Source organism: Adiantum capillus-veneris, chromosome 1 (assembly GCF_014529385.1).
Source record: "Adiantum capillus-veneris isolate H3 chromosome 1, ASM1452938v2, whole genome shotgun sequence".
NCBI lineage: Eukaryota > Viridiplantae > Streptophyta > Polypodiopsida > Polypodiales > Pteridaceae > Adiantum > Adiantum capillus-veneris.
Window position 1 is genome coordinate 44,811,268 of NC_140931.1, and position 72,089 is coordinate 44,883,356.

General features: G+C 44.0%; 1 protein-coding gene across 1 annotated transcript; it reads left to right on the forward strand.

The window, feature by feature from the left end:
* Positions 1 to 504: 504 nt before the first annotated feature.
* On the forward strand, positions 505 to 45,823 carry LOC147464634 (uncharacterized). Its single transcript, XM_086516156.1, has 6 exons — positions 505 to 1,124; positions 26,177 to 26,346; positions 43,961 to 44,056; positions 44,165 to 44,421; positions 44,533 to 44,753; positions 45,390 to 45,823. The coding sequence occupies exons 1-6, from the start codon at positions 789 to 791 to the stop codon at positions 45,747 to 45,749; spliced, it is 1,440 nt and encodes a 479-aa protein (XP_086372282.1). The 5' UTR covers positions 505 to 788; the 3' UTR covers positions 45,750 to 45,823.
* Positions 45,824 to 72,089: the final 26,266 nt, after the last annotated feature.

Below are 72,089 nucleotides of genomic sequence, written 5' to 3' on the forward strand. Positions count from 1 at the left end.
TGTTACGCAGGGCTCCATGGTTGGCTCTCCGAGTAGGCATGCGCAAGTAGTTGATAGCTTACGTATTGTGTGCTTCTGAAAGTACTCTGCTGTGAGACGTCGAACGAGGAGAGAGAAGGCCATCATGGCGCATGGAAGAGAGAGAGAGAGAGAGAGAGAGAGAGAGAGAGAGAGAGAGAGAGCATGCAATCCAAGGCGTTGGGCAGCATCAAGGCATGGACTTTTGCACAGTTGCAAGAATGATGTGGCTGATCGTGAGAGCAGAAGGAAGGGCGAGGTGGAGCAACGAGCGTGTGCATCGGCTCCAATCAATAAAAGCTAAGGACTTCAGCGGATCTTCGTAGGAAGTTAATTAATACATGCAAGATAGACCCACTATGCTATGCGAGTATGTATGTCCAAGCCCGTGACATTAAAATAATTAAAATTATGTAAACTAGATTTAGGTACGCGTCCAATGCGCCAGCTGTGGTTTTAATTTTCTACGGAGCAATGTAAAGCTGTAACATTTGGAATTGATACTTGGATGTTATTTTGAGACGTAGCATCACGGAAGCCCAAGGGCGTGCGATTTTGCAGAGAACACGCAGATGATGCTACACGCGGGCTTCAAACGCAATTTCTCAGGTTTGCAAGCAATTTTGTTAGGGACCTGAAGCGTGCAGATGATTCCCTTTTCGCATCAGAAGGACACAGAATATATTACGCAGAGAATGGGCGCATTAAGGTAAAGAAATTGCTCATGCTTTCCGAGAGGTCCCCTTGAAGCTTTCTTGGTGGTTGGGCTCATGGAGAAAGACCAGGAGAGGCCGCCGGACGCAGCCAAGGGCTCTTTCTCGGAAAGACGAAGTTTGGCAATGGCCAGGTCTTTCAAGAATGCTGTGGTGCAGAGTGCTATTGAGCCTATCGTTTCTTTGAAGAGCGTGCGAGTTAATAGAGAGTCAGGTGGTAAGCTCCTCGCCTTTGCCATCAAAATGGTCGCTCTTGAGATCGTGAGAAGGCACACCCACATCCGTTTCCCTCTTGTCTGGGGTTGCATTCAGAGCCTCCCTCTTCTCCAGTTGCCTCTCTTCTCATGGCTTCATCATTGGGGTCCTCTTAATTATCTTTTGATTGGCTCACAGGTAAAGTTACGTGATTCATTAATCTCTCTCTCTCTCTCTCTCTCTCTCTCTCTCTCTGTCACACACACACACACACACACACACACACACGCACTGATTAGTTTTTCATTACATTGCTACATATGGAAAATGTGTATACATAATGAAACAAATGTATGTATACGTGCATGTAAGTTTTTGTGTAGCCACAGGTAAAGTAATAACGAATTCATAAATCGAGTATCGTATGTCAACATTGTTTTGTCTATTACACTTTCATATGGATCTGTGCACATACACCCCACAGGGGCACCAACGCACATCCTTTAATACATATACTTGTGTGCTTATAATTTCAATCCTCTTAAGGCCCCCATTTCGTTACCGGAGTGATATTTGCTTCTGAATTGTACAATGATTTGTACAAGGACCGTACCTTGATGCTGATGCAGCGATTTGTAATACTTTTGATAGAGATCCAACTCAATGACAGCATTGCACTCGGTGCGGCTCTCAAGAATCTTTTTTGCTCTTGAAGGGCTGCATGAAGTCACTTGTTATGAGGCTTCTCTTGGGCTGATTTCTAGGTCTTTGGATGGCAGAGATCTAATTGCTGATTGGCTGAAAATGGACATCTGATTTGGGACCTCATTGGCTGAAAACATAGGAACAGGGAATGCCCATTCTGTGCCCTTGCCGTGGTCCGATTCTGATCACGTGATGTCCAAAAATGCTGTTCCGACCACATGGTGTTTCTATTTGCATTTTAATTAAGGAACACATTCTTGCCCCATTTTGAAATGCGTTCGAATATTGTTCTATTTGTGAAAAACCGGCCAACAAAGAGTTTTTAAGGGCTTTGTAGGTAATACTTTTCCAAAGTTGAAGGGAACAACCATGCGTTCATGGCTTTGTACTAGCCCAAATCATGGAACACGATGTGCACGAGCATGTGCATGTTTGACCTGGTGTATCTTTGTAGGTAGAGGATTAACCAAGATGGTTGGCACTAGCAGTTTCAACCAATTTCAAGTTAGTTTGTAAAGTAACTTGCTAATAATCCCAGAAGTCAGTTTCAACCAAGGAGGACATGAAAGTGTCCTTTCAAGGTTTGGAAAAAAACTTCCAAAACCATAGAAGATCCACATTGGAATATCCTGTGAGCTTATAGTTTAAGGACTACTACATATGGCAAACATGAGAAACTTGTAAAATTTCTCCTCTCTTGGTCACAACAATCTCCAAAGTTGATGGATGGTTGGTTGCATTTAAATGAGATTGGGGATTTTTGTAGGACAAAATTTCTCGGGTTGGTGATCAAAATATACGGTTGCTTTTGCCTCACTAATTTTTTTAATGGGAGAAAAAAAGGTACAAAATAGTTGCATTAGGCTGTAATTCATTGTTTTGGGCTCCGTTTCGCGTGCCGGTCACATTTGTAGCAAGCCCTCACCCGCATCTGTAGGGCTACTTGCCCTTGGAATTGGACGAGCTTTCTTGCGTGAAATCTCTCCAAATTCATTTGTACCTGCGGGGATTAGCAATTAGCTATCCAGTACTTAAACAAGAGGCTCTTGCCTCAGCCTATGTGCATGAATCCACACAACTGAATATACAAATGGAAAACCCTCGAGTGGGGCATCACGATTCTGTATTCAAAGGGGGAGAGAGGTGCACGAGAGCGGAATCAATGCGCTACATAAGACAAGGGAGAAGACAAGCTTTCCATAAAAGCTGTGAAACCTGCACCCACTACTCACCGACACTGTAGTCACTTAATGAAGCCAAAATCAACCTCCACTCTCAAATTTGGGTGCCCCTAGCTGAGGTGTACTTAAAAGATTGCCAAGTGTCCACTGTGCCTCTTTTGAGTTAAATTCCTAGTACCGACCAACTTATAAGTGTCGCGAGGGGCCTAAATGACTTTGAACTGAGCCTAGACACCCTTTTACTGCTCGGATTCCAGTGCTGACTCGCCCAACCATCTCGTGGCGACTTGCCCTTTCCGACTGCGGGTGAAACTATGGGTGGGCTGTCGGCCGTTTCGCACTGGCCACGCAATGTCCGGCCATTTGTGACTTCAAAAAGAGGGTCCCAAAAATTAACTTGGACACTCCAAGTCAAGAATCTACCATGACACCACAAATAATCTCTTCAAACAATTCACAGTTTACAATTGATTCGACATTGGCTCGGCGGAGTTCCGTGCCTAGAGATATTGGCCCCAAAGACTGGTGTCCCTTTCGGTATTTCTTTTTGTATTAATCTGTGTTCAAAGTACAAGAGTGCAGTGTCACAAACGGGAGCGCATAACAATATAAAATATACTCGGATGAATAGAATTTATCACTTAATACTGAAGCCAAAGGATATATATATATATATATATATATATATATATATATATATATATATATATATATATATATATATATATATATATATATATATATATAGAGAGAGAGAGAGAGAGAGAGAGAGAGAGAGAGAGAGAGAGAGAGGATAGACACAGTACTGGGGACCAGAAGATGGGCTGGTCCCCCCCTGTAATAGTATCTTTATTATTGAGAAGAAGTCTATACAAGCACTTGAACCGAACGTATTACTACGCTCATTCTAGAATAAGACTTGATGGTTCCTGGAAGCCTCGGCTTCCTATTCCTAGGGCAAAACCCTATTCCAAGGAACTTCCATTCCTTATTCCAAATCCTCGAGAATCAAGGTTCTCGCCTCTGGATCTCACCTTCTAGACTCAGGGCATGACATCCCTGCAACTCTTTTCTAACTCTGTTTCCAGAGTTCTCTTCCTGCAGAATAACTCTGCTTTCCTGGACACGAAGTCCTTCCCTCGGGAATTTCAACTTCCGGATCACATCTCGAGAGTCTACCTCTCTTCGATCCGTGGATTTGCTTCCCAAACTCGGGTACGAAACCCTTGGGCTGATCTGACTCTAATTCCTCAGAGCGCTTTCTCTGCTCCTACTCCCTCACTAAGAGGAAGTACACTTGCAAACAAATACTTAGAGATCATAACATGAAAATCGTTACCTTCAAAGTCTCAACGCTCGAAACGCAACTCAGTTCTCGAAAAGCAATTCCCCGGAAGAGATCTCTGCATAGAAAATCCTCTCTTCCAATCCTACACACAAAAGAGGTGTCTTCTCGGGTTCATTCTCGTTTATGGGCTGAAAACAGAAAAAAAAAGCAACTTGTCGCGATGTAAACATGCTTCTTAGGCACTTCTTCGCGAGGGTTCCCTCGCTGGGTCTTGGCGACATTTGGTACACTTGGGGCAGCCATGGGCATCACCGGCAACGTCTTCTTTGCGGAAGAAATCTACAACAGGATCTTCTTCTTGCAAAAACTGATGTCCTGCTTTGAGTGAGGACATGTGATGCTTTTATAGCTCCCTGGCCACGGCAAAGATAGCAGAGCATTGGCTGCTCGCCTAGAGATCGCGGCCGTTTTTTGGTTTTTTTTTTTAATTTATAAAATTTATAATTTTTAAATTAGCGCTGTTTTGCCAAAAAAAGAGAGAAAAAAATCGATGGCTGGTTTTTACTGCTTTATTTAATCATAGGCTGCCCACTTATTAAGTGGGCAGCCGGTCACCTTTAAAAATGGTCTGAATCTGTCCAAAAACTCAATAAAACCTTATAAGTTAAAAAAACAATCCTTTCACAGCACTTCCTAGTCGTCCCTGGATGCAATCACATGCACAGTTGCAATGCAAACATAGACTTCCTTGCGGGAAAGCATCTGCTTTCCCGAAAAGCATCTGCTTTCCTGAAAAGCAATCTCGCTTTCTCAAAAAGCATCCGTTTTTCCTCAAAGTTTCCTTTGAACCTATCTTCATTCAAGTGCTTGCTTTTCCTTGTGCACAATTCTAACACAGTTGGAATTTCCTTCTGACTATGGATATTCCCTTTTCTGATGCACTTGTCACCCACCTTGTGACGCATCAGGAATACCCATCACCTAGTCCTTTCCTGCCGAACTTACGGTACAATCTCCTTCGCGATGCTCTATGTCACACATCTTATGACGCATCAGAGATGTCCGTTCCTGGATGGTCAGATACTTCTTCCCGATGCTCGCTGTCATCCATCCGATGTGATTCATCAAAAGTACCCGTTCCTAGTGGCCTTACAGACATTCCCTTTCACAGTGCTCCCGCCATTACTCTGAATGACCACTAGAAATATCTGTACTCGGATGTTTCCAGTGAGAAAAACCCTCTCACTTAAAATTCCAATAATTCATTTAGAATTATTTTTCCTTGGTGTTCCAAGCGAGAAAGCCTTCTCACTTATAAATCCAATAATTCATTTAGAATTATTTTCTTATGTCAAATAAAGCCAATTTTGCAACATCCCTCACTTATAAATAGATGTCCTCCATTGTACAGGCCCAACTGAATTGTTTGGGGAGAAACCGGAAAAATTCCAAATCTTGCTCAATGGTGAGTTGAGCTGGTTCTTTCTCAAAAGAGAACTTAAAAATTAAGCAAAAATTCAATAATTCAATACTTACCTTATCGGTTCATGTCCTTCCTCTAGTACCTCGAGGATATCCTTCACCAATCATCAAACTTACGAGCCATGTAAGAACTCGTCATTCGCGTCTTTCCAACAGATCGGAAGTTTCCTCATCGGAGAATCTGTTAACTCACTTTCACCTTCTCAACCCTGAGAAGAATAATCCTCCTAGAAATCAATCTAGGTCTCTATCCTTGCGCATAATCCTGCGTTGTTAGTCCTGAGGGTATTAAACCTCTTGTCTCCTCCCACAGGGAATGCCCAAATCATAGAGCATTAATCTCGATGTCTTTCTTTCACAAACAGAGTCTACGATCACCTTAAAGAAGGTTCTTGTTCTGGGCCGTCGCTCAACAAAGGCGGACGGTTCCAATCCGAAGATTCCTTGTGCACAACGGCACTTCCTTAATTCTTACCATTTTAAAACGGTTGGCGTGGCGAATTATACTCTTACGAACATAATAGTTCAAATTTACTCCAACAGCGTATAAATGCTACTTGACCTGCTCATGGGGAAACATATACTGCAACCAAAAGTTGCTACTGTAATGGTAAAAGCACATAGCGTACTCAATGATCAATGACCACCAGAAAACCTCTTCTCTATAGAGAAACTCAGACTCCTTCTATTGAACACTCCTCAAATAGAGATTCTCGTGTCGGAATATCCTTGCGTGCAAAAAGGTGCTCAAGAGAGTATAATAAACTCTTGTCCAGTTCCTTGGCATAGGTCTGCATCTTCGTGTGTTATCCATGTACCCAAAGGTGTACATAATTCTTAAGCTGTGTCAGAGTTTTGGTGAACCTGGGAAATTACTTTCCCTTCATAAGATCCTCATAGCGAAGACGCTCAACCGTATGATTCCTTGACTTGGTTCTAGAGCAAGCCTGCTCATCAGAGAAACTGGGATTTCAAATCTCAAATTCCACGGGCACATGTCGTAGCCGGCTCTTGCTCCTTTCCTCATAAAGAGAGTGTTCATTCACTTGTGCAAAAAGCACCTTCCCTTACCGTGTAGGGGGTGTGGGCTTAAAGAGTACTCAAGCTTAATGAAAGCTTTTCTTTGCTTGCAAGCTTAGAATGGTTCCTTCATAATTTCCTACCCGTAGTAGCAGGTAATCTGTTTGAGAATTACCGGATACCAGATCAATAGTTGACCTTCCGACTAGTTGAGCAAACCAATTCATCTCAGAAAACAATGTTTCAATTTGATCCTGCTCACACAAACACTCGAGAGTGAGTAGTCCCGGTTAGACATAACCATATTTCGTGCAAAAGAGCAAACAAACACAATGCACTCAAAGATGTAACTTTGATCAAAAACCTGCCCTCTCACTTAAAGTTCGAGGGTCTTCTATTCAAGAACTCGGGAGCTAGATTGAATTCCCTTACTCCAAACTTTCTCCGGATAGCAACGTATCCTTAGAGGAGAAATAACAAAAATTCGTTGTTTCTATGTTCAATGGTTCCCATCCCACTGCGGGGATTAGATTCTATGTACACTAAGGTGTACACTTTCAACTTTTATTGCTGACTCCACCATTTGCTGCAAAGTAATTTGCAGATGCGTCTACAAAATTCGGGCAAAAGTCCTTCGTTAAATTTCATTATTTTTCCTTCCTCAGAGAGGATCAAGAGTGGAGCTACCTTGGCAAGAGTGAACCACTACTTGTTTTGACTCACTCGTGCTCCTATTGGGCAAACCGACCCCAATCTTCTTGGATGCCTTCCTCAAAGCGTAGAGGAAAAAAAATTGTCCGAAAATTCAGCCTTGAATTGAATCCAAGGCTTGTTGTAAGTTCCTTGCAGAGCTTTGGTATACCACTAAGTACTTACAATTCCCCTTGAGGTGTTTGGTCACATGCCTCACCTTCGACGCTTCTGAGAAATTGCCATTTGCAAAGGCAACCTCAAACTGTTGAATTAAAGCGGTAACTTTCGTGGCATCTGTCCTTCCGTCAAAAGTATCAAACTTGACTCGAGTGTTCCTAGGTCTAGGGACCTTCATATCCTTCTGAAACCGGCCTGTTCAATCCAAAAAGGGCGGTAGACTTTACTTCAAACCTTGATTTAGCTTTCACCCATTATTAGTCGTCTATTATACCCGCGCTATAGTGACACAAGAGAGGGGAATGGGGTACAGATGCTAGAATGCACCTATATGAGAAGATCGACACCAGATTGGCCCCTAACTTAGGCGCCCCTTTCGGTATTTCTTTATTGTTTAAAAGAGGGAATAAACGCTGTGGTTCTTTCCAAGCTGCCCCGCACAACCTTGGCTGAATTTTGATTGTTCTGGCCTGATTTCGGCAGCATAACTGTACTAGAACCCTTCATGGTCAGTATTCCCACGCATTAAATGACTTTCCCGACGCATACGGGCACTTTGCAAAACCTGGCGAGAATCTGCAGCACGCTGAATTCTCTGTTTTCAGCCCCGAAAATGCGCCAGATCACCTGTACAGCGGTCCCTTCGCGTCCCCGAACCTCCTGGGGGTATTAGGGACCGTTTAGGGCCAAAACCCTAAACGTGCAAAAATACACAGCAGGCTGTAATTTACTGTTTCGGGCTCCGTTTCGCGTGCTGGTCGCATCCTTAGCAAGTCCTCGAGCTCCCGCACCTGTAGGGCTACTTGCCCTTTGAATCGGACGAGATTTTTGGCGTGAAACCTCTCCGAATTCACCTGTACCTGCGGGGGGATTAGGCGCTAGCTAATCCAATACCTGTGCAAGAGGCTCTTGCCTCGGCAATCGCGCATGAACCCACACAACTGTACATTGGTCAAATGAAGAGCCCACTAGTGGGGCATAACATACTGCCAAAGGGGAGAGAGAGGGCAGTGCGTAGCGTGCAGGGCATCACTCTTGGCACCGCACTGTGCATAAGAGGGAAAGCAAGCACTCCATAGCTCTTAACCTGTGACAAATTCTGAAAATCAGCCTCCTCTCTCATTTTAGGCGCCCCCTCTCTGGCCAGGAGTAGCAGAATGCTCACAGAGTGCCACATGGCACATTTTCCGACTTTGGGCATTCCCGGCTAAAAATATCTCAACTGGTGCTCAGTTGACTTTGCAGCAGAGCAAGAAAATGTTCCCTTTGTCATTCCGGAGGTAATGACATCAACACATTTTCAGGTCCCAAAATAGTAGTTCCCTAAATTTTAGGAGATGCTGCCATTGTATCTTTCTAGGTCATCCGACCCTCTTTGTACACTGCGGCCACATCCAGAATTGAAATGTAGCCTCTGTAACAAAGGATTCCACTTTGGCTAGTCAATGACCCCACTTGGCTAACCATAGTCCTTGTCCAACCTTAGTGCTCTCTTGCCCTCAGGCCTGGACTCCCTCTGGACAGTTCCACACTAGCTATGCAATGCAGGGCAGTTAGATTTCCCGAGGGGTGTTTCCAAAAAGTGAAAGTAAATAGATAATAAGAAAGAAATCAACAAAAAGGATAGATAGTAGTCACACGTTGGTGACATACCCCCCTCTTGAAATCTCAAACGTCCTCGTTTGCATCTATGTCGTACATGCTTACTGTCAACACTGATGTATTCAACACCTGTCGATACATATACGACACATACATGCTCATTGTCAACCCTGGTGTATTCAACACCTCGTCAACTCATGTATTGCCTGTGTGTGAACCCTGTCCCAATGACATAGTGGTAGCTTCGCACTCTGCCATTGCTTTGAGTCACTAACTTTCCAATGACAAAATGGTAGCTGCACATTTTGCCACTATCTTATAGTACACGTTGGATCCCGTAACACTCTCGAGCATATCCAAATCGACAGTTTAAGAATGCAGTTACACATGTACTCTTTAATAGAAGCAACTACTGTATCCTTGACAAACTGACAAGAAATACTCACTTCTATAGCACTAACCAAACTTTTGGACATTCCATAAGAGCAATTGCCAAACTGACAATGTGTACAGCTCTAACATTCATGTAACAGGTATTTCATTTGAGCTCACTTTAAAGTTTAAATACCATGTACATCATTTGTTTCAGAATCCATTGTCACACTGACAATCCATGTAGCTCTGAAACTCAAGGGGTCAAGGTAGGTTGCAAATCGAAGGCTTCCGGGTAAAGTGATAACACAGTTGGTGACTCTGCAAGTTCACCTTCTTCCATCCACTTAGCATCCATTGGTGGATAGTTTCTGAACTTTACCAAGTAACGCCTAGCAACCTTGCCTTTCACTTTCCTTTCTTTGTGTGCCAAAATCTGTTCCGGGACCAAGATCTCGTCAAGTTCCTCGACTTTCGGCTGATCTTCAGTTGGCATATCTTCTGGCACATCACCCACATAGGGTCTAAGAAGACTCACATGAAACGCATTGTGAATCTTCCAACTGTCAGGCAATTTCAGCCTATATGCAACATCACTGATTATGTCGCACACTTGAAAAGGCCCATAGTAACGCATGCTGAGCTTTGGAAATAGTCTTTCCTTGCCCTTCATCTTCTTTAACCTTGCCTTTTCAAAGCGTAAAAGCACCCAATCACCAAGTGAATATACCACTTCACGACGGTGACGATCAGCTGCTTTCTTTTGCTTTGCCTGAGTCCCGTAGCGTTTTCGGACAGCAGATCAGCGTTTTTACAGCAGCCAACTCAGCGTTTGTAGTAGTCATTACAGTAGCAGATAGCATTCCCGGTAGTCGTCACCATCGTCTCCACACATTGAATCATAGTCTCTCAAGTTTGTATCAACATCCTGTACCTAATTGTGCAATCAATAGCATAGTGAAGGAGGGTTTGACAACTTCTAGTGTCGTATTCTTCTCTCTCTATCTCTCAGTCTTAGCACCTTCATTCATAGTGTTTATCCACTCCGAATGTGATCACTTGCACTCTCTCATTAAGAATGGAAGGATCTCCCTTCCGTAAGTAAAAGGAACCCTTGACCACAGTTCGGAGCACTCATCTTGAGCAAAGTACGACATTCACTTCCGCTGCACCTTACAGGAGATATGGTAGAGATCCATCCTCATCTGCACTTTGGACGTCGAGAAAGTATGGCTCGAATCCTCTGCTGTAGTCTCTATCGATACTGTGTAGCTCCTCTCTTCAATCGCGGTCATCTAGATCTCCCTAGCTCCAATGCTCGGTCTATTAGAATACCAGTAGTTGTAGTATGAGTGCGGTTAGAGCTTTGCAATGGTGGCTGCTCCTCTGGGTGTCCAATATCTAGTGTAAAGAAATCTGTAATCTGTCCCTGGGACTCTCTCTTTCCAGCTCTTCTCAGTAAAGTTGTCTCTATGCCTGTGTAACTCAAGTAGATACAGTCCAAGACATCTTTGATACTGATAACTCATGACCCTAGATAGAGGCCCAAAACCCTCTGTGAATAGACAATCTCGTATCTCATAGTACACTGTGCAATGATATGTGTTATGTAACTCTGTCTTTGGCTCTAGATGACATAAGCAACATATCCTGCTATCTGCTGGTATCCCTCTTAATCTGCCAGTTTCAATCTCGAGCCGATGTGAGGATGTGTGTATCTGGCCAATGGCACAACGCAAACCATGCGAAAGATATGTGTCCATATAGCTAGGTCGAATCACAAACCCATCCCCTGTGAGGTGGAGAAGATGCTCTCTATAGAAAGCCATCTTCGTGTCCAACTCCTGTACGGGCTCTATCCATGTCCTCCTCGTGTCCAACTGGATCAGATCCTGACGAATGAGTCTAGTAATCTCCACCCGTGTCAGAGACATCAAGAGTGCCTGTAGAGACTACTGAAAAGGAGGCAGCCTGTCCATGATGAAACCGTGCATCTAAAACCATGATGTCATTTGCGCATACCAGCATGATGTATCCCCCTGTAGAGCTAACTGTCTGGAGGACTCTAGGGCCAACCTCGCATATCCATCTCTGGTAGTATCCCATAGTGTACAAGGAGGCTGATCTGGTAAGAGCCTCAGTCTCCATAGGGGGGGCATCTAACTCCGCGCGAATGATATCATGCGGTACGGAGGCCTTGGCTCTAATCAACCGATAGATCATCGATACCAAGGGCCTCTCCATACGTCTCCAACCATCTTGGCCTACAGAAGGTCTCGAAACCTGCACCCCATACAACATAGTAGAAGCAACCAAAGTATCAAAGAGCCATAACTTTGTCCTAGGTTCCTAGAATTGAACCTGCGAATGCATGCTGTCCAATCCTCCCAAAGCCGCATAAGCTCTAGTTAGTCTAGTCTCTACTGCTCTTCTCAAAGAAAATTCCGGCCCAGTAAAGACTACCCCCAGGTAAGTGTATGCATCTGTATACTCCACGATCTCTTGACCATATGTAAAAGTAGGTGCTGATCTCTTGATCCACTGTGGTGCGGTGTTAAACACCATATTCTTGGTTTTACCAAGGTTTACACACAATCCACTATCCTCTGCAAAACTGTTGGTGCATCCAAATGTCGCTGCATACCCTCTGGTGAGTCAGATATCAACACAATATCATCAGCATATAACAACAATGGGATCCACGTCCCCGTCAGCTGGGCACCTCTGTCACCTGCCCAATTACTCAAGTGCTGCTCAAGAATGGATGCATACAACTGTGCCATTGTGTGTCCAACCATAATAGTGTGGTAGTTCCCAGGCTCTGTAGGATCACCTGCCTTGAAGATAGGCACAATGGTAGACAACCTCCAAGTCTTAGGTAACCCCTCATACATGGCACGTGAACAACACTGCAAGAACCTTCATCAACATATCCCTAGCATGTATAAAGTGCTCCACTACTAGACCATCATGACCATATGCCCTCCCGGTCCTCATCCTGTCAATGGCCCTCTGTACCATCCCAGTGGTAAAGAAGGTGCTCGTAGCTGGGCATGGCTTTGTAGGGTCTGGAAGGGGTTCTTGTCCAGGGACCGTAGATAACGATGTCGCATATTGGCCCCACATATTAGGTGAAGTAATCATTTGGGGAGGGGAGTGCTCATGAAAGAGTCCCCATGCCTCTCTTGAGTCCCTACTCAAGAACATCCGCTATAAGTCTCGCTCCATCTGATCCAGGTAAGCTCGCTTCTTCCGTCGCACAAGGCGCCGAGAAGCAATCCGAGACTGTTTGTAAGTGATGACTCCTAAAAGAAGATCCCTCCCAATGTGTGTCCAACCATAATAGTGCGGTAGTTCCCCGGCTCTGTAAGATCACCTGACTGAAGATAGGCACAATAGTAGACAACCTCCAAGTCTCAGGTAACCCCTCACACATGGCACATTGAACAACATTGCAAGAACCTCCATCAACATATCCCTAGCATGTATAAAGTGCTCCGCTACTAGACTGTCATGATCATATGCCCTCCCGGTCCTCATCCTGTCAATGGCCCTTTGTACCATCCCAGTGGTAAAGAAGGTGCTCATATCTGGGCATGGCTCTGTAGGGTTTGGAAGGGGTTCTTGTCCAGGGACCGTGGATAACGATGTCGCATATTGGCCCCACATATGAGGTGAAGTAATCTTTGGGGGAGGGGAGTACTCATGAAAGAGTTGCCATGCCCCTCTTGAGTCCCTACTCAAGAACATCCGATATAAGTCTCGCTCCATCTGAGCCAGGTAAGCTCGCTTCTGTCATGGATGCTTGAGAGTCGGTCGCTGCTTGCATCATTACCTTTGTCATCGCCTACATCATCACTAGAAGGCTCTAGAGGAATCTAGAAGATTCTAAGAGGTTCTAAAAAGTATCAAGGAGATTCTAGAAGTTTCTAGAAGCATGGAGAAGATTCCGGAAGAATCTAGAAGTTTCTGGAAAGCTCTAGAAAGTTGAAGAAGGATCTAGAAGGTTCTAGAAGAACTAGAAGGATCAAGAAGGTTCTAGAAGATTCTAACCTCCTCAAGAAGAACCTAGAAAGTCCTAACCTCCTCAAGTAACCTCCTCAAGCACTAGTGTAAATAGGGGTCTTGGGCCACAAGCCCCTCGGTCTTGCCAACACCAGTTGTGAGGCTCCTATGAGGAAAACCCTCTCCTAGTTCTTGTCTTATGTTCAAGTCTTGTCCTTGCAATCAAGCCTTGTCTTGTACTCGAGTCATGTAATCCAAGTCTTGCATCTAGCTCTCTTAATAAAGTATTAAGTCTTGTAATCAAGATAAAGCTTATCATCAAGTCGCAAGTTCTTGTATATTGTGAGCGCCTCCTCTCGCTCTCTTCTAGCTCTATACGCGCTCATAACAGTTTGGCAAGACTACCATCTCTTAATCTTCTCAAGCCATCATGGAGCCGACGATGGAAGGCGTCATCAACGCATTGCAAAGCATCCAAGCTCAGTTACAAGAACTTCGCGAGAGTAATGCTCAACTTCAAGCAGGGCAACCCCTAATCTTGGGACCGGCGTTGCAAGATCTTGAACGTCAAATTCAAGAGCTTCAAGAGACAAGCACACATCAAGCACAAGCTGCAAGATCCAGCTATTCTCAACAACATAAGAAGGAGCCGAAGGTCAGCATGCCTGAAAAATTTGATGGGACTAGATCAAAGTTTAGAGGTTTTTTCCAACAAGTGCGTCTCTTCATTCAAATGCAACGAGAGCGTTATCCAGATGATACCTCTAAGATGATACCTCTAAAGTAGGCCTTATTGGGACCCTCCTCTCGGGTACGACTCTCTCTTGGTTTGCTTCCTTACTTGAAAAAGAATCTCCTCTCCTTCATGACTTTGAAGCTTTTGTGCGGGAGTTCTCTGCAACCTTTGGGGATACTGATAGAGCAAGGGTTGTTGAAACCAAACTTAGAATGCTCCGCCAAGGATCAAGACCTGCATCCGTCTATGCATCCAAATTTCAACAGCTCACTTGTGATCTGACTTGGCATGAGGAATATTTCATTAGTCAATTTCGTTGGGGATTAAAGGATGACGTAAAAGATCTTTTATTGACTATGCCAAAGGTTCAAACACTAAGCGAGTTCATCTCTCAAGCAATAGAATGTGATAATCGACTATTTGAGAGGAGACAAGAGAGGCGTCTTGGGGCACCATTGCGACCCCAAACAGAAGTGACACACAATGGCTACACACCTAAAACAAATGAGGAGATAGGATCTCCCGGCTACATAGACCGTCTACAGATACACGTCGGACGAACCACCCGACCATAGCCACCATTCGGCAGTTCCCCTGGGCTGGGGCCAACGTCCGAGGACGTAGGCGTGCACCTGTAAGACCGAGCGTCCCATACCACCCGGCCTCACCTCCTCGAGGTGACCTCACGCACTCCTAGCCTCGCGGGCTAACCACTGGCACTCTGCGAGTGGGGGTCGATAACTGTAAATGAGGCTTTGGCCTCCCTTTTATAGTAATGGCCGGCCACACTAGCTGGGTTCACACTACGTCCGCCCGGACACTGGACGCCCATCCCGACAGCATCTTGGCTAGATCCCCTCTCCTATAAGCGAGACATAACATACTTCCCCCCTTAAGAACCATTGATGTCCTCATCAATGAAGTGGGGTTACTGAGCCTTCAAAGCTCTAACAGGTTCCCAAGTAGCGAACCTTTGAGATTGACCCTTCCATTTAATTAAGTACTCGTCATAAGCCTTATGATGCGAATGACAGGTACGATGATCTAAAACTGCTTCTGGTTCTCGAGGAATATACTCAGTTTGCATATCTTGCCATACATTTTCCTCGATAGGCACAACAACATCGGCTTCGCCCAATTTCACTTTAAGGCGGCTGACATGAAACACTGGATGTACACTAACATCAGAAGGAAGAGCCAGCTTGTAGGCAACTTGGCCAATCTTCTTTGTTATCAAGAACGGACCACAATATCTAGCTGAAAGCTTATAATGCTTTCTTGTTCGCATAGTCTTGGAATCCTTGGGTATCTTCAGATAGACCCATTGTCATGAAATGAACGAGGAGATAGGATCACCTGGCTACACAGACCGCCTACAGATACACGTCGGACGAACCACCCGACCATAGCCACCATCCACCAGTAGCTCCCCGATGCTGGGGCCAGCGTCCGAGGACGTAGGCGTGCACTTGTAAGACCGAGCATCCCATACCACCCAGCCTTACCTCCTCGAGGTGACCTCGCGCACTCCTAGCCTCGCGTGCTAACCACTGGCACTCTGCCAGTGGGGGTCGATAATTGTAAATGAGGCCTTGGCCTCCCTTTTATAATAATGGCCGGCCACACTGGCCGCGTTCACACTACGTCCGCCCGGACACTGGACGCCCATCCCGACGGCATCGGGGCTAGATCCCCTCTCGTGTGAGCGGGCAGAGTGCCAGTGGTTAGCCCGCGAGGCTAGGAGTGCGCGAGGTCACCTCGAGGAGGTGAGGCCGGGTCGTATGGGACGCTCAGTCTCACCTCCTCGAGGTGACCTCACGCACTCCTAGCCTCGCGGGTTGACCTCTGGCACTCTGCCAGTGGGGGTCGATATCTGTAAATGAGGCCTTGAGATCCCCTCTCCTGTGAGCGGGACATAACAACACCTCAACAGGACCATGAATCAAGCATTGAGCCCATGCAAATTGATTCAGCACGGTTTCAACCTCTCTCAGCCCAGGAGAAGCAAAGGCGACGCATTAATGGCTTATCTATGTATTGTGGAGAGCAGGGGTACATAGTTCAACAATGTCCAAGGAAGAGAAGGATGAAGGTTCATGGTGCAATGGCCTCAATGTGTTCAGAAACATGGACGTCCAACCCCAATAGAGACCGATCGGTTGGACAAAAGACAAGCAAAAAAAGGTCTCTTTCCTCCCGCTGATTCCACTTCAAGTTTTATGCTACCAGTCAAGATCCATATGCCGGGTAGGCACATGGATTGTGAAGCATTACTAGATTCAGGCGCAACGGCGTGCTTCATGGACAAAGAATTTGCAAAAGAACAAGGCATACCACTTGTGGAGAAGTCTAATCCAGCAACTGTAGAAGTCATTGATGGTCGTCCCCTCGCTTCAGAGGATGTCAGGTATGAAACTCGCCCCATAGAAGTAACATTGAAGGAGTATGTTTCAAGAATAGCGTTCAATATTATACAAAGCCCAAGCAATCCAATTGTTATTGGGCTACCGTGGCTTGAATTACATAATCCTAACATCGATTGGAGGGCTCAGAGAATTGAACCACGAAAAGTCCAAAAGAAGAAGGGAAGGCATAATAGGCCTATATATCTTGGAGCCAAGGTCTTCATGCGTGCAACCAAAAAGTATCCAACTTTCCTAATATTTGCAACACCAATTGACACGTCGACAACAAAAATCATGGAGGCATTGCCACGTCAATATCAAGATTACAATGATGTTTTTGAGAAGAAGAATGCAGACCTCTTACCGGAGCATCGACCCTATGATTGTGCTATAGAGCTTCAAGAGGGAACCCAACCTTCTTTTGGCCCAATATACAAGCTATCTCAAGATGAATTGGTAGAATTACGAAAAAATATTGATGAGAATCTTGCTAAGGGGTTCATACGGCATTCAAAGTCCCCAGCAGGAGCTCCAATACTCTTTGTAAAAAAGGACGGAACTCTCCGGATGTGCGTAGATTATAGGGGCCTGAACAAGATCACCGTCAAGAATCGCTATACCCTTCCCTTGATCCCAAAGCTTCTTGAGCGCCTTGGCAAGGCAAGAATATTTATAAAAATAGACCTTCGTGGTGCTTACAAACTAGTCAAAATCAAAGAAGGTGATGAATGGAAGACAACCTTTCGCACAAGGTATGGCCACTTTGAATATACTGTCATGCCGTTTGGCCTCACAAATGTCCCAGCTGTTTTTCAACATTTAATGAACGATATCTTTCGGGAGTATTTGGATTATTTTGTGGTAATATATTTGGATGATATCTTGATACCTTCCAAGGATCAAGAAGAGCATGAGCACCATGTACGAATAGTGCTTGAAAAGCTTCGTGCAGCAGGGTTATATGCAAAGCTGGAGAAGTGCTCTTTTCATCAATCTAAGGTGGAATTTCTTGGTTATGTAATTTCTGAAAAGGGAATCTCCATGGATTCAAAGAAGGTTCAAACCATCCTTGATTGGGAGAACCCACCTTGGTAAGAGATGTTCAATGTTTCCTCGGATTTGCAAATTTTTATCGTATCTTTATACAAGGATACTCCAAGGTGGTTACAACACTCACAAGGTTGACAGGCCATAATAAGTTTGTTTGGGACTAAGAGCCGCGAAAGCATTTCAGACTCTCAAGCAAGCTTTCACGATCGCACCCATTGTAATTCACGCAAATCCTACAAAGCCTTTCATCCTAGAAATAGACGCTTCAGATTTTGCCCTTGGCGCTATTCTATCCCAAGTAGGAGAGGATGGTCGAGTACATCCAGTGGCTTTTCATTCCCGCAAGTTCTCAGCTGCTGCAGAAATCAATTATGAAATCCATGACAAAGAGCTCTTAGCAATAATCGATTCCTTCGACACTTCGTGTCACCTACTTGAAGGAGCTCCTCATAAGATCACTATCTATACAGATCACAAGAATTTGGAATACTTCATGGCATCCGACGTCTTTAATCGTCGCCAAGCCAGGTGGAGTGGTATCCTATCAAGGTTTGATTTTCTTATCTCTTATAGACCTGGCCGTCAGCAAGGTAAGCCAGATGCCTTATCAAGAAGATCCTACCTTGCACCTAAAGAAGGCGACGCAGCATTTGATCAACAAGAGTCAGTGATTTTGAAACTTGAGTAGCTTAAGCTAAACGCCACCATGAGCCAAGCTCCTGAAGATTCTACTTTTCTTTCTTAAGGTGAAGATGTAAATTGTCAAAGATCCACTTGCTCAGAATATTAGACAACAAATACAAGGACAAGAGGTTAATGAGGACTTTCAAGAAATTGATGGACTAATTTACTATAAGGGTCTTCTCTATATTCGGCCAGGACCAACACGCTTGGAGGTACTTCAACAACGGCATGATCTTCCATCAGCAGGGCGTTTGGGTTTAATAAGACAATTGAGCTTCTCTCTTGTGACTTTTGGTGGCCTCAAATGTGGAAGCTTCTCAAGGAGTATGTAGGCACTTGTGACACTTGCAATAGACCAAACGCCCCTCGTCATCGTCCTCATGGGTTACTCCATCCCTTGCCCATTCCAAGCAAACCATGGTCATCCATCTCCATGGATTTCATTGTAGAGCTACCCTTGTTACAAGGATTTGACTCCATTTTAGTAGTCGTGGACGGTTTACAAAAATGACACACTTCATTCCAACCACTAAAACCATCACCGGCGAAGGTACGGCCAAACTCTTTCTACAACATATCTATCATTATCACGGATTACCGGATGACATAGTTTCTAATCGAGGTCCACAATTCATCTCTAGCTTTTGGAAAAGCTTATTCAAGCTACTCGGAGTACAAATCAATCTCTCCTCAGCCAATCACCCACAAAGTGATGGACAAACAGAGAGAGTAAATCAAGTTTTGGAACAGTATCTCCGTTGTACTATCAATTATCACGAGGATAATTGGGTCGAGCTCCTACCGCTAGCAGAATTCTCCTATAACAACAGTTTTCATGCCTCCACTCTTCACACTCCATTATTTGCTAATTATGGCCAACATCATGAACAGGATATCCACAGACACCATTAAGTCAAGAATCCAGCTGCTATTCATCTTACACAACATTTATCTGCAGTTCACAAAGAACTTACAATTCATATCAAAGAAGCTCAATCCAAGTATAAGGAAAGTGCAGATCTCCATCGCATGCAGCATCCAAAATACAAAGAAGGGGATAAAGTGTGGCTCCTCAGGCGTGATCTGCGTTCATCTCGTCCCTGTCAAAAGCTTGATTATCGAAGGCTTGGGCGGTTTAAAATTATCCGTCAAGTCAATCTAGCCACCTATCGACTCCGATTGCCCTCATCCATGAAAATCCATCGGAACTTTCATGTCTCAGTCCTAGAAGCTTGTCACACATCTAAGATCCCAGGAAGAGCTCTACAACCACCACCTCCGGTTGAGATTCAAGGACATGACGAATATGAGGTCGAGAAAGTCCTAGATTCTTGAGTTTCGCGTGGTAGGTTACAGTACTTGGTGCATTGGACAGGCTATGATGTCAGTGAACGAACCTGGGAACCAGCACACAATCTTTAGCACGCATCTCTCAAAGTCCAAGAGTTCCATCAACAGCATCCATGGAAGCCCCAGTCAAGGAACACCACTGCTCTTTGTGGAACTCGTCGCTAGAGGAGGGGGTAATGTCATGGATGCTTGAGAGTCAGTCGCTTGCTTGCATCATCGCCTATGTCATCGCCTACATCATCACTAGAAGGCTATAGAAGAATCTAGAAGATTCTAGAAGGTTCTAAAAAGTATCAAGGAAATTCTAGAAGTTTCTAGAAGCATGGAGAAGATTCTGGAAGAATCTAGAAGTTTCTGGAAAGCTCTAGAAAGTTGAAGAAGGATCTAGAAGGTTCTAGAAGAACTAGAAGGATCAAGAAGGTTCTAGAAGATTCTAACCTCCTCAAGAAGAACCTAGAGAGTCCTAACCTCCTCAGTAACCTCCTCAAGCACTAGTATAAATAGGGGTCTTGGGCCACAAGCCCCTCGGTCTTGCCAATACTAGTTGTGAGGCTCCTATGAGGAAAGCTCTCTTCTAGTTCTTGTCTTATGTTCAAGTCTTGTCCTTGCAATCAAGCCTTGTCTTGTACTCGAGTCATGTAATCCAAGTCTTGCATCTAGCTCTCTTAATAAAGTATTAAGTCTTGTAATCAAGATTAAGCTTATCATCAAGTCCCAAGTTCTTGTATATTGTGAGCGCCTCCTCTCGCTCTCTTCTAGGTCTATACGCGCTCATAACAACTTCTTCCGTCGCACAAGGCGTCAGGAAGCAATCCAAGACTGTTTGTAAGTGAGGACTCCTAAAAGAAGATCCCTCCGAAGCTGGGCTCTCATCTCTTTGCACTCGTGATCATACCAACTATTCTTGGGCATGCTCCCAAAATGTCGTAAATTGCCCGGCTGAGTGTGTGGGTATGCAATTGATGCATCACCATGCAGTGTCTCAATCAGTAGAGTGGTGCACTTCTCCACTAAGAGGCCTGTACCAGCTGTGCTAGAATGTGCCTTCCCATAGACGGTCCCAGATCTTCTCTGTATAAACGGAATCAGTCTCTGGTGTAAATGGATAACGGGTGTGCGACTTGCCTCCTGATGTCTGGGCTGTACTATACTAAGATGAAACGGACAGTGTAACAAACTGCTGACTTGTCAAAGCCCTGAAAAAGGGAGCCAACTTGCAGATGTTGGCCGAGGGGCCTAAACCCTAAGAAGAACAAGTAACAAAAGAAGAAGTCCTATCAACTTATGGGGACCCCGTCTGATGGGGCCCCAAGTGACATAAAGGATTAAACTAAAGCAGGACCCGCATACACACAAAAACTAATGACGTGGCAGATTTTCGAGAATTGCGATGACATGATGATGTGGCAGGTTGTACGGATTTCCGTGTTTTGCGTTGGTTGATGACGTGGCAGGTTGTACGGATTTCCGCGATTTACGCTGGCAGCTTTTTGGCTTTGCTTTTGGACCAGATGCTTTTGAGTTTTAAAGGCTTTTTACTGTAATCGCTTTTCAGGCCAAGGGCCTTTAAATATGAGGCTAGGGCTCATTCTCTGGCATGCTTCCTGGAGAAGGTGCAGAGTCTGGAGCCCCGGCTTGTACTTTGATGATGCAAAATAAAGAAATACAGAAAGGGGTGCCAAGGTTTGGGGCCAATACTCTCTGGGGTGGAATTTCGCCACTCCGTGTCGTGTGTCGTTTCTCTCTTTCAGTTCAGTTGTTATTGAAGTGCTAAAAGCTTGTTCAGTCTGCTCTTTTCTATTGGCACGTGGTGCCCGTCTTGTGACAGTTGTATCAGAGCATGAGGCGTGTGCTTTTTTGAAAGCATACCGGTCCTACAAAAGAGCAGATAGAGCTATTGGAATTTTATTTGATCTTCACCCTCCAACCCGGACTTATTAGCCACTCCCACCCTTACTTCATCGAGCATCGGGCGCGCTCCTGTCTTCACCGCTCATGTCTTACAGGGTATAAGCCATTAAGATCACTTGCAATAGAGGGATCCAAGATTTGTTTCGAGTTGCTGTTTTTCTCAGAGACAGTGCCATGCAGATGTTGACGTCTACAGCTACCAAGCCGCACACTTCCAAGGACTTGGCAAGCTTTCAAGAAAATTTTTACCCGAAGTTATATGGTCTTTGACATCTTCCTTCGGAGTGCAACTTCTGGCAGAGTGGGGAATCTTGAAATGCTTGCCATGGAAACCCTAGCAGATTATATCTTGAAATTTCTCAACATCTCTCAATAGATGTCTCTTCTTGAATTGATAACCTTGGAGGTTAGGTGCGATTGCTATGTCTTGGGACTACCATCGCCGCCAGACGAACACTGTCCGTCCAAGAGCTGATGGACGATGCTGTGGTTCTCTACGACCTTATGGAAGGAACCTAACCCTAATTTTTGATGTAGGTTTCAGGATGGAAAGTCAGTCGACTTTTCAAGCTCGACTGATGTCGAGATTGCTTTTTAAGTTTGAGTTCTGTTTGATCTTGTTTGGGGATCCTGTTTGGAATTTGTTTGAAACGGATGGTATCTGTTTTAAACCTGTTTTGGTGCCGATTTGAATTGTTTGACTCTGGTTTGATACTGGTTTGATTGGTGATTTTACTCCCGGGTGGAGAAGTGAGAAATATTGTTTTGATATTGTTTGAAAACCTCGGAACGACACAGGCCTATGCTTGGGGAGCGTTTCGTTGTATGCTTGAACCTCCAAGCGACGCAGACTGCGGTCTGGGGAGCGTTTGGTTGTACAGTCTCCCGAGCTCATGGCATTTGCGGGGGGAGTGACGAGGTAGTGGTTGAGTAGCTTCATACCGCAGACCGTTTGTCTCGGGGGAGTGCTCAGCGGCGCTGTTTGTTGTGTCTTGTAACATGCATATGTAAGCATTTGTGTTGCATTGTGATGTGCCAATTACTGAATATTCCTAATTGGATGAGATTGCCTGGGTATGTAATTTTAGTGCATCAAGACACTCGTGGAAGATCAATATGGTCTGGGTGTGATGGCTAATTTTACTACACCGGAATATCAAGAGTTCCGATGTGGACGAAAGGAGAAGCTAACTCCTTGATCAAAAGAGCAGAAAGGAGAAGCTAACTCCTTAATAAAAAGAGTAAACTGATTGTCCCTCGGAATTGTTTTTGAGCTAACTTGAGTTGTTTTGCAGATATGCTGTAATCGCGGACGATTACTCTCTTTCAAGAAGGGGAGATGTAACAAACTGCTGACGTGTCAAAGCCCTGAAGAAGGGTGCCAACTTGCAGATGTCGGCCGGGGGGCTTAAACCCTAAGAAGAACAAGTAACAGAAGAAGAAGTCCTACCAACTTATGGGGACCCCGTCCGATGGGGCCCCAAGTGACATAAAGGATTAAAATAAAGGAGGACCCGCACGCACACAAAAACTAATGACGTGGCAGATTTCCAAAAATTGCGCTGACATGATGACGTGGCAGGTTGTACGGATTTCAGCGTTTTGCGCTGGTTGATGACGTGGCAGGCTATACAGATCTCCGTGATTTACGTTGGCAGCTTTTTGGCTTTGCTTTTGGACCAGATGCTTTTGAGTTTTAAATGCTTTTTACTGTAATGGCTTTTCAGGCCAAGGGCCTTTAAATATGAGGCTAGGGCTCATTCTCTGGCATGCTTCCTGGAGAAGGTGCAGAGTCTGGAGTACCGGCTTGTACTTTGATGATGCAATATAAAGAAATACCGAAAGGGGCGCCAAGGTTTTGGGGCCAATACTCTCTGGGGTGGAATTTCGCCACTCCATGTCTCGTGTCGTCTCTCTCTTATAGTTCAATTGTTACTGAAGTGCTGAAAGCCTGTTCAGTCTGCTCTTTTCTATTGGCACGTGGTGCCCGTCTTGTGACAGACAGTGTCAAGAGAGCATGATCCACTGCAACGCCCACTGGCTTGGCTCCCACTATGAAATCCTGAATGCAAGGGACAAAGCTTGGCTTTGTCATAACATAGTCCGTTGTATTGGCCCCATGTCTGTGTGGAAAGCATGTGAAACCGACTGCTCCAAGAAATCGTTGTAAGCCATTAAGTATGGCTAACCCATGTGTAGTCGTCATCTCCATGAGGTATCTCCCATACTCCGTCTGCTCTCTGTCATGTGAGCATCTATCAAGCCCCAACTCACCCACATCTAGTTCTCTAAGCATCTCATCTGATGTGTCGTAGAAGACTGTCTGAGAGTAGCCCGTTCGGGCATTGAAGTCCCCTAGGAGAATGATATCACCATCCCTAGAAAACTCCCATATGTCATCGTCTAGTATAGAGAAAGGCGACTGCCCTATGGATGCAACATATACAGACAACTGGGAGGAAAGTAACATATGGCCTCACCCACATGTATCTAGCATGCTCATCTCTCCATTGATAGAGAGAGAGAGAGAGAGAGAGAGAGAGAGAGAGAGAGAGAGAGAGAGAGAGAGAGAGAGAGAGAGAGAGAGAGAGAGAGAGAGAGAGTCTGCAACTGCCCAAACGACATATTGATTGGTTGCGTCTATGGCCTTGACGCAGAAATCCTAACCTGAAAACCCATCACATTCTGCCCTCTAAAATCAAAACGATTTTGCTTGATTGCAGGATCTAGCAAAAGAAAGAGAGAGAAATAAAAGAACGTGTACACTTCTTAACATTTAGACAATGTTTCCCGAAATTAAATCCCGCCAAATGGACATGGCAAAAAGACAGAATTCTTCCACTAAAAAGCTTCCGGACGAGACTCATGCTCAGTACGTGGTACGACAATTGGTTTATCTAGCTGAGCAACAAAAGCAAAACCCGATGGATGATCAGATTGATTTGGAGGCTTTGCATAATTACTTGGGTTCTCTTTATCCGCCTAATACCCATGCTATCCCTCAACAAAATTCTGAGATTCACTCTTCTCTTCCTCCTACAATTCCCTTCTTCACGTCAAAGCTCTGGAGATGTTTTTTAATTCTTGGGAGGTATGTTCAATCATATGGCTTTAGGATAACGCCCACGTGTTATTTCCGAAGTGCAATCACGGTTGCCTTTTGGACCTCCATCTTCGGTTCCATCACCACCACCTCCTGCTCATCCTCCGCCTTGTTTCTCATCTGATGGCCAGCATCACTATTATTATTATTATTATTTTATTTGGCACCTGTGGCGGATTCGGGTCCCAAACCTTTGGTGGTCCTATAGTCAAATTATTTACCTTTTCAGGTGTCCAAGATTTTCAAAATACTCTCAAGTTTTTGCAACAATTTGACGTTCTTTCCACAACGGTAAGTGCGCAGAGGAATTTAAGTCGATTCGAGTTACCTCTTCCCTCAAGGATAGTGCCACGACATGGCAAGCTGCCTTATCTTCCAAAACTTGGTAGTCCCAAAACATTTTAAACTTTCCTTCTATCCCAATTTCCTTGATGAAACCTTTGAAGTGGACATACTCTTAGCTTGGTTTGGTTTCAAGATGTACCCTTCGGACACTTTTACATCTTGCAACCAAGATTTTGGGACACTTATCTACCAATTTCCACTGCCGCTAGCTCAGCAGGCTGAGACACACAGGCAGCCTACATGTGGAGTCACATGCCTGCTTGACACAACAGCATGCCACACACTTAATTCTAGTGCACACAATTACAATTGAACCATTCAAGTACGCAATTAGCAACTGCACAGTGCAAATTGCACAAGAAAGCAAAATCAAGAAGGTTGATCAACAATGAATGGCATTAGCCCACCACCCGACTTGCTTCAGCAGCTGGATCAACAATGTCCTGTGGTGGTTATGTGGTGAGCAAGCACTTGGATGGTGCACTTTCATATGGCAGATTTCTACTCGCGATTGATAAGGCAATTTGATGCTTGTAGTCACATATTGAATTGAGCGCATTTCTGGACCATTATAGCCTCTGTTTGGACTGTTTTGGCTGCTAATTGTGTATTTTAAGGCTATTTTGGCCTTTGCAGCTTTGCAAGCTCCTTAATCATAGTTCTAGAAGGCTTTGAAGTGATCGCTACCAAACTTTTCTAAATTCCATTGTTTATCTCCTTCTGAGAGGTTTGAACTTATCAATTTATCACCAAGACTCGTTTCAACACAAAATACCTGACTAATTTCTTTTGCATTGTACATCACAGTTTTTAAGTCCTTTAATATGATGCTGACCATACAAGTTGAACACACTGTAGAGAGTGTCGTTTGAAAATGCTAAAGATGTGAGAGGTCGGTTACTTTCTTAGTTTAACTAGTGGAAGCATAAATAGATGCATGAAAGGGGTACTTCTATAATGAGGGCCATGAAGTCATGCCTTGCATGTGTGTGTTTTAGCTGTTTGAGACTTGAGTTGTACTTGTTTATGAACATATAATAAAGAAGTTAAACAAACGGTTTTGACATTAGAGTCTACTGATTTTGTTATGATGCAGGCAGCCGCCGGGCCAATAATGTTTTTTGTGGTTATCAACTTGCAGGCATTCTCCAGGCCGATAATGTTTTTGTCTCTTGCTACAACAATCAATGATAAATTGGGCGAGCTAAGAAGCATGGAGGAGCCTGCTGCGAGTACTTTAAATGATGATGCCTCTGTTGCAGATTCTGAAGCTATTGGACCTTTGGCTCTTGTTACAACACACATTGAGAGGTTTTTTTAGCATGACTTTGCAGATGGATTTCAATATATTTGCGAATAGTGTCACTGCATTTAATCTGCATGATGATAATTTTCCTAAATTCTTTGTTCCGTTACATTGTATTTAAGGCACTCATTTGACTCTAATTTTTTTTTTCCCCCCGAGAAAAAGATCCTTCTATTAGTTAATGAAAACTGCCCATAGGGCTACATCCACCTCTGCAAGAGAGGGCTACAACAAGCATGATGGGGAGACTCTCCCAATGAAAAAACAGCATATATACAATGAGGCCAAATCAAGAGATGGGAGGAGGGAAGAGCCACACAGGTGGACAGTAGTGCCATCTGAGCACCCCCTGGACTATGGTGTAGAAAGGCCCAGGGCGCCAGAGTCGAAGGAAAGCCTCGCGGCGCTCCCGCATGCGGTCGGAGCTACCCTGTAGTCCCTCAAGCTGTCCTCTGAGAGTATGGATCAGCTCTAGCCAAAAGTCACGAACAGTCTCTGCTGGTGGCACAGGGCGAGCCTCAAAGATGCGGAAACAGCGGGCCCGCCATATGAACCAAAGTGTCAGGCCACTGATGAGCGCTCCCAACACTCCTCTCTCTCTCGCTGCACCACTCCTGTGGAGTAAGCTCTGTAGCAGGCTGGAGTGTAGGTCGCCCCCCCTGCATCACTATCATCCTGCTGGTGGAAGATAGCTTAAACTGAAGTGCCGGGCCCGTGAGGGTGGACCAAGCCGTTGCCCCCCAAGTGTACTGTCGAGCCGTGGAGAGGGCAGGCATCAGCCGAAGAACTCGTAGCCACACCTGTTGGGCCGAGGGACAGTCCCAAAGACAATGACGTTGACTCTCCACCAACTGGTCACAGGCTGCACATGCGGCCGAGAGACCACTATGCACAAGCGAGCTCCCTACTGCTGTGGCTTTGTGTGCAACCAGCCACTGAAACAAAGTGACGCGCCTCGGCTGTCTCGAGTCCCACAGCCTCTGCCAAAAGGTTGCCAAGAACTCTATTGTGAGGCCCTCCTCCTGCCAAGGACGTGCTGCAGCGGGGCGGGCCTCTCTCTGTGCTGCAAGTATATGACGTCCAAGCCGAACAGTGTACTGAAAGAAGGGGACTCCTGGGCGGTCTGCAGAAGAGAAGGGGTCCCTCCATAGCCACTCACCAGGATCCCACTGTACTCGTGCCAGAGGACAACACTCCCAAGCCCATAGCCTCCAGTGTCCGGTCTCAAGAGCTGCTGGGTCAAGGTCTATGACGCAAGTCCTCCCACAGATGCCCACAACTCGGATCCTCTGGAAACAACACTCTGCTACATGCGGGGCCTCTACTGCAACTCGCTGTAATCGTCCACCACCTTGAAGCTCGAAGAACAGGGCTGGGACAGTCTCTGAGCAGGCCCTGATTGAAATGAGAACCTCCAGTCGTGTGAAGGCTCCCATCCACCGGGGTGCTACTGGCTCGAGAGGCGTGAGCCACTCAGCTGGAACTGACTCTGAGATGTCCTGACACATGCTCTGCACCCCTCTCATGCCCTGTAGCTGGAAACCTGCACCTCCTCTGACAAACCTGTGAACTCTAGCCAGTCACCTAGAAAGCGCGCTGGACCTGCTGCCATGGGACCCCAAGAAACATGAGGCCGACTCCCAACCAAGTGGCCTCTCTGAGTGCTAACCATGGGGTTCCAGACGAGGGGCTGCAGTAGGCGCTCCTCCGTGCACGTCAGCTGTCTCTGCTCTAGGCCACGCCGTAAGAGCTCCCAAGATCGAAGCAAACTCACAGCGAAGCGGTCCTCCAGTCTCCCGCTCAAACCAACTCGGCGCAACTCTGTAAAGATCCATCTGGTCGAAGGTTGCCAAGGGCCTCCTGACTGAGGCACCCTGGCACGAAGCCTCTGCAGCAAGAACTCCTTCCAGGGCTCCTCGCCTGGAAGAAGTCCTCTGACGACGAACTTCCCAAGAAGGGCTCTGCCCTGCTGTGCTGGATCAATGATCCCAAGCCCTCCCTGAGAACAAGGAAGTGTGATGACCGACCAAGCCACCTTGGCTCGGGCAATCTGAGTGTCACGACCTGACCAAAGGAAGTTCCTGATCAGCCTCTCTACCTGGCTGGTACAAGAACTCGAGAAGATCCAGCAAGAAGTGATGTACCACATAGTCGCCAACAACACTTGGTTGGCAACTACTACTCTACCAGCCAGCGAAAGTCGTGCTGAGCTCCAATGTAACAGCTTTCTCCTGATGGACAGGAGAAGAGGAGCAATCTGCTGCTCGGGGGACAAGTCCAAACCAACCTGACAACCCAAGTACCGAACTGCAGCCCCTGGGGGAATCCACCTGAAACCCTCTCCTGGCATCCAATTTGGCACAGGAGCACTGCCAACCGAGAAAGCCACTATCTTTCTCCAGTTGATCAGTGCGCCCGATGCACAGCAGAAGGTCTCCAAAGCCTGCTCACATCTGTCAAGATTGGCCTCCTGGCCCTCTAAGTACAAGGCTGAGTCGTCGGCAAACTCAGCGTCCAGAAGCTCATCTCCCCGTATAGGGAGTGCTAAGCCCCTCAGACCAACCTGCTCAGACCAACCTGCTGTGACACCAAAAATCTGCTCATCGCCTCCGCATAGAATAGAAAGAGAAAGGGGGCAAGAGGACAACCCTGTCTGACCGATCGTGTGAGCATGAAGCGCTCACCTCTACCTCCTGCCAAAAGCACCTGACTGTGAGCCTGTCTGTACAAAGCTGACACCCCTCTGATCCAAGCATCTGAGAAGCCCATCCTGCGTAGAGTGCCCTCTAGAAAGTCCCAGTCAACTCTGTCGTATGCCTTCTCAAAATCGAGAAGAAGAATCGCAAGGTCCTCCCCACAGAGGCGTGCCAGGGCAGAAGCCTCCCAGAAAGTGAAGATGTTGTCAAGGATACTGCGTTCCTTGACAAAACCTGTCTGAGTCCCATGTATAAGGCTCTCCAAAAGTGGTTGAATCCTCAAACTCAGAGCCTTGGCAAGAATTTTGTAGGCTGAGTTGAGAATGGTGATGGGGCGCCATTGTCGAATCTCATCCAAGGAGCCACCCTCCTTTGGAATGAGGTAAATCAGGCCCTCACTCATGCTATCCGGCATCACTCCTGTGTGCAGAATGTACTGAAAGGCACTACAAAGATCTGGGCCAAGCAGGTCCCAGTACTCCAAGAAGAAGCTGGGAGTCAGCCCATCCTCACCTGGACAGCTACCACGAGGGAGGGCCCTAAGAGCCGTGTGCAGCTCCTCAAGCTGAATAGGCATCTCTAGCCTCTAGCGCATCTCCTCAGTCACAAGACAAGGCATCTGTGCCCAAACCTGCTCCCTGCATGCATCCTGCCGCTCTGACTCGGGCTCAGCCGACAGTAACTCACGGTAAAAGTCAGTAGCAACTGCGCGCATATCCTCGGGCTCACAAACAATTGACCCATCGGGTCTCCTCAACTGATTGACCTTGGCATGCGGATGCTGAGGTCCCACTGTCTCAAAAAAAGCACCAGTCACTCTGTCACCCACCTGAGTCCACCGAGATGCCTGTCGGTGAAAGGCAAACTCATGACGCCTCTCCTTTGTGCAAGCAAGCTCCTGTCGAGCCTGCTGTAACTGCTCCTCCAACCATGGACTGTCTGGATGCTGCTCCTGCATCCTCTGTAGTGAAGCAATGCCTCGTCTGAGACGCTGCTCCTCCTCTCTCGCTGCAGCCCGTCGAGCCAGAGACTCCTGGAGAAAAAAGAGGCTAAGCTGAGCTAGGCCTAAGGCCACTCTGTCTGCAGGTAGAGCCTGGCTGTCCATGCCCTCTGTCCAGAGAGCCTCTACCCTCTCCCTGAGTGCTGAGTCCAACAAGACCCGCTCTGGGATGCGAAGCATCGTGCTCCCACTCCTCTGCCTGTCTGCCACTGTGAGGATCACTGGTGCATGGTCCGAGAAGGATGTCCCTGCCAGGATGCCGACTGATCCCCCCAAGTCACTGGAGTGGTCACTAGTGTAGAAGCGATCTATCCGCGATAGATTCACTCCTCCCACTTTGCGGTCCGATCTAGAGAAGGCAAGACTCTCTGGAGGCCTCACAAAGCCAGAGTGCTGCCATGTATCCGAGACCCTCAAAGTCATACACAACCTCTCCCAAGCTGCTAACTCGACTCCATGCACAGTAGCATGGCTGCCTCCAATCCTGTCTGAAGGGTCCTCCAACATGTTGAAGTCCCCTCATACACACCAATGGTCAGCCTATGGCAAAGACTCAACATTCTGTGACCAAAACTCTACACGAGCACTCGCCACATTGGGCGCATAGATGTTCAGGAAGCCCACAAGGCCACCTTGAACCTGCATAGTAATCCACTGAGCCCTGCCTGGCACAATAATCCCTCTGCCCACAATGGCCTGCTGCAATGAGTCCGCAATAGTCATACATACCCCACCCTGGATGCCTCTAGGTCCAAAAGCAGCTGACCAAAACGTATCATATCGTCCACGCAAAATCTGACCACATCGCCGAATGCGGCTCTCAGACAGATGGTGCTCCTGAAGCATAAGGAGATCAATCTCTCCTTCCACAAGGCAACGCTGAAGCTCCTGACGCAATCGGCTCCGCTGTCGCTGAAAGTGGGGCCCACCTAGTCTCTGCACATTCCACGAGACGATCCTCATGGGGAGCGAGAGAGAACAGATGTTGCCGCAGCAGCAAGACGGGCTATCTTCGAGGCTGGCTTGGATGGGGAGTAATCCGCATCCGAGCATCCTCTAGATAGGCGAGACTGCAGTGAGTGCCTAGCCCAAGCCCAAGCAGAGCGAGCTGTGCGTAAAACAACCTCCTCTGTCCAGGAGTCCTCATGAATGTATACATAGCAAGGCAAACAGTGCGTATCAGCAAAAAAGTACACCACAATGTGCCTACATCCTGCTGAGTCTGGGGGTGTCACCGCAAACTTGGCCAGTGGCCACAAAGTCTGCAGCAAATCTGTAACTCCAAGTTCTCCCATGTGGTGAGAGAACTCGAGAACTTGTGTATGCAACCATCCCACCACTGAGTCGAGGGACCACTCTGATTCGGTCCGACCACAGAGGGGGAAGGAGAAACCAACTGCTGAGTCCAAGGCCTCTGTCCCCCTAGCGGCGAGGAACAAAGCATGGACCCTGAAGCAGGCTGCCTCATGGTCTGCTGCGGAATCGCCGAGAAAGTGAGTGAACCCGTAGTCGAAGAAATCCCAGCGGCGTCGGAGGTCAATGCTTGTCAGACCACGAATGATAGCTGCAAGGGAAGATGTCTGAATCTGTAGAGGGGGCCGCAAGAAGGGCTGACACTCTCTCGCTAGGCGACTCGTGGCAAAGGCGCTGCCAAGAGATCTCCTAGCCGCCGGCGAGGGACCAGTCTCCTGAGTCGACTGTGGAACTGGAGCAGGAGGGGGGGGGAGAAGGAGCTGGGGGGGCCAGAGGGGAGGAAAAGCGGGGTGGGGTGACAGAGGTAGAGGGGCGAGGTGGGGAGTGGATGGGAGCAGAGGACGGGAGGGAGGATGAGGAGGAGGAGGGGAACTCTGAAGGGGGGGGCGGCTGGCGAGGGTGAAGCGGAGGTGGAGGCTGGCGTAGGGGGCTCCTCCTGCTCAAGAGGACCAAAGCGGTTCCCCGTGGGAACCCACTGCTGCTGAGTAGGCACCTGAGGGCCACTCTGAGTGCCAGGCTGTTGCTGTGGCCCCTGGCGTCAACAGCCACGGGCCTGCTGCCACCCCTCCCCCGTTGGAGCCCCAGGCTCGGAGGGTGGCTCTGAATCTGTGCGTTGTGCCGCTGGCTGTGGCTGCGGCCCAGCCTTGGCAGGCTGGGGCTGAGGCTGAGGTGCAGGTCGTGGCCTCCTCCGTGGACAAGCCTTTGCTAGGTGGCCCATCTGTCTGCAAATGAAGCACTGGTTCGGGAGACCCGAGTACTCCACACTGTCTAAACCAACCCCCACTCACCCGAGGCAGAAGGATGACCTTCGGGAGCGTGTGGGTATCTCTGACCAAAACTCGAACTGAGGGGATGCCAGCCGCCTTGGCAGCTACTGATGCTGCCGTACGAGGTGACTCCAGGACAGTCCAGATGGCGGAGCCAATCTTGGAGAGAAGTGGTAGGTACTCCCTCCGTAAACCCGGAAAGCAGACTGAGATGGGGATCTCTGCCTCCTCTACTAGCACATCCGAAGTCGGGTCAAAACCATGTCGCCACTGTCGAAAGTGGGCGCGTGATGCTCGGATGGCCAGTGGACTCATAGCTATGACCTTGGAAGCCATCTCGGAGGTCTCGAACTCGATCTGGTAGTATCCCTGTCCGAGAATCTGGACATCCAAGATGTTGCCACCTCTGCGAGAAGGCGGGCCTGGAGAAGGTCTCGCAGCTCTCCTCTGCTAGGACGGGTGCCGAGAATTTTGCAGATGACCGAAGTTGCCTGCAAACGCTCAACCTCAGCGGCTAGGCTCGCTTGCTCTGTCAGCGATAGAGCAAGTCGAATGGTGAGCTCAGCGGGGTTGGGCAAGGGGGCTTCGGATGAGTCCCTCTGTGGCGGAGCTGGAGCCTCCATCTGTGTCTACTGCTGTGGCGAAGAAGCGGACAGTGAAGAGACTCTGCAACCGAGCACGCCGAGCACTGTTCGAAGAAACAGTGTTGCAGAGCCAAGTGCAGGAACCTTCGGGAATGATGAAGACGGGGGGGGAGGGGGGATGGCGGCGCGAGAAGGGGGCAGCGGACGGGCTGGGGGGCAGCGCGAGGTGAGGGCAGCGGGCTGCTGCGCGCAAGGGCAGGCGGGGCGGGCTGGGCTGATGCACGCGGGCGGGCTGGGCTGGGCAGATGCGCGTAAGGGCAGGCGGGGCAGGCTGGGCTGATGCACGCGGGCGGGCTGGGCTGGGCAGATGCGCGCAAGGGCAGGCGGGGGACGGGGGGAGGCAGCAAGGGGGGGGGGGGGGGGGGGGGGGTGAGCAGCAGTAGCGAGCCGATTCTTGTCCCTCCTGAGATGACATCTTTTTTGACTCTAAATTTCAAGCTTAGCTAAGATTTTTCGAGAATGCGACATACTTTCTCCTTATTAGAAGTTTCTTGTTGTTTCACCTGTACCAATTGGTCCCAAATATTGAATCAAGAGTTGTAATGATGACCTTTTCTTTGCTTGTTATGCTGTTTTTACCAGCAATTCAAAGTAAAGGTTTCTGCCTGCGAAAGGGTGGTTTTTTGTTTTTGTTGGGGGTAACAATTCTTAACGACAAAGCTAACTTGAAAATGATTCTAGCATACCTTGTCCCAGTTAGAGTACCTTCTCATATACATAGGAAAGTACCCTTATTGCCGTTATTAAGTTTGTTTTGATGGCGTTTCACAAATATTAAGGCTAGTTTTGCAAGATTACTGTGAGAGATGTACATGCAATAGAGCGTCATAATTGAAGAATCAACAAGCAAATGTAGAACATTTGGACGAGAGCTATCATAAAGATGCATACTCCCATCTTGGTCTAGCATTCTTCATCTTCTGGAAGTAGGAAGTTATTAAGTGTTTGCTCCTCATCTCCCGCCTCACTGATTTTCCTTTGGCCTTTGCATGATGATCCACTGCATTGTGTCGAAGTTCTGTTAATAGTAATAGGATGTTTTGGAGCAACAATGTACCAATGAGTAAACTTTGTGCATCTTTGTGTCTTGCCCACTGCAATGTGCCAAAGGTATCTTGTTATGTCCCACTTACAGGAGAGGGAATCTAGCCTAGACGCCGTCGGGATGGGCGTCCAGTGTCCGAGCGGACGTAGTGTGAACTCGGTCAGTGTGGCCGACCATTATTATTAAAGGGAGGCCAACTTCCAAGGCCTCATTTGTAGTTATCGACCCCCACTGGCAGAGTGCCAGTGATTAGCCCGTGAGGCTAAGAGTGCGCGAGCATCTCGAGGAGGTGAGGCTGGGGTGGTATGGGACGTTCGGTCTTATAAGTGCATGCCTCTGTCTTCGGACGTTGCCCAACACGGGGGAGCTGATGGATGGTGGCTATGGTCGGGTGGTTCCGTCCTACACGTGTCTGTAGACGGTCCGTGTAGCTGGGAGATCCACTTCGAGCGTTCGTTTCATGGTATCAAAGCCGGCTCGCCTACGGAAAGGACCGTGTGCACACCTATAGCCTGGTTCGAGTCGGATAATCTTTGTTTCATGCAATTTTTATGAAATGGTTCTTTAATTAATTGTTTTTCTTCTCACGAGAGTGTGTGCAAGTGAAATTTAATGTGTTTTTTGCCGATTTTTGGTAAAATTTAGCAATCTAATAGGCGGGAATGCCGAAAATCAGGGATTTATGTGTTAATTTACTGATTTCTTATGTGAATTTCGATGAAAATCACTCTATGCTGTTTTATTTGCTCATTGGGCATTAAATTAAGCATACATTATTAAACTCCCTTTCTAGAGTGAGAAGGAAACAACATTGACTCTCTTTCCTACCTAGAGAGAGAGAGAGAGAGAGAGAGAGAGAGAGAGAGAGAGAGAAATGAAATGAAATGAAATGTTATATTAACGTCTTCAAAAGGCCAGTGACCTATGAGACCAAACTGATACAAAAGTGGTGAATCTGTTACAATGTCTGAAAAGTGTGAAAGTGTGAAAATAAATGCGAAAAACTAAATACAAAGTATTAGATAAACTTCTTAGGAGCATTCTGGGTGTTTGGCTAGAATGCTTCTAATCCTTTGTTGTAGTCTCCTCCGGTGAAGTGTGCTTCTGCATCTCGGTCGTGGTCGTCTCGATTTCCTAAGCTCAATCGCCCTGTCAATGAGGGTGCCTTTAGTATGAATGTGGGTACTCCTTTGTGCTCGCTGCTGGCCTCTTGCTTCTCCTTCCATTCCTGCTTCTCTCGATCCGAAGGAATCTGTGATCTGCCTCTGAGGCTGTAGTGCTCTTTGTCTTCTCATTAGATTATCCCTGTGCCGATGTAGTTCCAGTAGGTACAGGCCTAAGCACCTTTGATCTTGGTATTGCATGACTCTATCTAGAGGTCCAAAGCCTTCTTTAAATAGGCAATGGAAACGCCCACGTATCTTATAGTATACGGTGCAATGGCATATGTAGTGTAATTTTGTCTTCGGCTCCATTCCGCATAACTTGCAAATTCTGCTCTCAGGTGGGATTCCCCTAAATCTGCCAAATTCAATTTCCAGCTGGTGTGAGGATGTACGAATCTGACCAATAGCACATCTCAAACCATGAGACAGGTGGGTATCCATGTAGCTCGGGCGAATCACAAAACCATCTTCAGATAGCTGTAGGAAGTTTTCTTTGTAGTTGGCCATCTTCGTGCCCAATTCTTGTGTAGGGTCTACCCATGTCCTCTTAATGTCCAACTGTATAAGATCTTGGCGGATGATTTTATTAATCTCCGTTCGTGTGATTGCCAGTGATGGAGCCTCAAGAGAGTATTGGAAGGGGGGTAATCTTTCTATACTGAACCCGTGTCTCTGAAACCACGAGGACAGTTGCGCATACCAGCATGATGTATCTCCTTTCATTGCTAATTGTCGAGAGGATTCGAGGGCCAATCTAGTATATCGGCAATTATTTGTATCCCATAAACCATGTATAAAGGACATTGATCTGGTAAGAGCTTCAATTTCTATCGGAGGGGCAGCTAGTTCTGCTCGGGTAATCGCGTGTGGTACGGAGGCCTTGACTCTAATCATTCGAGAAATCATAGATACCAAAGGTCTCTCCATTAACTTCCAATTATCCTGATCCACAGATGGTCCCCAAATTTGGACCCCATAAAGCATAGCCGAAGCCACCACAGTATCAAAGAGCCAAAGTTTTGTTCGTGGTTCCTGAAATTGCACTTGTGAACACATCCTCTCCAACCCTCCCAAGGCCGCAGAGGCTCTGGACAATCTAGCATCTGCTGCTTTCTTAAGAGTAAACTTCGGTCCTGTAAATACCACACCAAGGTATGTGTATGCATCTGTGTACTCTACTGTATCCTGGCCATATGCAAATCTAGGTGCGGATCTCCTAACCCACTGCGGTGTGGTGTTAAACACCATAACTTTGGTTTTACCCAAATTTACCGACAGTCCGCTGTCCTCCGCGAATTTATGTAATGCATCTAACTGCCTCTGCATTCCATCTGGTGATTCTGCTATCAATACAATATCATCTGCATACAACAACAGAGGGATCCATGACCCTGCAAGTTGAGCACCTCTATCACCCTCTCTATCAATGTAATCTGATACCTCATCTATATACATACCAAATAAAGTAGGGGACAGTGGGCATCCCTGCTTTGCTTCAACGGTGGAATGAACAATGTCGGAAACCCCTTCTGGAGTACGTACATAACCAGTTACTGACTCATATAAGGCCATGATCCCCCAGATAATCTCTTTGGGGACCCCTAACTCTTGCATTCTGCGCATCAATCTGGCCCTTGGTACTGTATCAAAAGCTTTCCGAAAATCCACAAAGCAACAATACATCCTTCTCTCGCTTGCTCTTCCTTCCTCAATAATGGCTCTGAGCGTAAGAATATGATCTAAAGTGGAATAACCCCTCCTGAATCCAGGTTGCCCTGTTGCCCCTATGTCCTCATTCTCTGCCCATCTACTCAATTTTTGTTCCAGAATGGATGCGTACAGTCGGGTCAATGTAAGACCCACCATAATGGTACGGTAGTTCCTGGGTATCATAGGATCCCCTGACTTGAAAATAGGTACGATAGTAGATAATTTCCAAGATTCAGGTAATCCTTCACACATGACCCGATTAAACAGACGAACAAGGAGAAATGAAATGAAATGAAATGTTATATTAACGTCTTCAAAAGGCCAAAGTGACCTATGAGACCAAAAAGTTACAATGTGGTGGATCTGATACAAAGTCAGAGTAACAAAATGACAAAACAAATAGACTATGGAATCCTGGACTGCTAGGTGTGAACGGGGCAGATCAGCAGTATGCATCGAAGAGAAGAGAGTGCTTGAGCTCTTGTGCTGCAAGAAGAGAGAGAGTGGGATCGAAGACAAAGAGAGAGAGCCGTTTTTCCAATGATGAGGACATGAGCCCTTTGTGTGCTGGCCATGGGTGGGCACTCACCTCCTGCTTCTTTCCTCTCTCCACGCGTCCTCGGCAGCTCATTAGCGTTCATTTTTGTTTTTTTAATGCTACAGATTCCAGGTTGTGTTGATTTTTTTTAGGCACACCACTTATGTTAAAAAACTTGGCCAAGAACCTTTTAATGTGGACACTTTGGGTTTTTTCAATAATTTGAGTCTGAAACCTGCAATTTACTGAGAACTCACTTATAGAGTGAGAATTCTGTAGAGAAACTCATTTTCTAGTCCCATGCTCCTCTCCTATCGATCCTCTCTCCTATCTACTTGCGCTTTCGCGCTCCTACCATCTCCTGCTCACCTCCGTGTCTCACGCCGATGTGTAGAGCTTCTCAGAGTTCAACTTTTTGCGATCGAAAAGTGCAGAAAAGGCCCGTTCTCGCATGAAAATTTCCAGTATTTGCGAGGGCAAAACCCATCTCGAGCAATTGCGTACGTAGATTGTTGCTTTTGGGCGTTTATAGGGTGGTCCTACTGCAACGATTCTCCACAAAACCACTAATTTCTCAAGAGAAGAGAAAGAAATGTACGGAACTAGCCGTAAATAACTCGCTTCATCATGGACCACGCATTTTGATCTCCATGGAGAGCATGACGAATGGAGGATTCAAACGATTCCTCTTTGTTTGCGCAGTAAGGCGCTTACGTGGTGGCGCAACATGACAGAGAAGCTACGATGTGGGCTGATGTTTGTGTAGTTCAAGAAAGACTTCGCTAAAATAGATCCTTTGAAAGCGTATGCAAAATTGCAGAGTCTTTCGATGAAGACTCTATCTTTTGATAAATACATGACAACTTTCAGGGAAGTGTTCACCATCTGCAAGGTAGATTCCATGCATGTTGTGCACATGTACCTGATTAAATTACATGAGGATTACCGTTTGGCCTTAATTAAGGACAAAGCCTCGACTGACATTGAGGATGCAGTGGCAAAGGCAAGGACGTTCCATTTGATAAATGGAGCGAATTATGGTAAGAAAAGAAGTTCAGACCATCAATCCGTCGAGGGCACTTCGAGGAAGCGACCTCGATTCCAACAAAGGTTCAAATCCTCGTCGAGACCTTCTCAAGAGAAGAAGAAAGCCAAAAATGTTTCAGTTGCTAATGCAGTGAAGAAGGGGGCTTGCTTCGGATATGGCCAGACAGGTCACTAAATCAAAGATTTCTACAAGATGAAGACCAAGAAACCATAGGTTTGTCCTTCGGTTCAAATTCACGAGATCTTAGGTAACTCTGATATTATTCAAGTTGAAATCCATCACTTAGCGTACAGTTCATGCACTAATTGTACTTTTGGCACCAAAGTGTTTGATAAGCACGATCTTCTCCGTTTCCTCGAGAAGATCAATGGTCACGACGTGACTGTACCCCTTGATAATGGAAGCTCACACAATTTTGTGGATGCAAAATTGGTGCAGAAACTACGCCTGCAGACGCGAGACAGTGACCATGAGTATCGATGAAGATGGCTCGTGGCGAGGATATGGATGTATAGAATCAGATGGTTTCAGATTTGTCGCTCAAGCTAGCTGATTACAAAGAGAACCTGGATTTCCACATCATGCGCCTGGATAGAGCAGATGTTATTTTAGGAATTCCATGGTTTTATGATAAACAGACTCATTGTATGTAGACTATGTACTTCACTCTCTTGTTTTTGTTAAACAGGACATGCTTTATCTATGTGTTTCGCTTTGTAATCAGATTTCTGTGAATAATGGTTCAATACCAATTGTTATTGCTTTGGAAATGTTCAAAGATACAAAGTCTTCTGATGTTGACTTTTATCAGTGTGTACCATTTGCTTGGTTTGATTCATTAGTGCTTGGTACTTCTCTCATTGAATTTCGTAAAAATGTTTCATGTCCTTCTGTTGAACTTCGGGATTTCGACCAACCTTATCCGAGAAATCATGGTTGATTTTAAGGATATTTTTCTTGATGATCTACCTTCTGGCTTGCCGCCTTCGAGAGAAGTAGATCACGCCGTTGAGTTGGTGGCTAGTGGTGAGCCCTTCTCAAAGCAACCATATTGGTTTAGTAAATCCGAGGAGGACGAGATTTAGCGGCGGCAACTGAAAGATTATCTCGATAGGAGTTTTGTTCGGCCAAGTAAATCCTCGTGGGGAGCGCCGCTGTTACTTTCTCAAAAGAAGGATAACACCCTGCGCTTTTGCGTAGATTACAAAGGCTTGAATAAGCTCATTGTCAAGAACAAGTATCCGCTCGTGTGTATGGATGATCTGATAGATCAACTCCATGGGACGTATTTACGATGATAGACCTGTGATCAGGCTATCACCAGATACGAATCAAACTGGAAGATGTTCCTAAAACATGTTTTCATACCTGTTATGGTCACTATGAATTTTTGGTCTTGCCTTTTGGTTTGACCAATGCTCCAACTACGTTTCAGCAGATGATGAATGATCTGCTGAGATCGTTTCCAAGTAACTTCGTTGTTGTATTTCTCAATGACATATTGATCTACAATCGAAGTTTGTCTGAGCATTTGGTGTATGTACGCACTGTTCTCAAGGTACTGAGAACTGAGAAGCTTTATGCTAAAGCTTCCAAGTGTGAATTCTTCAAGAAAGAGATTTTGAATTTGGGTCATATTATTACTTGCGATGGAATTCGTGTCGATCCTGAAAAGTTGGATAAAGTGCAAAAGTGGCCCATTCTGAAGAATGTGCGCCAAGTAAAGTATTTTTTAGGTTTTACAAGATTCTTTTGCAAGTTTATCAAGGATTATTCCAAAGTTGCTGCTCTGCTTATGCAACTCCTAAAAGGAGGAATGAAAGGACCAAAGACTTCAGGTCCTTATCGTAAAGGTAACCCCCCTATTGTTTGGAATGAGCGTTTCGACGAGAGCTTTTGGGCACTAAAGCAATTGGTGAATACCGCGCCAATATTGCACTTTGTGGATCCTAGCAAACCCTTTGTGGTTGAAACAGATGCTAGTGATTATGCGATTGGTGCGGCGTTGTATCAAGATGGACGTCTTGTTGCGTTTGAAAGTGAAGATTTTTCTGACGCTGAAATGCGTTATCCAATGTATGAGAAGGAGCTTTACACTGTAGTCCACGCCTTGAGGAAGTGGTAGCACTACTTGTATGACTCTACGTTTGTTGCATGGACATATCATCACTCTTTGCGCTATGTTTGTGATCAGGGTGATCTTAGAGGCCGAAAGGCTAAATGTGTTGAACTCATGCAAGAGTTTGACTTTGAGATCCGTTACAGAAAAGGATCCATTGATCGAGTTGCCGATGCACTTAGCCGGATTTCTGAAGTTAATACCTTGTCCATGGTTGAAATCTCGACAGACTTCTGTCTCTCTCTTCGAGGGCTATGTCGTTCTGATAGCTATTTTGGCAAGATGTGGAACGAGGTCAAAGCGGGGCATGGCTCGTGTAAAGGCTTGGGTGATCCGGAGACCAAAGTGAGTCGTGCTAGAGAGACGAGACAGTGACATTATTTCATTAGAGGTGGACTATTGTTGAGAAATGGAAAGGTTTCCGTGCCGGAAATTGATGAGGTTCGACAAAGGATTTTGTTCTAATGCCACGATGTTCCTAGCGCTGGGCACCCAGGCATCCAGAGAACTTTGACTTTGGTCAAACGATATTTCTATTGGCCAAGGATGCGCTCTTACATAGAGAGCTATGTGAAGAGATGCACTCAGTGTCAGGTCAATAAGACAGAGCGCCACGCTGCAAAATTTCGGATGCTTTTGCAGAGGGTACCTCAGGCACAAAGACCGGCAGCGGGTCGAGATACTAAGTTCACTGGGCAATTTTGGCGAGATATATTTGCTAATCTTCAGACAAAGTTGAGTATGTCGTCTTTTGACCATCCTGAGTCTGACGGACAAACTGAGAGGATGAATCACACGCTAGAGGGCATGTTGAGAGCTTATGTCTCTCACAGGCAGTCATTGGGAAAGGTATCTTTCACAGTTAGAGTTTGCCTACAATAGTAGCAAGCATTGTGCTACTGGATTTAGCCCACTCATGCTGATGTATGGATTTGAGCCTAAATCCCCGATTGCTACTGGCGTAGAGAAGTCAAGGATCGCCAAGCTTGTGATTTCTTGTATGACATGTAAGAAATGCTCGAATTGGCTAAGGATAGCATAAGGACAGCTCGTGATCGAGTTACTACTTATGCTAATCAAAAGATATCTCATGAGGACTCTAGAGGTGGGACAATGGGTCTATCTGAAGATACCCAAGGATTCCAAGACTATGCGAACGGGAAAGCATTACAAGCTTTCGGCTAGATATTGTGGTCCGCTCTTGATCACAAAGAAAATTGGCCAAGTTGCCTACAAACTGGCTATTCCTTCGATGTTAGTGTATATCTAATGTTTCATGTCAGCCGCCTTGAAGTAAAATCAGGCGAAGCCTTGGTTGTGCCTATTGAAGAAAATATATGGCAAGATTTGCAAACTGAGCATATTCCTCGAGAACCAGAGGCTATTTTGGATCATCGTACCCGTCATTCGTGCCAACAAGCTTATGAAGAGTACCTAATTAAATGGAAGGGTCAATCTGACAGGTTTGCTTCTTGGGAATCAGTTAGAGCTTTGAAAGCTCAGTATCCCCACTTCATTGATGAGGAAATCAATGTTTCTGAAGGGGGGAAGTATGTTATGTCCCGCTTACAAGAGAGGGGATCTAGCTTAGACGCCGTCGAGATGGGCGTTAGTGTCCGGGCGGACGAGTGTGAACCCGGTCAGTGTGGCGGGCATTATTATTAAAGAGAGGTCAAGGCCTCATTTGTAGTTATCGACCCCATTGGCAGACTGCTAGTGGTTAGCTCGTGAGGCTAGGAGTGCGCGAGGTCACCTTGAGGAGGTGAGGCCAGTTGGTAGGATGCTCGGTTTTACAGGTTCACGCCTATGTCCTCGGATGTTGGCCCAACACGGGGGGAGCTGTCGGATGGTGGCTATGGTCAGTCCGACGTGTGTCTTTAGGCAGTCCGTGTAGCTGGGAGATCCACTTCCAACGTTCGTTTCATATCCCCAACCTCCTTAATTACTAAGGCTCGTGGATTTCTATATGAAATCCAAGAAGGCTCATGGATTTCTATATAAAATCCTTCAGTTCCAAAGGCAACGAAATAGCATCTTGAAAGTAGAACATCTAGCACTGTGCACATTCGCTCGGCGTGCCATGTGCACACACAACTACAACTTCAAAGCCAAGGTGGTCTAGGAATGCCTAGGGGATTTAGTTTGACACCCTTGTAAACCTGTTTCTATGTTGGATGAACTCGCACTCTGCACAAAAGGTACTCCAAAATAGATGGTTTTTCTTTTAGATAAAAGCAAACAGATTGCTCTTGGAGTGCCATATGCAATCTTATATTTTCTCCTTGGAAGATCCTTCTTACCATCCTTCATTTTCAAAGGCAATGAAGTAGCATCTTGAATGTAAAGCATTTAGAGATTTGCTCGCTTGCTCTGTGTGCTATGTGGTCATACAACTATGACTTCAGAGCCAAGGTAGTCTTGGAAAGCCTAGGGGGATTAGTCTGGCACCCTAGCGATCCTGTTTACGGGAAGTACATGCCGAGGCCAATCCATTAGAAGAACATTTGACCATGCATTACCCTCGTGTACAAAGCAAAGCTTAGGGTTGTTCCATTTCAGCATCAAGTACCAAGTTTGTGCACTTGACAGTTTGGAAGTTCGGGGTCTCGAGGTACACATCAATCGCTTCACTGTAGCATGAATGTTTCGTGGAGCTGTAAAAGAAGTGCAGCTCATACCATCGTATCAGCTCTTTGACATTCATTTGCTTTTTGTGGCTCTTCTATCTCTGCTTCTCTTGTTTCCTTCTCCATTTTGCTGTGCCTTCTGATAGATCTCTATTTCTCTGAAACTTAATGAGTTATAAACCCCATTCTTATTCGCTTAGCATGATCGAGGACCAGAATCACTGTCTGAATCTCTCCTGTGTGTGAAATTATTTGTACAGCAGTTTGAAACCAGACACAGTTGAGAATGACATTTTAAATACTTCCTGACCTTGTGTGATTGTATCCATAACAACTACCCTGATATAACAACAGCGTATTATGATCACATGATGTATATTTACATGTCAGATGTCAGTATGAATATATGAATTTTTTTGTGCTAATTTAATCTTATGTTTTGCTTTATCTTTTCTTGTGTGTGTGTGATAAGGGCCAAGCCTTAAGGAATGACCTTGAGCCCACTTTAGGCATCATCAGATGGTGTAGAGGCTCAAGCTTCCCTAATGGTGTGCATATATTCCGTGGAGACACAAACTCTTGTATTTTACAGGCAGTTAACTTGCAAACGGGCCCTCCTGCCCTTACCCCTGCCAGTTGTTATGATGATAGCAGAAAAACCATTATTCTGCTGTCTCACTATTTTGTTTTATTTTCTGTTTTGCTTCTTTCTTCGTGCTAATTAGGGTGACTTTCTCTTGGAGTGGAAACTCTAGTACTGAAACTTTTCCTCTGTTTTTTTTGTAGGGAGGAAGAGACTGCAGAATCTCATGAATACATACCTGATGGCCTCGAACTATTGAAGAGAGAGCTGGAAGAATCAAGGGTACCATTACCGGAAAGGTAGAGTTACTCGAGTTACTCTCTTTTGTCTGTGTACTACCCTCTGGTCCTTTTTTGGCTCATTGTCTGTGGCTTAATCAAGTTCAACTAACAGTTTTTGAGCACCAGAATAGGAGATGATGAGCTCAAGAGATTCCTTCTTGCTGCAAACAATGACCTGAAAAAATGTGCTGCACTGATAAAAAGGAATATTCGATGGCGGGAAACATTCTATTTCTTTCCTCAGTATGAGATGGATAAATGGTCCGCTCTTGTTTTTTGGCATGGTTATGATGTCCACATGAGGCCGTCGCTTGTTGTTCGTATTGGATGGGCATATTCAATTTTGCAGCCTCGTGACCGCCCACGTTTTGCTCAAGCTGTCTGTGAGTAGTGTTGGTGGTTCTTTGTTTTAAGCTCGTTGCATGTTAGTTGTAAAGAAAGGAGGCAATAGAGACTGAAAGTGTGTAGAATGATTTTGTTTGTCTTTTGTTTAGTATCTCAGGTTGAGTATGGGATTACACACTTACTCCGGACTGAGGATCCAAGGATAACGGTCATTCTAGATTGTGAGGGAACACCTGCACTTGGATTCCCCATAAACATGCTGAAGTCGTGTTGTGCTCGCGTGCAAGAAAATTATCCCACTAGACTTGCTGCCCTGTTTGTTGTCAACCTTCCTCCTGTTGTCCGTGTGATTGCCCAAGCCATTATCCAGGTAATGGAGGCACTTCATTCTGCATCTGCAGCTTTGTGTGCATGGAGTGATGAAATTTGTGTTTTCCTTTGTGGGAATCTTTGATGGTAACGGGGAAAATGGAAAGTTCACAGAACAAGCCTCACTCAAACTGATGTTTTAATAGCTTTCAGGCACTATAAGGAATCATGGTTTTGGTCTCATGGCTGGGATTTGCAATTTATTGATTGGGCTTTTATGGCATGTGCATGCTCTGTATGGAAAGAGAAGACATGTATGGTGGTGGAGAGGTATGACAAATGCGGTACGAAAAAAATGTTAAAAAATGCTGTGCGCAATATGGGTAATCACTACCGGTACGAAAAATTCACAAAGTATTGAATACCAATAGACATACGTGTCTACTTATGCATGCTTTCATACAGTAAATACATGTATATACTACACACATACGTACATGCATGTGTACATCACATGTACACAACCCTAGATACATTAATCATACACGCATGTATGTGTATTTGTGTGCGCGTATAAAGGACAACCAGTACGTGAAGTATTGAATACCAATACGGTATTTATTGTTTGGTATGGGAAGACTGATAAACAGGCGTTTGGAATGCAACCTTGAGTCTGAATACATTTTTCTGCTGTCAGGTTTTGAAGCCAGCTACCAAAAGAAAGATTTTTGTCGAGGGAGACCAACACAATGCCTTGACTGAGCATTATGGGAGTCTTGACTCAATGCCGATCTTTTTGGGGGGGAGCTGTGCTTGTTCAAGTTGTAACAAGGCATTGACAAGTGATGGGGTACGCTTGCAGTTGATAGATAAGGAGCAGGCCTCTGATGGAGATGAGGATGATCATGATAATGGTCTTTCAAATGAGGAGTTGAGCAATTTTTATAGATATAACTCTCTATTACGCGCCATAATTGTGGGATTCTTAATATTGTGGGTTGTTGTGAGTTTGCTGGCAGGGTTTTTTGATCCTGAGGCTGATTTTATACCGACGTAGTATCACCTTGACTTGCGAGTGAATGTGTTACATATATCAAGCTGCATAAGTAAACCCTGGGAGAGTTGATTTTATACCGACGTAGTGTCACCTTGACTTGCGAGTGAATGTGTTACATACATCAAGCTGCATAAGTAAACCCTGGGAGAGTTGGTAAGGAAGGGTCTTTTCTTTTCTTTTTGTGAGCGTTTCGTATATGCCTGGTGGCCCCCTTTATGCAATTGTATGCAATTCTCTCTGTGGAGTCCTTGTGTCGACAATGCAGAATCTTCCATGAAAATTTAGCAACATGTTTGCATGCAGACTGTTGCGAGATATGCAGCAGCATCATAATGTAGTTCATGGTTTCATCCTAGTGTATTCAATTATGTACGACGGTGCTACAAGGATTAAGGTGAGCCTACATGGAGGTGTAATGGTCAAGGCTTGGTTTGGAAAAGAACATATCTTGATTGTTGGACGACGGTCTTCTTTTGCTCTATTTTGGTCAAGATCTCTATTGCCATAGCCAGATGGGAATCTCACATTTAGGGAGAGTAGTAGATGTGGAGCAAGCTCAAATTGCTCCTTGTGTACTTCGGGAGTCCTTGAGTGAGTGTTTTTGTTGTCGTCTATTATGCTTCGAAGACTGGCTAAAATGAAGTTCACATGTGGAAGTGCTGAAAGCTACCTTGCCCTCTAGATATATAACACATTTTTTCTTTAAAGCACATGTCTAGTTTCCATGAATTACAAAATTGAGCCTCATTACAATTCTGCCCATCCCCAGTTTTTCCTCTCAACTTTTTTAAATGCACATCCCATTGTCTTGTTACTTTGTGTACATCTTGCAGGCACCTACGACTTAATCTTGTTGCATCTTGGAAGGCACGTCCAAAACATACGCATGGTGCATTTTCCCAATCATTGAATGCATTAATGAGTTATCCTTGAGCATCAAAGTCAAAGCAGGCTGTATGAATTCGAGGATATGTAGACATGTCGATGCTTAGAGAAATGAGGAAGGCAAAGAAGGCGTCCACCATATGTTTTGAAGTTTTGGGAGATGTCCCTCCCAACAAACATTAAGATCCATTCGAGTGGTTCAGTGTAGCCATATGCATAGCTTAAAAAATAGAAGGTTGTACTATGGGTTATGTTGTTGCAGAAATCCTTGTGCAGTATGTACATAGCATTGATGTGTTGGAGAAGGGCATGGATACACGTGCGGATGAACATGCTATGTTACCTGTGTATTTTGTATATTCAATGATGAGGGACATTATTTTGGTGCTCCTAGCTAGAATTTGCAAACTTACATGTGGACAATGTCTATCATGTTGGATCATAAGGATGTGAAAGTGTGCATGTTGCTTTATGGTACATATTTGATCAATAATATATATGTTTTGTAAGATTATCTAGCTCCATAAGAAGAGAGACACAAATAGTTATAATTACACATGTAGATTAGATTTTTGATACTTTGGGGACAATACTTCGTATTAAACTCCCACGTAGGTAACTATTTCTTTTGTTGTACTCAATTGTGGAAGTCATAAGGCTACCACAATTTCATTTGCTTATTTATGTGTTCTGTGCATAAATCATCTAATGGTAATTTCCGTAGAAGTGCAGTGGGAACTTCGCTATCTTGGAGCAAGCATCCACAAGAATTTGTCAAAGTACAAGTGGCATGTTTCACAGATTATTAGTACTCCAATTTGTTTTCTTATAGTGTCTCAGTTTTTAACTATGATGTACATGAATACAAGGATGATTTTGGTTGCATTTAAAGCAATTATCAATAAGCACGTGAACTTGAGTTCACAGTGATGGGAATGTACACAAAGAGCTCGTTGCTCCAAGGATGGATGTTAGGTGATACATAATCCAGCCCTATTCATGTGGCTTGTTGAGATCAAGGTAGCCATTAGAGGCAAGTTATAATACAAGAAAAATTTGAAGGTATAAGAGAGTTGACAAAGCAATTGTTTTATACAAGACTATGACAAGGAGGACAGGGCCTTATTATTACAAAAGGTAAGCATCTTGGCTGCTATTTCTTGGAATTTTAGCCCCAAGCTTTTAGCCCCAAGCTTCGCAACATGGATGGCAGCTCCTCAATTGCACCTCCTGTGCCGCCGGCACGCAGAGAGCAGCACTGGCCACAAGTGCATGCTAATGCTGGCCACATCTCGATTCTTCACTGCTAGCAGGTTGCGCTCCACCATAGGCAGCAGTGCATTCTTCTTTCCCTTCTCAAGCTTGCGACGCTTGCAGTTCCTACAATATTGTGTAAGTTATAGTATATGCATGTATGCTATAGCAAGGCACATTTCCCATGCGCGGTCAAATAATTAGATGATGTACTTTCTCTATTGAGCAACCGAGGACAATTTCTATCCTTGGGTTATATATGTTATGACATTGTCCCCCAACCGGATTTTGATGCTTATATGTGATTAGCATCAACATGTGTATGAGATAACTAGGCTGTGTAATCATTAATTACGCTATTGTTTTCTTCTTTGTCAGTGATTAAATACGTGATATTGATGTCTAGTAGATTGGAATTGCCATTGTAGAGTGGAGACGAGTCAGTTCATTTATTAGAGTTCATTAGCATTTTATATTTGTGCAATAAAGAAAACACTATGTATGGTCAAATTAGAGATAATCTCCTAATAAGGTGGAAACCAACACTATGAGCAATTGCAGAGTCAATATGAGTTAGTTTGGCTCCTAGAGTTCATTAGCATTTTATATTTGTTCAATAAAGTTGACATTGGCTCATTATTGTATGGTCAAGTTAGAAACAATTTCCTAAAAAGGTGGAAACTAACGCTTATGGGTTGCATGATTTTTTTTTGTAAAAAGAGGGGTGTTAATTTTTGCGCTAGTATTACTTCTCAATAAAAAACATAAAATACCCAAGATATAGAGTATGCCATACACTAGGGGGCTATATTTAGACCAGTCCTGATGTGATTCTTTTCTCTTATTCTCTAACCTATTATTTGTATCCAAAATTCCAATCACCATCTCCACATCTCCAACTCTCATATCATATCTTGTACAAGCTCTAACATCTTTATGTCTCCATCTATGCGTTTATGTGTGTGTGTCTGTATGCATCAAGCAAGTATCGTAATCTTGACTGTGTAAGTTTTTGAGAGAGAGAGAGAAGGGGGGGGGGGGGGGGGGGGGAGATGATAAGGGGTGAAAGGGATAGTGTTAAGAACAACTTGGAGGACATTTTTGGCTTTAACTTTTGTCAACAATTCAATAGTTTTCTTGGGATTGCATGGTACATCTTTGATTCAAGGCTCACGATGCATGCAAGCATGGCCTTGCAAAACCCACCTTGTTGGACACATAGGAGTAGGAGATGGATTGTCCTTTTAGTTACAAATAATAGAGAGATACTGTAGCGACCAAGTTGTAGTTGGCTTGTACTTTTCATTTTGGGAGTGGTGGATACAATACTTTGTGCTATGAGTTCATGAGTGCTATTATTTCTAAACCATTTAAAGTTTGGTCTTTGTGATTTGCTACATATACACAATGTGGTTGATTTTATTTTAGTTGTGGGCTGGCATCCTTTCTTGATAAAGCAAAAGGATATGTGAACGAACTAATGGCTATTTTGGATTGGCTATAGGACATGGAGGACAAAAACTTAGATTGGTCATGGATTCATTGAGATGAGACAAAATGATATAGTTTAATATGGTTTTTCTCATGTCTTTGGTATGATGCATTTTGTGATTCCAATTGGTTTGTTACATGTCCATGTTTTGATACAAGATCCATTGATTGGTGTGGCTATCATGTTGCATCTATTCTCCATCTATTTGATACATGATGTCTACATTTTGGTAAATCAATATCTACCTTTACAACATGACGTATGTATGTAGTGCTCATGACATGTACTCTTATCCTTGGTGCTTTGACCTTTGTACCATTTTTTGGGTGCGGGGGTGATGTGTCATGCCATATTGATACTTTTGTCATTGTACTCATGTTTTGAATTTTGTTGATGGTAGGTTTATATTTTGGTGCATGATACTTTTGTCATTGTACTTCTGTTTTTCTACATGATACTTTTGTCCTTGCATGTACTTATGTTTTGCTATAACATCCATAAGCTATGTGATAATTTTGTCATTGTACTTATGGTTTGTATTCTGTTGGTGGTAGGATTCATGGTATTTGAAGCACAATTGTTTATGGGTGAAAGCATGTATTGGTGATGCCACTTTTAACACTTTTTGGTGGTACCCTTTACAAAAGTCAAGATTGGTAAATATCAAAATTTGTTGGACCCTTAAAATTTTAGATTCTACTTTTAGAAAGCTATTTTATCCATCAATATATAGCATGCTAGTTTATTTTACATGTAAAACATGAAAATGGGGTTTGTAATGTGCTATCAAAAGAGTCTCCAAGACCACTTTTTGGTACCACCAATACATGCTTTTGCCCTTAGGGTTTGTTCCTTGTAATTTTGTGGTCAGTTTATTGTTGGTGTTCATATCGTAATACATTTTATGATTGTCGATATTGTTGGTATCGTTTATGCACTATTGTTCTTGGGAATCCCCTAGCCAATTTGTTGCTAATTTTAGAAGATGCCTATATGGTCCTTCTTTTATTGCTTCTAATTTTTGGTTGGTTTAGAAGAGGTAGCATGTGTGTGCTAGCAAGATGTTTATGGATTCATTTTGCAGCAATCCATAAGCATCAGGTTGATAAAGCAAGAGTCAAAGATTGCTCAATTTAAAAGGGCAGAGTGCGGGGTTTCCCTATTGTGTAGCTATTGCAGATGGACACCCAAGGACATTTGTAGTAGCTAGATCAAAGACGTTTTCACTCTATCCTAAGAAATTTACAATTATGGTTAACAATGTTAGTGTTGGTATGTGTTGAAAATTATTGGTGCTGAAGTCTATGCACATACCAACATTTCTAGCATCATAAATATCAACAATATTATCTTGACAATTATTCTCATGATAATACCCCCAATGATGGGGGATGTTTAGAACCATATAAAGCCACATGTATAAGCATCCAAATTACACCCTCATGTTGTAGTGACACTTTTACCATAAAAATGATTTTTTTTGCTGCTAGAACATGCCATTACATGGGAAATGGTTGGCCTTCACAAACATCATATGTCGAATAAAAAGGCCATACATAGATGACATAAGCACAAGGCTATTTTGTCATTGACATGGATGGTGTAATAGAACATAACATTGCTACTGTCGAGTTAATTTCTAGCCACCTTTAAGAAAAAAGTTACTAAATTTTTATTGTCAAATTAATAGTTGACCACCATTAAGATACAATTCATCACATCTAAAACAAAGTGCTTCAACATGGGGGGACCTAGTCTGGGTGACACCCCGTGACTGTCAACATCACACCCTTGTATTTAATTTCGAATGTATTAGAACTGAGCTAGCAACCCTGAGCCCACCTCTAGCTCAGAGAGCCTTGTATTTTGTATCGGATGTAGCTTTTTGTTCCTTCTCATTCTCACACCCTTTATGTTAAAAAGAAAAAAAAAAAGTGCTTCAACATGAAACTATGTTGTGTATGCAATATTCAAAGAAGGTGATGCATTTCTTTTGCTACATTGATCACACTAGGGATTCATTTCTATCCTTAACACTAGTTTGGTACCAAAACATGACACTTTAAGTGTCCTTTTTTAACAAATTTAAATTAAATGCTACTTGCATTAGACGGTTTATTTAAGAAAACCCTCTTGATAATCTTAAATATGCTAGCTAGAGGATCTTTTAAAAATATAACCTTGCATTTTAGAATCTATCATGATCAAGAACTATACTCATCAAGTTGACCCTCGTAAGACTACGATTGACGCTTTGAAGAAATCACTTTTATAAGCTCAAGAAAAAATGAAGCGACCTTGTAGAAAAATCTAGGTGACTCTTCCACAACTTTGCTATAGATAATTCAAAGTTTCATGTGCAAAAAAATTTACTTTGGAGTATATAAAATAATGGAAAGTTCCATGTGTTTGATATGGTCATTTCAAGCATATCGTTTTATACAAAGAAAAATATGTTTTTGATGTATTTGTGAGTTTTAGAAAGTGATACATTGCTTGCCCTTTCTATTGAGCACTCAAGGTGGCAAGTAGAAGGGCTTTGGTACGCAACAAGTACTGGATCATTTTAAATATTCAAAACTGCATAAGAGAAAACTTTCATATTTTCATTCTTGAGACATAAGCATTCAAAACCTCAAGTAATATCAGGCTTTCCATGTAGATCAACTAAATGTATCAAAGTACGTGGTACATACACGATTGGGGTGCGTAAAACCTTGGTTTTAATGTTATTATGGAAAATTCAAGATTTTTAAGAGTTTTTGTACGATAAAGAATTCAAGATAGAGTTCAAGCAACGAGATTTACTTGAGTTAGGGAGCTCAAAAAATACGTAGTATCTTGGTTTAAATATATATAGTCATTTGTAGTTGTCAAATTGCACTAAAATAATACCAATTTCATGAGGGGACCTTTGGAAGACAAAAATTATGCTCTTATTCAGCACATGCTCAAGTATGAAATTATGTCTATAGCTTACATGTGACTTGAAACTTATCTTTGAAGTGCATTCTATTGTTTTCTAACACTAAATGCTAACTCTTGGCTTTTATAAACATAAAAAAAGACCATCTCTACGAAAAGATATAATAATTTTATGATTTTTTTGACAAAACAGTTTGAAATTTTACTAAAATTTATGTCTTAGAACTTACGAGAATTCTCTCCTTACAGATTGTATTTTGATATGGAGAAAAATCCAGTGTTTTCTTTCCCTCATTACCAATCTATGGTAGAAGCAAGGTGTAAAAAACTTCTTTTTAACTTGACAAATAAATTACCAAAACATGGTAGAAAAACAAGACACTTTAGTGTTTCAGGACACTTAAGTGTCCAATTACAGAACTAGTGTTAAGGCCTCTAAGGAGAGCATAAAAAAGAGCAACATTAAACTTACATTCAACGCTTTATAGGATCACAATCCTTAAAAAAAAAAAAGACAAAACATAAAAAGTAAAGAGAGCCATTACACGAAGATAGGTTTTTTCAAGAAGGATTTGTGCTTTGGTGGGAACCAGTTTCGAAGTTTTGCACTTTTAATATGTACTCAAATTGTCAGATATTGTTTCTTCAATAATATCTGGAAGGCCAAGACTTGTCGCATCTTTGATAGGGACCTCTCTGTGGCTAGCTTCTGAGAGATTGTACAAGAAAGTAAGGTTATAATATATGTGGTAGGCAAAAGACATAACTCGGATGATTGGTCTAGGGCAACCCTTGCCATCCGGTCGAGCCTTGCTGAGTCAAGGATTCGGCTTTTGGTAATAGTATGCTGTTGGATACTTCTAACTAAGCTCAGATATAATCATTTATCCCTCAAGGCTCGGCAAGAGCTTGAGGCTGATTTGCATTTTTCTTGGTGATTGTATAATAAAATCACTCACAATTTTGAGTTTTTGAAAAAAAAAACAGGATTTTCCAATGTGTGCTTCATCTACGTACTTCAAACAATTGTCTTAATTTGTTATGAAGTTTGCATCAGAGCTATCAAATTTAAGAGCAAAAGACCCTACACTCACATTCACGTGTGCCTTGCCTCGCCTCCACGCTCTGGCCTTGTCTTGCCACCACCCCGTTCATGGTTTGTATTTACCTACTTTGCAACCACGCTTTGGTTGTCCTCCCTTCCAACACACAAGCATACTCTCTGCCATCGCCTTCCTCACCTTACCACCACGACTTGTAGCAAGCCCTACTCTCGAACAACACGTCATTATCAATATCATGCACATGCAGACAAATGATGGAGTGTGAGAGAGAGGCGGCGACGTGGCCTCAGGGCTAATGCTAAATATCGACCACACAGGCAAGCTAGCCGAAATCTAACCAAACCCCCTGCACATCACCGCCTCTGCCTTGCCTTTCTTTTTGTTGATGCTGCTTGCGCCATCGTCCGACAGCTCGTGTGACTGCTGCCATACTCCTAGCTCGCATGACCACTGCTCTCTCTCTCTCTCTCTCTCTCTCTCTCTGGTCTTGCAAGTGCTGAACGAGAGAGAGACGCCTTTGCCTCTGTCTTGCAGGGCAAGCCAGCACACCACGGGCGACCTCTCCATGCCATTCCCACACAATGTCATAGGGTAAGAGCGACCTTGCCATGACATTGCCATGTAGTAGTGATGCCTGCCAAGCATCATCGAGACACAACGTAGCCCTCCAATCATTCGAGCATCCCACCATTGCTGTTAGGCAACGAAGCCTAGAGAGATAGATATAGAAATGGCAACTGCAAATCAAAAGCGGCGCACCCTGCTAGCTCATCGTGATACTCACACAAAAAAAAAACTCTCTCTCTCTCTCTCGCTCGCTCGCTCGGTGCTTTTCCTAACGCGCAACAACTCTCTATGTGTGTGTGCGCGCGCGCCCACCACCTCCCACATGCTTTTCCTTTTTCCTTTCAATCACCAAAGCATCCATCGAGATCTTGTTAATCAAGATCCTGAAAAAAGTTTGCACCACCTACTTGTTTACTCTCAACAATGAGCACAACTACTCTAGTATGTCAGACTATTTACATAAACGCCTAATTTTAGGCAATACAATTTTGCAAAAAAGCGGGTACATTTAATCTTGTACACTCTCGTATATGGGTATTCGGTAAACTCCACAACCAAGGGTTTTAAGTTTTCTTAGGACATAGTGCTCCTTAAAGAAACTAGGTATCGGCAAAGGTAGGTTTTGGTTCCTAATAAAACCTTCGATCTTAAGTTTACCCAATGACATTGACTCTAATACCAGTTGATATAGCATTGTACCAACACCTTCGTGAGAGTTTACCCATCAGTAGGACTGGTCTTGCACATACATGCTTAAGTGCAAGGTTCTCACAAACTAGTGTAGCCATCTTGGCCCCAAAACCTAAAGCTATTAGGGACAATATAGCTAAATTTGCAAGCCTTACAACTAAATACCACAAGTAAGTCTCATTAGTTGTCTCCTAGTTGTGCTTAACCCACAATAAGGGAAAATTTTAATCACAACCCTGAGTGAGTGCTTCTTTGAATATTTTAAGAGGAGAGTGAAATTATGCATACTACAAGTTGCCTAGCAATTCTGCATAGGTCCACTTAGTTCTGCCCAGTGATTATAAATGTCCACTTGAACATAAAATAACCATCACTCTTTAAGACATGGCCATAGATTATCTATCCACCGTTAAATAATCCAACTGTTCATACTACTCTCCACCTGTCAACTCTACAACAAATATATGTTAAAACATCATAATTATATACCATTACATAGACTCCATGCTCCCATCTATAGCAATGGTATTAGAGCCAAGGCAATCCCCACCTTCTTTATTAAAGAAACAATCTATACCCTTGGCTTCTTTGTCGCTAAGACCCCAATGCTTCTTTTTCAAGTACTCAATTAAAAGAGACATTACGCCACTTCTTTGCTTACAGATATACAGTGTGTAGAGAATCATAAATGAGCGTCTTCTCCTTTAGAGAAACCCCATGGTTCTTTGTCTTTGTTAAGTATGCAATTGATAGAAACACCTTGTTTGTCTTAGTCTTCTAGCAAGAAAGAATCTTGTGATAAGCCAAACAAGCATTTATCTCACATGGAGAGACCTCTTAAAAGTCTCACTGATCCTAGGTATGTGTTTCTCACCATCAAAGGTCAAAATGTGTGGGCCATGTTTCTTGTCATCCAAGGTCGAATTACTGTTACCAACTTGCAAGAGTTCAATGCTCAAAGTTCACATCTCTATATTGAGGGCCAAGATTTAACCAAAAGACGTTTTTATTTTTCCTAGTTAGGACGTCCCCCCCCCCCCCCCCCCCCCCCCCCCCCCCCCCCCTCCTCCTTCCTCTCTCTCTCTCACACACACACACACACACACACACACACACACACACACACACACACACACACACACACACACACACACACACACACACACACATAATAGGTCTCTCTTCAACAATTGTCAGATAGATCTTTGATATCTCTTGGGATTGTTCCTATGATGGCAAAAATTTCTCTTTTCTTCTTCTCTTTACCATAATTTTCTAGGGTTTTGGTGAATACTTCACTGTGCGCGTTCCACATCAGCAAGGAGTGGATGAGTGTTCTTTTAATAAAAATAGATGAATTACTACTTTTTTTCTGGTAGAAAAGCGGGTTGTTAAAAGTGAGGAATAGAAGACACGGGGACTAGTAGCAATGAACAAGAGCAGTGGGTGGTGAGAAGCTAAATCTACCTACTATTAGCCATATGTGACGTGAATGTTTCTTGCTAGATTAAGTCCTTGGAGTGATATTATGGGAGGATCCTCCCATCAAACCACTCCAAGGAATTTCTTATAAGAAACCCTCACTTTGCATTTGGTTAAAATAACCAAGAGATTTATTTCCACAACTTGGCAATAAACTCTGACCCCATCTTGCAAAAATAGCCAAGATCTTCTGTCCATAGCCTTGTTGGGCATATCCAACGATGAATGTGCCCAAAGCTTCCTCAACACAGCTAGCCAAAGAAGATTAGTCAATGTGAAGGCCTTATATGTATGCTCAATGTGGTGCCCTTAGGAAAGCATGAAAATTATTAACTAAATTTTAGCGCATTTTTTTCAAATCTTGAAGCTCATTGATTACAAGAAATATCCAACATGGATATGGAAAGGAAGATCTTGGTTGTTTAACCAAGTGCAAAGTGAGGGTTTATTGCCAAGTTGTGGAAAAGAAGCTCTTGGATATTTTAACCAGATGTAAAGTGATTGTTTCTTACCATATAAAGTCCTTAGAATGCTCTTATGGGAGGCTAAAAGCATGCTTTGGTGCTACAAAAAGGAGTGTCCTTGACAGCACCTTTGACAAATATTTGAGCTACAATTTCTACATGTCACATGAAAAACTACCTATCATACTATATATCAATGGATAGATCTTCAAAAGAAGAATCTAAAAACACAAGGTCCGAAAATTTTTGACCTAAGCTACAAAATTTTTACCGTCCCCACTTTTTCATTGGTAGAAGTAAAATAGGTCCTTTTTTTGGACCACCAAACCATGCTTTCACCTGGGAAGACATGCCCATCAAGGCCGATCGTGGATGCTCTAGCAAAGGGAAGGCCTGATTTCCTATGCTTCTTTGAAGGCATGTGCCATTGCGTAAGATGTTGACATAAGTGAGAGAATTCACGATGAATTGCTAGTTTGGAGCTTTTTCAAAACATTTCTTGTTTGATAGTATTTTGCTTAACATGTATATATGTCGTGACTTTTTAAAAAACTTATTTCATTAAAAACTACATTGCTTTTGCATATTGCGAGGCATCAAATTTGTGGTTGTAAAATCTGCAAACTTCACGAGCTCAAACACATTGACCAAGACATTGTGGCTTGCTTCCAAAGGATGCAAAGGAAGGCTTCCTCAAGGTATGTAGAACATCTATATCTATATTAAAAAGAGAGGAGCAACCATCCACGTGGCTGCAAATGCACAACCACGGATGGTGCTCCTCTCTTTGGAGCATTTCCTCTGCCAACCATCCACGTGGATGCAAATTCACAACCACGGATGGTGCTCCTCTCTTTGGAGCATTTCCCCTGCCAATGTGGTGATCTTCCTCTTCTAAGCTGCCAATGGGGCCTCCACCTCAAGCACTGTGGCGCTCCCCTCGAGCAGCACATAACCTACTGGCACCCACAACCCAAGAAAGCTCACCCGCAGGTAGAGGAGCTCACTTCTTGTAGCCATAACATCAATATCTTCACTTCCAAGTTCCCGCAGCCAGAGGATCGGGCTCGGATGAACGGCCAGTTGGTGTAGGGAGCTACAAGGCCATGCCCACCTACAATAGCCTCTCTCTTTCTCTCTCTCTCTCTCTCTCTCTCTCATGTTGGCACTTCATGGCATGGTGGATCTACAATACTAGTCAACAGAGAGAAACTTAGCACTTTGACATGGCGGGCCCTACAGCATACTCATGAGCACGTGATGGCAGGGCGACCAACATCTTCGACTTGCCCATCTGATGAGGGTGCTTCACGACAGGGCCATCATCTTCATGCGCCAACATCTTCGACATGCCCATCTGATGAGGTGGGGAAGGAAAGGCAGACAAATGGAAAGTCGGGAAGGCTTCTTGCTAGCAGTTGCTGCCGACTTGATGCTTGCACCCTCCACCTCTATCTTTTCCATCCGGTGTGCCTCCACCTCTGCCAGCCTTTACCTGCCTCGGCCTCTAGCAGTCTCTCTCTCTCCCTCCCCTTCCTTCAAAGATATTTGAGAGCGCTCTGCCTTGAGCAGATGGGTGAGCCTTCTATCTAGAGTTGTAGGTAGGGAGGGAACATCACCTCAAGTCGGAGCAAATATTCTGCTTCCTTTCTGTCATTGTCTCTTCGTCTTTAATACCTTCTGATGTCCATCATGCTCAAGCTTATAGCTTACCGGCGTGCTTGGAGGTAGGGGATGATCACCCCTCCTATTGACCCTTCCACTTCTCCATTAAAGATGTGGATGGCGAGCTGACTGAAGAGCGCACAACACTGCCACCCTCGAAGAGCAAGCACCATGGGTTGCCACTGCAATAGTAGTAGTTAGGTGCCCTCAATTAACAACATGCACACTCGGGGATTCAGAGCGCCATGGACTGCCAACACTGCAGCCAAGAGTCTCAGTGTCGTTTATGTTCCCTCAAATTTTTTCTTGCTTAGGTGCCTCAAATTCTTTGATCACATACATTCCTAGTCAAGTCAATGTGTGCTTCTAGACATTTGTGATTACAAAAAAAGGCGCGGTTAATTGAGGTGGTATTGTTGGATTTGCTGCCATATTGATGTTGCGAGTAATTGGCTGAATGCGCACTTGATATAGGTAACTGAGAATAATTGGGGCCACATGGCTTCAATAATTTTGTCCTCAAACTGATCAAGAAGCACACCAATACCTTGAGTTGTGGGGTACCTACCCCTCTCTACATCCACATCCTCGAGCCCGAGCACCCCCTCTACACTCCCTCCATGAGAACTCCAGAGTCCAAAGGTATATGCGTTGTGGATTTACAAATGATCAATATCGAGGCTAGCTATGCTTTCAAGTAATTATTAGTTCTCATCTCTCTCTTACAAAGTTTCCATGGTGCTTCGTTTAGATTCTATTTTTGTTTGGTGCATTCCAGGTTGCGAAATACAATCTCAAGGTTTCAGGTTTGCAAGCTTGCAAAAACAGCATGCAAGTAGGAGGGCAAGTAGCAATTGGCTGAACAATAAATGTGAGCAGATTAAGGCAAAGACAGCTTGCACAATGCATCAATAGCAAGCTGGGAATGTGATATTGCAAGCAAGACGGTAGGGCATGCATGTTGGGTATCTGCATACAGAATGGTGAGGCCTGCAACATAGGGGAGGTAGGCAAGGGTGACGCTTGCCAATTAGGATTCAAAATACGATGCATAACTCTCTTGACTTTAATAGGCAATTGAATGCATATATATTGCTGGCCAAGAAGTTGACTCATTGGAGATCTCTCTAAAACAACCGGATATTGAGAGTTGGGAGTCTTCAAATACATGTTGCAAGGTCTATATATGTGCATGGTCATGCAGATATCCCCATATGTCCACAATCCGTCGCTGCCGCTGGAGAGTCACCTCTAGCGGTGCTGCCGCCGAAGGAGGGGTCGTTGTTTATGGAATCTTTATTGCAGTGTCCTTTGGGAAAGATCAATGTACATTTTTTGTAAGTGAAGAATGACATTGGGTGAGAAAAATGTCCCTTCCGGGCCCCGACGAGCCCGACGACACAAGCGAACAATGCGCGATGCAGATAGAGAGATTACCGGTATGTAAAGAGAGAGAGAGAGAGAGAGAGAGAGAGAGAGAGAGAGAGAGAGAGAGAGAGAGAGAGAGGCTGCCGAAGGCGCCCAACCATACTAGTGGTAGGGTAAAAAATCTCAAGGAGGGAATCTCTCTTATTCCTTTTGGTAATGAAAATGGCCTATGAACTTTGAGAATAACAGAATTAAGAGAATTACAGTGAGCATTTTTGTGAGATTACTTTGAGAACATGGAGGGTGAACTTAATTGATGGTAGCAATATAAACATAGTACTTAATTAACTTGGCATGAACAATACTTTTGCAAGAGAGAGTATTAGTGAACATGACAATAGTTGAGGACCTGATTTACTTGGGGCCGGTCCCCCCTCCAAAAGGTGTTTGTATTATAGATTCTCCCATCAAGAGAGACTTGTTACAATACAATCTTTCTGTTCCTTGTGACCTTGGTGATGCTATGAAGATGGAAATCTTCATGCATCACGAGCTTAACATAAACTTTGCAAAAAGCATTAACTATCCCAAGCCTCAGTCCCAAGGCCTCAAACACCTTCGAAGGTGGAGAGAGCTAGCGGGGAATGAGGGTAGGGAAGATGAAGAAGAATTATCAATAGAAGAAAGAAACTTATCATCACTCTTCTTGCTTAGCATAGCATAATAGCATAGTAATGAAGATGAAGAAGATGGCAAGCTTAAGCATTGAAGCATGGCTCTTGGTTGGATTTGTATTCCATAGCCAAGAGTGATTCCGTAGCCAAGAGTGTTGGTGTAGGTTCTCCACTTCTCAACAAGCTTGGAGAAGGAGATGGAGCTCTTGCAATTTGCACTCCACACAATGAGAGAATGTGTGTGTGTGTGTGTGTGGGAGAGTATACCCCCCCTCTCATGCTTGGTCCACACCTCTCTATCTCTCTCTCTCTTGTATTATTTTATTTCATTTGGACATGTGTCCTCTTTTTCCTCTTTGAGAGAAAGAACTTAATTATTTATTTTTATGTATCTAAATTCTCTCTGGACCCCTTTAAAAATTATCCAATAGCATTCAAACACATCATGAGGGCCACATGTGGAGGTTCATTTGAACATGTGTCTTCATGCTTATTAAGTCATTTGGTTGAATGGGATACTTCAAGGACTTAATCAATCAAGCATGGAAACCTTCATGAATCTTGAGAGTTATCCTTGAATTGCATACTTCAAGAACTTTAGTCATTTAAGCATGTAATAAACACCTCAAGCTTTTGGGTAAGGTTCCCACTAACACTTAACAAGCCAACAAACACCTCATGCTTGGGTAGAATTCCCACCTCAAGGTCAACCCTAGCTTGCCTAAGGTCAAAGAACTTTAGGACACTAACTTTTGGAGGTATTTAATGAAGATAATCCTACAGTCTTTAAGCTCCATTAGGTAGCATTGCTCTTTAACATACCATCTCTCATTTGGACCCCTTTTAACCTTGGCCCCGTGTTGAGATAGATCCATAAAAACATGTCTATATTCTAACCCTTGTTCCCGTTTATTCTCCCACATTAAATGATCAGTTTAATATGAGAAAATCATTTGGGTTGGTTAGATATTAGATTTTATGACATTACTTCTCTCTTGAAATCATAGTTGTCCTCGACTATGAGGTAGAAGAGATAAAGTCTTAGTCATTAGTCTACGTTTCTTAGCGGGTAGAGGATCCCTTTTACCCTTGCAACATCATTCCAGAATGGATGACCAGTCCATTTGGTGCTTGGGATATGTAGCTGCCGCAAGCATGTCTGCTCTTTAGTCCATATTATACTCCCAAAGTAGAGTGACAAATTCTACTTGGTGTTTGAGTGACATCGTCATCACAAACATGATTCTAAGCATGCATACTATTTAAATTTTTGCACAAATGAGGATTAGTCTTATAAGACAAAAACATTGTTCATTAGGAAAGCATTTACATTTGCTTACTCTAGTGCAACATTGTAAGAATTGACAAGGTTCATACTATCCTTAAGTTGTATTCCTTGCATCCATATAGCAATCTTCAAATTGATAATTTTTGAACTTAATAAGATACCGTCGGATAATCTTACCATGCCGTAGTACCTTGTCTTCATGCCAAAGGATAGCTTCGGGTTGTAGCACCTCTTCTTGGTCTTCAATTTTTGGAGGGTATTCAATAATTGATTTTATTGGTGCTCTCCTTTGTAGGGCTTACGTAGGCTCACATGAAAAGCATTGTGTATGAGCCAATGGTTGGGCAATTTGAGTTGATAAGCCATGTCATTGATTGGCTTCAAGATTTGAAAAGGACCATAGTATCTTTTTGCTAATTCAGCATAATACTTTTGATGGCCCGTAGGATTTTTGCCCGTCGTTTGCCTCAATCGAGCCTTGGGAAACTTTAGTAAGACCAAATCATTTTCTTTGAATATTAAGGCCCTTCTGTACTTGCCAGTGAAATTTTTTTGCCTTTGTTGAGAGATGGATATAGCCTCCTTAACCTTTTGAAAAGATTCTTGTAGGTCACGGCTATACTCATCAGTAACGAAGATCTTCCCATGTACTTTAAGTAGAAAGGGACTTTTAGGTCTTCCCTCTATGATCTCAAAAGGTACCTTTCCTATAGTAGTATGGATAGTGTTATTGTACACATACTCTACAAGGGGTAAGTACTTCTCCCATTTTGATCGTTGATCTACTTTTGTAACATAAGTCTTTAGTAGATCGAGTATCGTAAGATTGGCTATCTCACTTTGGACATCTGTTTGTGGGTGGTAGGCCGAAGAGAAATTCAATCTTGTACCTAGATTTTCAAAGAGACCTTTCCAGAAATTACTCGTCATTCTAGGATCTCTATCTGACATGATGGATGTTGGTAATCCATGGTGTTTGAAAATCTGAGATATGAAGATGGTTGCCATTTGGTGTGCCTTAATAGTCTTTTTGATAGGAATAAAGTGTGCTTGCTTGCTAAACCTGTCGACTATTGTCCACATTTCCGTATTCCCATGGATAGACTTGGGTAATCCAAAGATAAAACCATGGATATACTCTCCCATGGTGAATTAGGGATGGGCAATGGATGGAGTAATCCAAGTTTCTTCCCTCTATCATACTTAGCTTTTTGGCATACCACAAATTTTGAAACATACTCTTGTATGTCCACTTTCATGGTAGGCCAATAGAAACACATCTCTACTCCTCGAAGAGTAGGTTGAATGCCTCTATGCCCCGCATAGGGAGGAGCATGGGATTCATACATGACTTTCTCACGAAGGGAGTGGGTAACACATAGCCTATTGCCATGGAGAAGATAACCATCCTGCAAGGTGAATGGTTCCTCTTTCTTCCCAAAGAAAGGGCTAACATTATGTCTTTAAAGTCAGGGTCAATAGCATACTCGTCTATCATAGAAGATAGATCATTGTGAATTGCTATAGACACAGCATTAACTTTTGGTCGTCGTGATAGTGCATGGGCCACTTGATTGTGCTTACCAGCAATGTGAGCAATATGAAAATTAAATTGCAAAAGAAATTTACCCACCTCATTTGTTTGTCAGAAAGCTTTGTTTGCGTCATGAAATACTTGAGACTTTAATGGTCTGTTCGTAAAATGAATGGATTCTCCAATAATAGTGCTTCCATGTGTCTAGGACATGTAGAACGGCTAAAAGCTCTTTCTCATAAATGCCCAAGATCAGTTCATCCGTATTGAGCCTTCGGCTCTCATATGCTATGGCATGCCCTTCTTGAAGCAAGACTGCTCCAAGGAAATCACCACAAGCATCACATTGGACCTTAAATGGATTTGAGAGATCTGGAAGCATGAGGACTGGTTGAGAGGTAAACTTCTCTTTGAGCTTGTCAACAACTTTTTGCTCCTTAGCAGTCCACGAATACTTAACGTTCTTCTTTGTTAAGTCATGTAATGGTCGTGATCTTGTCGTGCTATTTGAGAAATTTTTTCTATGAAGCGTCTATAGTATACACACATACCAATAAAGCTTCTTAGCTCATGTAGATTCCTTGGATTAGGCCATGCTTTTATTACCTCTAACTTTGATGGATCCATACGGATACCATCTTGAGAGATAATATGACCTAAGTATTGAATCTCTCGAAGAAAAATTTTTCTTTTCTTTTGGTTGAGAAAAAGCTTGTTCTCCCTCAATGCTTGCAAAATCACTTAGAGATGTTGCTTGTGTTCGTCAGTAGATGATGATATCATCAAAGAACACTCCAGTGAACTTGCAGTAGGGTCTAAATATTTTCTCCATCAAATGATTGAATGTGGCAGGTGCATTGGTCAAGCCAAAAGGCATGACTAGATATTCATAAAGACCAAACGTTGTACGAAATACAGTCTTTAGGATATCTTCCTCCACTATCCTTATTTGATGATGGCCACTTTTAAGGTCAATCCTACTGAAATAGGTAGAGTCTTGTAGCTTATCAAATAGATCTTCTACCCGAGATGCAAGAAATTTGTTTTTGATAGTGATATGGTTTAGTGCGCGATAGTCCACACACATGCAGTATGTACCATCTTTCTTTTGCACTAAAAGGACCGGAGAATAAAAGGGAGAGGAGCTAGGCCTCACCATCCCTTTGTCTACCAATTCTTGTACTTGCCTCATAATCTCCTCTTGTTGAGCTTGGGAAACTCAATAAGGAGGCTTGTTAGGCGGTGAGCTTCCTGATAAGAGCTGAATTCGATGGTCATCATCCCCTCGTTTTGGAGGTAAGTCCATAGGGAGATCATCGATGAACACATCTTGGCCCATCCTTTTAGAAAGTTAGACAAGTCTAACTCTTCTTGATTCCTACCATTTTCATTCGATAAACCATTAGCATCATTAAAATCATGTACGCAGAAATCGAGCTTTTCATTCACTTATCAAAAGTTGGTGAATTTACGAGTGGTATAGTACGACCAGACTCATTAGCATCTATATACATGTTCTTTCCCCTCTAGGTGAAGTAAATTCTCCTTTCAGGGAACTTCATGTTGGCAGCCATGCGATCAAACCATGGCGCCCCTAGGATAGCATCCTCATGTTGCAGAGGAGAGATGAAGAAGTCTTCTTTGTTGACATAGCTTTGGACATGAAGCCTCAACTTCCCAATCAAGGGAGTAACGGAGGCTTGTTGTCCCTTGAAAGTTGTGTCAGCCATTACAATATCTCCCATCTCGAAAGCTTGAATGCCCAACTTGGTGGCCAACTCTGTTGATATGAAGTTGTGATTAGAGCTAGGGTCAAACAAGATGAAGGCATCATGCTCCCTTACCTTTACCCAAGCATAGAAGAGAGATGATCCTTTGCAATGAGCATCCTCTTTTGGAGCTTCAATGGTGGAAGCCCTAGGAGTCTCATTGCAAGCATTTTTCTTGGGACAAAAACAATAGCCATGTCCTTGCTCCCCACACTTTAAAACACCTATGGTCCTTGCGAAAGGCTTCAAGCTCTTCATGAGAGAGTTTGTTTTTACCTTTGTAAACTCCCTTCTCCTTGGACCTATTGTTGTTGTTGTAGGAAGTGCCTTGGGAAGAATTTTGGGCATTGGTTTTCCCCTTTGCATCATTTTTGTCTTTGTTTTCCATGGGTTTGACATTCCTTCTAGCCCCTTGTTGGAAATTGATGAGGGAAGCAACCATGATGTGGTGGATTACTTCGGTGATAGAACCTGGCTGTTGGGAGTTGACATACTTGGCCATTTCTTCAGGTAACCTCGCACAAAATTGTTGCTTTCGCTCGGTGAAGTCTATCTTTTGGAAGACAGTAGCCTTGAGATGTAAATCCCAAAACTTGTCTACATATATATGAATAGACTCATGTGAGAGAAGCTTCAAACTACGCCATTTGGTAAGTACTTTGTCCTTTGCATCGCTTGCAAGGAATTGCTTCATGATGGAAACTTGTAGAGTTTTCTATGTCTTTGAGCTTCACCGTTGCCACGAAGGCTAGCCCACCATTGACGAGCCAAGTTTTGGAAGTGCATAGTTACACGGTGTAGCTTGGAGGACTCCGTGAAGCCCTCGTCTCCAAAGGACGCATCAAATTGTTGGATGAAGGCCAATACTTTGTTGGTGGCACCAATGGTGCCATCATAGGTGAGAAAAGAGATACTCTTTCCTCCCTCTTTGAACTTCTTGAGCTTTTGTGATCTTCGCCATGCAGGGTATGATTTGCGAAGTCCTCCCCTCTTGTATTCTCTAGGAGAATAGCCATAGCTTTTGTCGAGAGAGGAGGAAGGTGAAGAAGAAGGAGAAGAGGGTGACCTCTTTCTTCCTTTGTTTTCTCTCTTCCCTTTTGAAGTGACAAGGACAAGGACTGTGTGTTGACCGTTTCCTCTTGGGAGGAGTTGGAGATCGTCTAGACCGTCGTCTTCGTGGAGCCACATCTTCATAGGAACTTAGGGATTCATTACTTTCTTGTTCTTTGGATTGGTTCTCTTGTATGGGAGAGAGTCTTCTTTTGGGGGTCTCATCAAGAGGCCTCCTAAGATCTCTCTCCTCTTGGAGAGGAAGGAAAATCCCATAAGCACGAAGTTGTTGAGTAACTTCGGCTTGCAAAATTAGTAGGGTTGCCCATAGCTTGTTGCCCACAGCTTGATGCAACCTGGTAACAAGATAATTGATAAACATGGGAGCATCATCATTAGCACCTTCATGTGCAAAATCAAAGTTATCAATGTTCATTCTACTTTCTTGGTTATTATCAGCCATGCTAATTATACTTATGTGTTTACTTAGTGTATTCTTTGGCAACTCAAAACCTTAGTTGCTACTCCTTTTAGCCTTTGAAAATAAGCACTTATGTATCTACACCCACGGCTTGAATTGGTTAATTATAGAGAGTAGTGGGATGGGTCTAACATAGTAGAATTGCGTATGGATAGCTCCTTTTGGACTTCTTATGTCTCTTGGTTGGATTTGCATTCCATAGCCAAGAGTGTTGGTATAGGCTCTCCACTTCTCAACAAGCTTGGAGAAGGAGATGGAGCTCTTACAATTTGCACTCCACACAATGAGAGAATGTGTGTGTATGTGTGTGGGAGAGTATACCCCCCCTCTCATGCTTGGTCTACACCTCTCTCTCTCTCTCTCTCTCTCTCTCTCTTTCTTGTATTATTTATTATTTCATTTGGACATGTGTCCTCTTTTTCCTCTTTGAGAGAAAGAACTTAATTATTTATTTTTATGTATCTAAATTCTCATTGGACCCTTTAAAACCTATCCAGTAGCATTCAAACATATTATGAGGGCCACATATGGAGGATTATTTGAACATATGTCTTTTATGCTTATTAAGTCATTTGGTTGAATGGAATACTTCAAGGATTTAATCAATCAAGCATGGAAACGTTCATGCGTTCATGCCTCTTGAGAGTTATCTTTGAATTGAATACTTCAAGAACTTTAGTCATTTAAGCATGTGATAAAAACCTCAAACTTTTGGACAAGGCTCCCACTAACACTTAGCAAGCCAACAAACACCTCATGCTTAGGTAGGATTCCCACCTCAAGGTCAGCCCTAGCTTGCCTAAGGTCAAAGGACTTTTGAACACTAACTTTTTGAGTTTTTTAATGAAGCTAACCCTATGGTCTTTAAGCTCCATTAGGTAGCATTTCTCTTTAACATACCATCTCTCATTTGGACCCCTTTTAACCTTGGCCCCGTGTTGAGACAGATCCATAAACACATGTCTATATTCTAACCCTTGTTCCCGTTTATTCTCCCACATTAAATGATTAGTTTAATATGAGAAAATCATTTGGGTTGGTTAGAGATTAGATTTTATGACAGTAATGGTGAGCTTGTCATGTATGGATTTGCAGCAAAGCCTTGCATTATAGCATCTTGTAGTGCAAATTTGTTTTTCCCTCTCTCATGGGCATGCTCCTTTTTCTTCCTCCGTGCCGTGGGCATATTTCAAGTACAAAGCTTCTCAATGGAGGAAATGGTAGCTTTTGCAAACTTGAAATCTGCATGGAAAGTTAAAAAAATAATGGTTGCATGCTATAGCATTGTACTTACTTCTTCCTATGTTTAGGCTCAACACATGCTTCTCAATGGAGGTATTGGCAACCTTTGAAAAAGCTGGAAGCTACATGTAAGTGTAAGGGAAGGTTGTAGGCTTCTTATAAAGGTGCAGCCTTTTCTCAACAAAAAGTACCTCCATTTCCTACATTGCTAGCTTTGAATGCTATCTAGATTGGCTCTATGGTCGATGGCATGATGGGACGAGCATTTAAATGGTGAGAGAGAACGAGTTTGCATAATGGCCACTTATTCCAAGAGGCCACGATCATCAAGCAAGTACTGTGTAGGTCCAAGTATTGAATACCAAAGCTAGAGACATTGAACAAGGATGTCTATGGCGGATGTTGGTGGCAAGATAGACCCAATGGGGAGCTCGGAGGACATGGAAATGTGGAGGGTGGGCAAGACCCGTGGCCAACAAGGATGGCTAGCTTGTGTGCTTTGAAGAGACTTATCATGTCATTGATGCATCAATAAGTAAACATGTTACCACTACACAAAATGGAAGAAACCCTTGCGAAGCACTAGAATTTGGATCCTTGATGCCCAAACTGTACTACCAGTGAGGACACCATACTTGTCTGTGACTTTTTTTTGGGGGTGGGGTGGCGGCGCGGGGGGGCATGACATGCGAGTACATATATATAGATCATGATCTTTTAAACCCATGTGTTTAAACTTTTATTGCTATCAACAATTATTGACTTCTAGTTTTTTATTCTTGTGAGGTTTGGATGATTGTAAGTTGTATACATGCGCTTTGCGATCAAATTTTGACACCAAATGTAGGTACATTACTATTGTTCCATTAGACTATAGTCAATGGCTATTTACTTCAAAATAGTGACTTGAAATGAACCCTTCCCTTCCAAATAATCATGAATATTAGTCTTCTCCCCCCCCCCCGCCCCCCCTCTCTCTCTCTCTCACGCTCCGAAGCCTTGATATTATCTTTTCATTCATTCATTATCTCTCTAAATTCTATTTCATAATCCTTTTTTTGTGTGGCAAAACTCACAATTGTGAGTGATTGTATTATAATGACACTAGAAGATATACAAATCTAATATGTACAATTTGAGTACATATTAGGAGTGCAGGACTTAGAAATTTTTTTCCTCCAAGGCAAAGATCCTTCTTGAAGAACCCTATCTTCCACATTCTTTGTATCCATTTGCACACCTCTGCCAATCCTCTAATTGTTGGGCATTTGTTAACACTCACGGCTCACGGACACCCTATCACCTACGACGGACGTTGTATTATTTACTTGGTAGAGTCAGGTATCGGGCTTGTCGGTTCAATAGGAAAAGGGTAAGAGTGATCGCCGATGAGAGCCACACTCTAACTGGAACATCCAAGGGATTAGTTGGCTAAGCATGGGCGCCCAAGTGTGAATGGGGTGAGCTCATATAAAAGTAAACTAAACCTAAAATTCACTCATTCTCTCATTTGTGCAATTGAAGAGTGCTCTTGCTCCATCTCTTTCTTCTTCTTCTTCATCTCATTGTGTGTGTGTGTGTATGCGCGAGAGAGAGAGAGAGAGAGAGAGAGAGAGAGAGAGAGAGAGAGAGAGAGAGAGAGAGAGAGAGAGAGAGAGAGCATTGCGACGGCATGATGGCACCGAGGCGATTGAGCGCGGCGTAGCGGCATCTCCCTCTTCTTCGCGGCAAGGAATCCTCCACGAAGCAAGCGTAGAGCGGTGAGTGACACACCATCGTCATCTTTGAGCGTACTAGTTTAGGCTTGTTGTGTGCTTGGAGCCATTTGTGGCTCGCACGCAGTGTATCGGCAAGTTCCTTGCATTGACACGTGCGACATACACGCACATTTTTGGCGCCGTTGTCGGGGAATGCCATACACTAAGCTTGAATGACACTCTATGCTTCTTTTGTGGTGCAATTTCAATTGTAGGAAAGGTAAGGAAGGAGGGTGTGTGTGTTGAGAAGAAGGATTTTGTGTTATATTGTGTATTTTTTATTGTTAATGGAGTTTTCAAAGGTACTGTGTTTATTCTCTGTGTATTAAGGTTGTTAGTTTTCTTTGTTAATGGAGTTTTCAAAGGTACTATGTTTATTCTCTGTGTACTAAGGTTGTTAGTTTTCTGTGTACAGTAAGTAGGAAGTAGATCTGTGAGAGTTAATAGTGTGTTAGTGTGTAACAGTAAGTGTATTAGTTAGAAGTAGGTAGATAGAGTGTGCGTGTGCTCTTGCGCAGGCCGCGGCGACCTTATCCTTAAAATAAAATAAAAAAAATTAAAGGTAGGACCGGGATCAAAAATATCTCCCAGACCCAAGCCCAAATTCACGCTCAGGCCTAGGCCTCAGCCGCTTTTTAAAATTACGAATTTTATCTTCACACGTAGCTAAAATTCGATTTTTTTAGGACACACGGAACTTCAGATACCCGAAAATTATGCTGTAAAGCACACCACAATCCTCTAAGTGATACGCTCGTTTTGAGCTATCACACACTTTAATAAAAAAAAAATCAAACATTAAAAAACATTAAAAACGTAAAAAACACGAGTGAAAACGGACACTTAAAAAAGGTAAGCGGTTAACCTTCGAGGTTATTCGTCGAGTCTTGTAGGGTGCCAAAGGCACATGCATCTGCGCTCTGGTCGTGTGCTAGAGACGAAGCAACTAGAGAGAATTTCGACTTACGCGAGTTCTCAATATCCATCTACTTTAGGTTCCGGGCCCTCGGCGGGGACCCAAGGTAGTACAAACCAAGACCTGAACATAGAGGCTAGTGACTCTTCCTCTGACTACGACATCATGGAGGGTTTCCCAATGCCTAATCCCGATAGCTCAAGACAAGACATGCATGCCATGGGCCCGCGCTCTGGGTCGAGCGTTCTTAGCCGCCTGAAGGAAACCTTTAGTAGAGCTATTCGCTCCGAACATGAAGCTAATTATGTAAATGAGGGGGGTGGGGAAGTAAATTCTCCATTCGTAACCAACGTAGATCCTATACCGTTAGAGAATGTGCATGTGAATACTTCATTCACTGCACCTCCTGACTCTTCAGAGTTATTTCCCTCCGAGGTCATATTACCCGATGGTAGAAGCCTTGCTGAAGTGCAAGAGGTTGAGCGATATATCCTTGCAGTAAAGGACAAGAAAATCGAGAGCTTACGCAAGGCGGAGCAACGAAGAGAGTTAAACGAGAAAGCCCCTATGCCAATATCCTTGCTAAGAGAGCAATCAAGTGCTCTTGACTTAGCAACCGCTAAGGGACAACCCCTAGAAAGCCACATTGCATCTGGCTCAAAGGACACCCCTATCACCTCAATCCTAGATGGAGTGTTCTTAAATGAGAACTGGGAGTACGAACTACAAACGGAAACTCTGACCGAACTTTACACAGGTCACACCTATCACGTGGGTTGGTTAGATGTCTTACAATCGACAATGGATGCTACTAGTGTGGAGGATCAACAACAAAGTGTTTGTGAGGTCATCCATAGGGTCATTGAGTTAGGGAGACAAAACAAGGGGATCAACATGCGTTCAACGGGTCTCATGAGATTCTTGGATACAAGAAAGGCTAAACAACCGACCTTATCCCAAATGGAGACTCCCTCGGTAAGTCCGATGGATCCCCCATATGTTGTTTTGCCAAGGGTCTCAGTGCAATCTGAGCCCACAAGTGATAGCTTCACCTTTCCAGGTCTAGCTCATCTTTTCCTTGATGACACCACGGCTACCATGCCTACCCCAATGATGGGCATGCCAAGAAAGATGCCATGGACCTCATTTGTTAGTAAAGCACTGCTACATGGTAGTTCAATGCCTGCAACAATACCTACAAGTGTGTACCAATCGTATACACCCATGGGTCCTCGTACTCATGTAGTCTCTACTCCTCCCTTTGTTTCAACTACCTATGCTCCACAACCACAACACCCAAGTTATTATTTCCATGGGACTATATCGGCTAGCATTAGCATGTCACATCCGACGTCTGCTATGCCTAGGGACACACATATGATCTTTGGACCACCACATGTCACAACATCGCACCCAACGTGGAACCCAAGGGCTTCCTATGTGCCAAGCCCGATGCCAATACCTACTCCACATGTAGTCTCTGGAACACCTCCACCCACGGTGCCTGCTCACTTAGGTGACTTGGCAACATTTGCTCAAGCTATCGGTCGATCTATTGCTGAGAATATGCGTAACGCGCCTAATAGAGAGCCTAGAAGTAAGGCAGTACAAATAGCCAAGATCACACAAAAATTTAGTGGAGACGGGGATGTGACAAAGCATATCAAAGTGTTTGAACAAATATGCGATTCTCTAGGAGAACACAATGACCTACACTTTAAGTCTAACCTTAAGTGGAAAGGCTGGGGATTGGTATAGAACTCTAAGGGTGGA

Bases quoted from the DNA above. Each gene is read 5' to 3' on its own strand.
- LOC147464634 (XM_086516156.1), top strand. From the start codon at position 789: ATGGAGAAAGACCAGGAGAGGCCGCCGGACGCAGCCAAGGGCTCTTTC. The intron at 44,057-44,164 runs GTAGAGTTACTC...TTTGAGCACCAG, and splicing joins AGGGTACCATTACCGGAAAG to AATAGGAGATGATGAGCTCA. The intron at 44,422-44,532 runs GTGAGTAGTGTT...TCTTTTGTTTAG, and splicing joins ACGTTTTGCTCAAGCTGTCT to TATCTCAGGTTGAGTATGGG.